At 41.8% G+C, this 72,089-nt stretch overlaps 2 protein-coding genes across 2 annotated transcripts; one reads left to right on the forward strand and one right to left on the reverse strand.

The window, feature by feature from the left end:
• The first annotated feature begins 6,268 nt into the window (after nt 1–6,268).
• On the forward strand, nt 6,269–20,431 carry LOC115112212 (BTB/POZ domain-containing protein 10-like). Its single transcript, XM_065011930.1, is given in 10 exon segments — nt 6,269–6,433; nt 15,325–15,435; nt 15,438–15,468; nt 16,842–17,038; nt 17,196–17,508; nt 17,688–17,790; nt 18,405–18,525; nt 18,722–18,919; nt 19,278–19,388; nt 19,499–20,431. Coding segments are annotated over 9 exon segments (1,467 nt in total). The 5' UTR covers nt 6,269–6,433; nt 15,325–15,371; the 3' UTR covers nt 19,828–20,431.
• Nucleotides 20,432–21,378: 947 nt separating this feature from the next.
• LOC115112211 (basic helix-loop-helix ARNT-like protein 1) lies at nt 21,379–47,371 on the reverse strand. The gene is made up of 19 exons (XM_065011924.1): nt 47,279–47,371; nt 34,442–34,525; nt 30,583–30,651; nt 30,252–30,396; nt 29,860–29,880; nt 28,496–28,558; nt 28,187–28,344; nt 27,957–28,036; nt 27,750–27,842; nt 27,195–27,312; nt 26,615–26,764; nt 26,189–26,435; nt 23,537–23,643; nt 23,141–23,291; nt 22,642–22,718; nt 22,362–22,470; nt 22,085–22,178; nt 21,798–21,891; nt 21,379–21,696 (listed from the first exon to the last, which is right to left on the reverse strand). Exons 3-19 carry the CDS (start codon nt 30,593–30,595, stop codon nt 21,539–21,541), a joined length of 1,878 nt encoding a protein of 625 aa, XP_064867996.1. The 5' UTR covers nt 30,596–30,651; nt 34,442–34,525; nt 47,279–47,371; the 3' UTR covers nt 21,379–21,538.
• Between the last annotated feature and the right edge of the window lie 24,718 nt (nt 47,372–72,089).

Raw genomic sequence — 72,089 nt, forward strand, 5'->3', positions numbered from 1 at the left:
TTTTCACTTCAAGGCCTCATATACCCTTTACATGCTTGAAATAAATAAACAGCCTTGTTTCTATATTTATATGACAGCCAGAGACAGTAACTCTAGGTAATTTGAGGATAGCAAAGCTCTGTTACGTACAGCAAAAAAATAAAGACATCAATATCAAAAACTTTCATCACATCCCAGGTTTCTGCAGCTAGTAGATGAATAGATAGAGATTTAATTGAAGTAGACCCTCTTGTTCAGTGTCATGTCATGGACAACCATGGAATAGGTTCAAAAGCAGTGTGATCAGCAGGGCCCTTGGCAGACGACTGAAAGCTGAATTAGTGGTGAGTGTTGGTGGAGGTGTCGTCATGCAGATGCCTGCACTGAAGGGGTGACATCAACATCAATAATGAAAGTGTCTCATCAATGACCAGGGGAGGGCTACTGTATAAAAAGGAGAGAGAGATACTCTAAGCACTTATAAAAGACTGATCAACCAGCTAGACTGGCCCCTCCAAAGCATTACAGAAAAACATATCTAAACCTTGTGGAATTAACTCAGGCAGAAACTGGTAAGTAAAAGTTTGCAATAAATGTTGAAATCTGGTATTGACAATCTAAGATACATTTAATAACTGTCTTACCGTTATGTTAAATGTGTAGCATTGTTTTACCACAGAGTTAAAGAGATAGACATGTTACTGACCTTTATGGAAAACAGATTACTAGTAATGAGTTAAACAAGTTCATAGGAGATTGCTGAGACGTGTTCTTAATTTTTCAGGCAATCAATATGCTTTCCATCAAATCTTTGGACAAACTTCTTTTAATAATTGTCCTCTGCAGTTTACACACAGAGGCGAGACCAATGAGGTAAGTTGACCAACTTATCTGTCGAAATGCAATTTTGTGTATTGCGTTTCATACCATGGTTTATTCTTCAATGGCATTTCATTGCTTTGTTGTATCCTGTATTCTAAGTCACCTCAATTAAAGCGGGTTGCAATGATTATTCTCTGACCAACAGAAAGAGGTCCATCAGTGAGGTCCAGCTCATGCACAACGTGGGAGTACACAAGCAGGTGGGGGAGAGACAAGACTGGCTTCAGCTGAAGTTAAAGGATATAATTGCAGCCTCACACGCCAAAGCACAACAACATGGACAATCAGGGAAGATCCGGAGTCTGCTTCCTGATGATCTGACAGGACTGGGCCTGTATACAAGTTAAGCCTGAGTACTGAGGGTTTGTCTTCTCTTCAGTCTTACACAAGTGTTACCTCGTTTTTAAAAAAAAAAACAGTTCAAATCTCACAATGAAACAAAGTTTTCACTGTAAATGTCATTTTAGTTTTAGACATTTTAAAAATGATTATTCTAATTCTTTTTTTTATTAATGTAATTACTATTTATTTATTTATTTATGTTTTATATATATTTCCTGGTTTTACTGCATTTGAATAAACAATACATTTTGTTTATGACCACTACCTGGACTAAAGCACACAGAACAGTATATTTTTTTACATTGCTTTCCCACCTTATGTGTCAAATTACCGTTAACAGTGTCAAAAAAACGTTTGCTAATATCTTTGATATGTCCATCTCTTTGACATTGCTTTATTTCAGTGTAAAGCACTGTTTACTTTAAATAATGTTCACAATGAGGACCATCTTGGTTACTGTTTGTACCGTTATAATCATAATGACATCACTGTTTACTACTCTCACAGATGCTTTGTAATTTCAAAATAAGAATTAATGAAAAGCACAAAATGTTTAAAAAAAACATTTCTATGTGAATATCATGTGAGATAATTTTTATATGCATTAATAAATAGAATATTTGCAAAACAATTGTGCAGGTCTACATTTTGTGGGTTGGAAGCAGAGTTGCAGGGACTCAGGGACACCCTGAATGAGACATGAGTCCCCCTAAATGCAACAAAGTCAAACTTTGGGGGGTCTCTAAATAATGCTAATTATATATTAATTTTATGCTGTTTGTACTGCTATAGTAGTAAATATTAAAATAAAAGCTTATTCCAAATTAAATTAACACCCCCACCTCTGTGTCATGGTTGAAACAAATTTCTTCCATGTATCTGAGCTAGCCATCCTGGGACAGTCCCGTGTCTCAGCTCCTTTCAGGTGTCCCAGCTTTTATTTCTACAAAAAAATGTCCTTTTGACAGCAAGACACATCAATTAATTAAGGCTACAATAGTGTATACCCAATGACATTCGCCGAATGTGTTCATGACAAATTAAAAGGAAATAAAAAAGAGGTCTTTACTATTAATTAAGCCCATGCACATGAAGCGCGTGCACACATAGGAGGACCGAATGTTACGTTATAATTCACACCCTTGGTGGAAGTAAGACAAGGAGTTGAGACACTGGAGGAAGAAGAAGAGTCTCTCCCTTCTCATGTAAAATTAGACTTTGTGAGATACCCTAGCTTATGTGCACAAACCCCTTCAGTGTCACGAATGCAAAAGATTGTCATGTGTCACGTGTATGCCGAAGGGAAGAATATTGTATGCCAGCGGAGGTTACAGTGGCTTGCGAAAGTATTCACCCCCCTTGGCATTTTTCCTATTTTGTTGCCTTACAACCTGTAATTAAAATAGATTTTTTTATTCAGCCCCCCAAAGTCAATACTTTGTAGAGCCACATTTTGCAGCAATTACAGCTGCAGGTATCTTGGGGTATGTCTCTATAATCTAGTCACTGCTGCAGCTCCTTCAAGTTGGATGGGTTCTGCTGGTGTACCGCAATCTTTAAGTCACACCACAGATTCTCAATTGGATTGAGGTCTGGGCTTTGACTAGGCCATTCCAAGACATTTAAATGTTTCCCCTTAAACCACGTGAGTGTTGCTTTAGCAGTATGCTTAGTGTCATTGTCCTGCTGGAAGGTGAACCTCCGTCCCAGTCTCAAATCTCTGGAAGGCTGAAACAGATTTCCCTCAAGACTTTCCCTGTATTTAGCACCATCCATCATTCCTTCAATGCTGACCAGTTTCCCAGTCCCTGCAGATGAAAAACATCCCCACAGCATGATGCTGCCACTATGGTGTTCTCGGGGTGATGAGAGGTGTTGGGTTTGCGCCAGACATAGCATTTTCCTTGATGGCCAAAAAGCTCAATTTTAGTCTCATCTGACCAGAGCACCTTCTTCCCTATGTTTGCGGAGTCTCCCACATGCCTTTTCGCAAACACCAAACATGTTTGCTTATTTTTTTCTGGCCACTCTTCCATAAAGCCCAGTTCTGTGGAGTGTATGGGTTAAAATGGTCTTATGGACAGATATTTCAATCTCCCCTGTGGAGCTTTGCAGCTCCTTCAGGATTATCTTTGGTCTCTTTGTTGCCTCTGATTTGTTGCCTGTTGTATTTCTCAAGTGGTGTCAGAAGTTCCAGAAAACCCAGCCACAGTGAGGAGTGCGTGCATGCTATAAGATGGAGAAAGGTGTCGTGACGCTCGAGTTGGTGAACACTGCTTATGACTGGTTCTGGTGGATGAGCACAGAGAATGCCCTGTTTGAAGGGTCCTCTATCCGGTCATCAGGGCCTCTATCCATGAATTTCCACAGGCCTGGCAGCACTGGGCGGGGCTTACCTGGCTGACTCACCGTTGGAGCAGCTCTTCAAGGTGCAAAGGTTTCTACTGGAGGTGATGGGGGGAGGCCTGTGTCCGGGAAAGGAGCTGTGCCACTGTGATACCCGCACCCCTAAGATAAGGTGTGCATGTGACTGTGGCCATGACTGGGAAGTCTGCCCTGGTGGCAAGGCCTTGTGTTATCACTGCAACAAGCACAGGCACGTACTGGCTACCTGCGTGTTCCACCAGCCGTGGAGGTCCGAGGCGTCGGCTGATTCGCCACCTGTTGTAGAGGCCCCACACTCAAGCACTGTTACCGACGAGGAACTGTCCACTCTGTTCTGCGGTGCGCTCCTGGAGGAGAGTATGAGCTTTCTCTGTCTGCTGGTGAGGTCCCTGATCTATCTGTCCTTGATCTTCTGCTTCCTGCTGGAGGTGAGTCCGAGCTGCAGGCTGGGGTGCCAGAGACTTCATCGGAGCTGCAGGTTTCTGATGCTGTTGATGAACTGGTGGCTAGCCAGCTGCCCATGGCCAATACTGCTGAGCTGATGGATGGCAGTGGGGCGGAGTCTCTGCCGGTTGCTGGTAAGAGTGGAGAGCCTCTCACACGCTATCTGCTGAGACTGATAATACTGAGTTGTGCCCTAGGCCTGAAGCTGGGGAGGGGTCTGACCCTGCCCTTGGTTCTGCTGGGTTACTGGCAGTCAAAACTGAACATTTCTTTCCTGATTTACCTGACTCCCCTTCTCTACAAAAGGTGACTGTGCCAAGAAGGGTGGACACACCCTCAACAACCAAGCAGGTCAGTGAAGACCCGGGAGTGAAGCTGGTGGTCAAGATGTTCAAGATTAAGAATCATACAAGAGTGCAAGTTGTCATTGTTTCAGGTGATGTTGTTCATTTGTGTTTACCTGTGTAGGACTACTGCAATGCAATGTCAGGACTCTGGTCAGGTAAAATCCCAGCAAGCTCCGATTATGGTTCCTGTTTCTGTACATTCAGCTTGGTTATGTAAATCCCCTGTTTTTGTGTTTAAATGCTTTTGACAGCCTTCTTTTCAAGGGAGGTTATAAACCTATAATGGTTTACTGCTTTTTCTCCGGGTTTGTGCATTAAGGAGAATGGGGAGTAAACGTGACACTTGTCATTATGTTATATGTCACATAATCTAAATTCTTGCCTGATTATGTATGTCCAGACATTGATTTACACCTGTTTATTAAAAAAAGCACATTTATTGACTGTTAGTGATGTGGGAAAATGTATCATGTGAATATATTACCTGAATGTGTTTGCATGTCATTGGCATACCTTTTATTGAAGTTGATTAACAATTAGGTAATTGGTAGGGTTTGTGATGCGTTCTGGGTAATGGGTGTTGCTACAATAAACATGTCTTGGCTTTGTTTGGGAGACAGGACAGACAGGTAACAGGTCGGCATGGTTTGAAGCCTGGGTTTTCATTTATTAGGTTTACTAGCTATATCCACTTGCAAGTAAAAAGCCTCACATAGGCAAAAAAAAAGCACATCTTCCTCGTATGCCTCCTCACTGTTAAAATCCTACTGCATAGTAAGCTTTAGTAGAGTCTGCACCAGTGAATGGGTTTGTTTGGTGTTACATTGGACAGAGCAACCTTGGATCATAAATAACTACTCATTATTATTTGTTGATCAGTCGGTCACCATTTAACCATGACACATTACCGTTTTTCATCCTCTCGAACACGGCTAATGTTTCTCAGCAACTGAGGGATCATGTCATATTGCGTGTGAAAAAGGTGGACTTTGTATCATTAATTGCAATGTTCATAAACTGCACACCACAAATGGAAGGAATCTGAGAAAATTGGAATCATTGTGAGTGCAGCTGAACACTTTTTGGGACTTTTACAGCAGAGGCCTGCAGGGAATCCTGTTGAAGAATGATCCACCATTACAGGCCCCTGAGCCTGTAGCGATGTGACTTGAATTGGATTGTGACTGAAGGAGTGAGATGGGATTTTAATGTGTCTACTTTTTTATATTATGTCTGGGTTTTTTCTGCAAAGTTTTATTTTTTATTCTATTGTTTCACTACCCGGTACAGTAGGTGGCGGCAATACATCTTATAGGATGTAGTCTGCCTCAAACCTCAGATAAGCAGTGTGTAGGAGGGAGATTCCTAGATTTTATAAGTGTGCAGGAGGACATGAGACAAAGGAATGTGTAGTGTGTGTGTGTGTGTGTGTGTGTGTAGTGTGTGGTGTGTGTGTGTGTGTGTGTGTGTGTGTGTGTGTGTGTGTGTGTGTGTGTGTGTGTGTGTGTGTGTGTGTGTAAACTGTAGGGGTAACCATGGTGCTGGAGATCAGAACTGTGTCCGGTGAGAGAAAGGCAGGTTCAGGTTGCCAGGATCAGAGTAGTGCAGAAGGTGTTGTATGCTAAGGCAGTGAAGAGAGTAGCATCCTCCCAGACTGCTGGCCTAAAGTAGGATCAGATGGGGCCAAAGTAGTGGACTAGTAGTGAGGTTTTAATGGGCGTAGGGTTAGTTGGAAGGGCAATTATTTTTTTTCACAAAGTGTAATGAATTCATACTACAACAAGTAGTACAACAGTAGGTGGCGGTATGCACTATTGATATTTGTTTGCGGACTGCCAAGAAGAAGAAGAAGAAAAAAATGTGAAGAATTTTGTACAGCCAAATCTCGCGAGAGCGTCTGAGTAGCAGGGACAACATCACTTTTGCCTTTTAGGGGAAAATGCCAAACCAAGATCCATTATTTTACTAACGGATTGGACTGATCCTTTGAATTCCGTGTATATGTTTTGTATAGGCTATATGCTAGAAATGCGAGAATACTTATAATTTAAAAGGTAAGACTTATTTTGGTGAATGTAAGTGTGCTTTATGTCTGAGCTTGCTAGCTAACGTTTGACAGCGAGCAAGCTAGTTTACTGGTAGTTCCTCTGCAAATATAGCTTTTTGTAGCTAACGTAACTATTGATTGATTATCTATCAATACCCTGAACTAATGTAGCTAGCTAACTTGACATGAAACTAGCCAGGTTTTGTTTTGTCCAGTTAGCCGACGAGTCAATAGCCAACTGTTAGCACATCATGTTTGCTCAGGTTAGCCACTGCACCTATGTGAAACTAGCCCCAATAAGGATCAGCCACAATAGTGGAATTTTCTGTATGCCTTCAAAATAAAAGTCCCCAATTGACAGTGATGCAAACGGAAACAAATAGTGGTAATACAATTATTAGTTATTTTGACAACAAAAAAATCTAAAGTTAATTGCACTGTGGATGTGTTAAGAGTTCAGAATTGCATTGTGGGCATACTAACACTACCCTCTGTAGTGCCTTGCGGTCAGAGGCCGAGCAGTTGCCATACCAGGCAGTGTTGCAACCAGTCAGGATGCTCTCGATTATGCAGCTGTAGAACCTTTTGAGGATCTGAGGACCCAGGCCAAATCTTTTCAGTCTCTTGAGGGGAAACGGTTTTGTTGTGCCCTCTTCACAACTGTCTTGGTGTGCTTGGACCATGTTAGTTGTTTGGATATGTGGACACCAAGGAACTTGAAGCTCTCAACCTGCTCCACTGCAGGCCAGTCGATGAGAATGGGGGTGTCTTTTACCTGTAGTCCACAATCATCTCCTTTGTCTTGATCACGTTGAGGTAGAGGTTGTTGTCTTGGCACCACACGGCCAGTCCGTCTCATCGTTGTCGGTGATCAGGCCTACCACTTGTGTCATTGGCACACTTAATGATTGTGTTGGTCGGAACAGGGAATACAGGAGGGGACTGAGCACACACCCCTGAGGGGCCCCTGTGTTGAGGATCAGCATGGCGGATGTTGTTACCTACCCTTACCACCTGGGGGCGGCCCTTCAGGAAGTCCAGGATCCAGTTGCCGAGTGAGGTGTTTAGTTCCAGAGTCTTTAGCTTAGTGATGAGCTTTGAGGGCTCTAAGGTGTTGAACACTGAGCTGTAGTCAATGATTATCATTCTCACATAGGCATTCCTTTTGTCTAGGTGGGAAAGGGCAGTGTGGAGTGCAATAAAATTGCATCTGTGAATCTGTTGGTGCAGTATGTGAATTGGAGTGGGTCTAGTGTTTCTGGGATAATGGTGTTGTTGTGAGCCATGACCATCCTTTCAAAGCACTTCATGGCTGAAGACTTGAGAGCTACAGGTTGGTAGTCATTTAGGCAGGTTACCTTAGTGCCTGTGCCAAAGAACACTATGGTGGTCTGCTTAGAACATGTTGATATTACAGATGTGGCGAGGGAGAGGTTGAAGATGTCAGTGAAGACACTTGCCTGTTGGTCAGCGCATGCTTGCAGTACACATCCTGGTAATCCGTCTGGCCCTGCGGCCTTGTGAATGTTGACCTGTTTAAAGGTCTTACTCACATTGGCTGCGGATAGAGTGATCACACAGCCTTCCGGAACAGCTGGTGCTCTCATGCATGTTTCAGTGTTATTTGCCTCGAAGCGAGCATAGAAGTAGTTTAGCTCGTCTGGTAGGCTTGTGTCACTGGGCAGCTTTTGACTGTGCCGTCCTTTGTAGTCTAATGGTTTGCAAGCCCTGCCATATCCGATGAGCATCAGAGCTGGTGTAGTTAGATTCAATCTTAGTCCTGAATTGATGCTTTGCCTGCTTGATGGTTCGTCAGCGGGCATACGGGATTTCTTATACAGTAAGCATCCGGATTAGTCTCCCGCTCCTTGAAAGCGACAGCTCTAGCCTTTAGCTCAGTGCGGATGTTGCCTGTAATCCATGGCATCTGTTTGGGGTATGTACGTACGGTCACTGTGGGGGGGACGTCATAGATGCACTTATTGATGAAGCCGATGACTGATGTGGTATACTCCAATGCCATCGGAGGAATCCCAGAACATGTTCCAGTCTGTGTTAGCAAAACAGTCCTGTAGCTAAGCATCTGCTTCATCTGACCACTTTTTTTATTGATCTAGTCACTGGTGCTTCCTGCTTTAATTTTTTTTTGTAAGCAGGAATCAGGAGGATAGAATTATGGTCAGATTTGCCAAATGGAGGGCGAGGGAGAGCTTTGTAAGGTTCTCTGTGTGTGGTGTAAAGTTGGTCCCGAGTGGGGGGGGGGGGGGGGGGAGTTCTCCTCTGGTTACACATTTAACATGCTGATAGAAATTTGGTCAAACGGATTTGTTTCCCTGTATTAAAGTCCCCGGCCACTAGGAGCGCCGCTTCTGGGTGGGCATTTTCTTCTTTGCTTATGGCCTTATAGAGTTGGTTGAGAGCGGTCTTAGTGCCAACTTCGTTCTGTGGTGGTAAATAGATGGCTACGAATAACATAGATGATAATTCTTGGTAGATAGTGTGGTCTACAGATTATCATAAGGTACTCTACCTCAGACGAGCAAAATCTCGAGACTTTAATATTAGACATTGCGTACCAGCTGGTCTAAGAAGAATGGTCTTGAACACTGAGCTGTCGTCAATAAACATCTTTCTGACATGGGTGTTCCTCTTGTCCAGATGGGAGAGGGCAGTGAGGAGTGCAGTAGAGGTTGCATCATCTGTGGATCTGTTGGGGTAGTATGCGAATTGGAGTGGGTCCAGGGTGTCTGGGATGATGATGTTGACGTGAGCCATGACCTGCCTTCCAAAGCATTTCACGGCTATAGATGGGGCGATAGACATTTAGACAGGTTACGTTGGCGGTCTTGGGTACAGGATTTATGGTGGTCTGTTGAAACATGTAGGTATAAATAGACTGTCAGAGAGAGGTTGAAAATGCTGGTCAGCGCGTGCTCTGAGTACGCGTCCTGTTAATCTGTCGGGCTTCACAATTCTGAGGAGTTTACACAAATATTAGCGTTGTTCCCATATTAGGGAACTTTAACTGTGGGAAATCACCTCACTATTCAGCCTGTTGTGCATATTGAACATTAGTATTGCAATTTACAGCCTTACCTATGGATGTCCGGTACTTATTGAGGTTTTGGGGTCACAGTTTGGTTCGTTTACGGTACAGCAGGAAATTGAAATGCCAACAGTTACGGTACTGTAGTTCATTTTTGTTTTTGGCAAAAGACTCAAAACAAAAAGCAGCCTATTTGTGGCCAGAGTCCAGCTTCTGTAACAGCAATCACAATATTCCTGCATTGTCTGTTGTGACATTTATTTTGGGCCTCTCAAGTAGTCTTCAGGGGTCCAAAATGTTGGACCCATTCCGAAATGGACCTGGGGCTTTCCCACTCGATATGCATAAATAAAATGTTCAATATAAAGACCTGTTCCGAAGAGAACTAGACCAGATCCGTATAGACCTGGTCGGATCTGGACCCAATCCGAAATGGACCTGGGGCTTTCCCACTCGATATGCATAAATAAAATGTTCAATATAAAGACCTGTTCCAAAGAGAACTAGACCAGATCCGTATAGACCTGGTCGGATCTGGACCCAATCCGAAATGGACCTGGGGCTTTCCCACTCGATATGCATAAATAAAATGTTCAATATAAAGAGCCGAAGAGAACTAGAAGATCCATCCGAAAACTACTTTGTTAAAATGTTCAATATAAAGACCTGTTCCAAAGAGAACTAGACCAGATCCGTATAGACCTGGTCGGATCTGGACCCAATCCGAGTGAGGGAGGCAGCAGCCGGAAAGTCCATTTGTAAACTACTTTGTTAACCAGAGTTGATAAAGCGTGAGGGAGAAAGAGGTGCCGCTGTAGTAGATGGAGGGGCCGTGTGTGTGTGTGTGTGTGTGTGTGTGTGTGTGTACTGTGAGCGAGTGACACTGGGAGCAATGTGGGGAGAGGGAGAGACAGAAACCAACCATACCAAGCCGACGCGCTCTAGTAGACTAACTTCTAGCTTGTCATAGCTAAGTTATCATCCAATATGATTACGTTGTACCTGTCCAGACTGCATCAAACCGAGAAACGCTAGTTAGCTAGCTAGGCTAATTGAGGCTGCATGCACTTTTTACCTGTCCTACAGTTCAAAATATTACTTCCATTCAGATTAAGTAGCAGCCTAACTGTTGTCGCTTGGTCGTTGTAGCATATCCTTCTCATTCAACTTTTAGTTCCATGGTCCATTGATTTAAATAATCTCCTAACTTGTTTTGCCACACTGAGGCTCTGACTGTAGGGCCACTTTGATGACTTGTGATAGCCCAAAAACAACAAGCTACACATGCCACTCTGCATAGGCTAATCTCGATGAGCAGTGGTGACCCTTAACGTTTTATCCACAACTCTCTGTCCATCGCCGTTGTAATCTACTGTGAAGTCAAAATGTTTCCAAACTGGAGATGTCAACGATGATGGAGGATCCTCCATTTCTGGTTTATCGACCCCACCACTCGCCATTGTACCGAAGTAGTTGCCGGCTGCACCTCACAAAAGTATAGTTTGAAATATGCCAGTTAAGATTTTAATTTTGATTACAGGGCTCTAGTTAATGGAATAGCCTACAATGGGTTTTTTTCAGCTCAGTTTTACTCAGAGTTAGTGGCATACATCGCAGTGTAGGCGTAGCCTTTTAGTAATTTAAAATGTATTTAGTATGTTTTTATTCAGGTTCACAGTATGGACCCAACCGAGGACCCCGTACCGAACGGTTCAGTATGAATAAGTGTACCGTTACACCCCCACAACCTATGTACAATTGCATAGTTGGTTAGGGCTTGTAAGTAAGCATTTCACTGTAAGGTCTACTACACCTGTTGTATTCAGCGTACGTGACAAACTTAGATTTGTATTGAACAACTATATTGCAATGTATACCTTACCCTATTTCATGGACCCAAGATCCATAGGTATCAGTCTACTCAGTGACACCCACAGATGACACTTCTGAAGTGTTTACACATATTAGCGTTATAGCGCACATTAGTCATCTTTAACTGTCGGAAATCATCTCACTATACAGTGTTTAGTCTCGCAATAAGAGCTACGACGCTAGTATTTGTGTGAACTCTTCAGAATTGTAATCTGTGGATGTCAGAGTCAGCTGATACCTATGAATCTTTGGTCCTTAAAATAGGATAAGGCTATACAGTGCATTCAAAAAGCATTCTTTGTCACATTACAGCCTTATTCTAAAATATATATATTTTTAGGTATCATTAATCTACACACAACATCCGTTATGACAAATCAAAAACAGGTTTAGAAATTGTTAATTTCTAGTAAATAACTGGTCACATTCAGTATTTAGACCCTTTACTTAGTACTTTGTTGAAGCACCTTTTTGTAGCAATTACACCCAAGAAGACTTGAGGCTGTGAAGCTACAAGGTTGGCACAAATGTATTTGGTGAGTTTTTCCCATTCTTCTCTGCAGATCTTCTCAAGCTCTGTCAGGTTTGATGGGGAGCGTCGCTGTATAGCTATTTTCAGGTCTCAAGAGATGTTCGATCATCGGGTTCAGGCTCTGGCAGGGCCACTCAAGGACATTGAGACCTGTCCCGAAGCCACTGCTGTGTTGTCTTGGCTGTGTGCTTAGTGTCATTGTCCTGTTGGAAGGTGAACCTTCTGCGGTCTAGAGCACTCTGGAGCAGATTTTCATCAAGGATCTCTCTGTACTTTCCTCCATTCATCTTTCCCTCAATCCTAACTAGTCTCCCAGTCCCTGTGCTGAAAAACATCCAAACAGCATGATGCCACCACCATGCTTCACCGTAGGGATGATGCCAGTTTTCCTCCAGACGTGACGCTTGGCATTCAGCCCAAAGTGCTCAATCTTGGTTTTATCAGACCAAAGAATCTTGTTTCTCATGGTCTGAGATTCCTTTAGGTGCCTTTTGGCAAATTTTAAGAGGAGTGGCCTCCATTTGTCCGCTCTACCATAAAGGCCTGATTGGTGGAGTGCTGCAGAGATGTTTGTCCTTCTGGAAGGGTCTCCCATCTCCACATAGGAACTCTGGAGCTCTGTCAAAGTGACAATTGGGTTCTTGGTCACCTCCCTGACCAAGGCCCTTCTCCCTCGATTGCTCAGTTTGGCTGGGCAGCCAGCTCTAGGAAGAGTCTTAGGGGTTCCAAACTTCTTCCATTTAAGAAGGATGGAGGCCACTGTGTTCTTGTGGACCTTCAATGCTGCAGACATTTTTTTTGGTAACCTTCCCCAGATCTGTGCCTCAACACAATCCTGTCTGACTTCTACAGACAATTCCTTCGATTTCATGGCTTGGTTTTTGCTCTGACATGCACTGTCAACTGTGGGACCTTATATAGACAGGTGTGTGCCTTTCCAAATCACGTCCAATCAATTGAATTTACCACAAGTGGACTCCAATCAAGTTGTAGAAACATCAAGGATGATCAATGGAAACAGGATGCACCTGTCTCCTCCCCTTCATCTACACTGATTTGAAGTGGCTTTAACAGATGACATCATCCAATAAGGGATCCTTGCTTTCACCTGGATTCACATGCGCAGTCCATGTCATTGAAAGAGCAGGTGTTCCTAATGTTTTGTACTCGGTGCCTGTAGAAAAAGTCTACATACCTTTGAACTTTTTTCACATTTTGTTGTATTACAAAGTGGGATTGAAATATGTAATTTTTTCTCATTGATCTACATAAAATACTCTGTCAAATTGAAAAAAGAATCCTACAAATTTTTACAAATTAATAAAATATTTAACTAAAATATAGTCGTTGCATAAGTATTCACCCGCTTTGTTTAGGCAAGCCTAAATTAGTTCAGAAGTCAAATGTGGCTTAACAAATCCCACTAAGTTATATGTGAAATAATATGGGTTGACATAAAACAAAAAATGATGACTACCCCCTTCCTCTGTCCCCCATACATACAGTAAAAAGTTTGGACACCTACTCATTCCAGGGTTTTTCTTTATTTTTACTATTTTCTACATTGTAGAATAATAGTGAAGACATCAAAAATATGCAATAACACATATGGAATCATGTATTAACCAAAAAAGTGTTTAACAAATCAAAATATATTTCATATTTTAGATTCTTCAAATAGCCATCCTTTGCCTTGATGACAGCTTTGCACGCTCTTGGCAAACTTTTGACTGGTACTGTATATCCATAAGGTCCCTTAGTCAAGTATTGAATTTCCACAGATTCAACTACAAAGACCAAGGAGCTTTTTAAAAGCCTCATAAGGAAGGGCAGTGACTGGTAGATGGGTAACAATAACAGATCAGACATTGAATATAACGTTAAGCATAGTTAAGTTAATAATTATGCTGTGGATGATATATTAAACCATTCAGACACATCAGACTAAGTTGTCATTCTGAACTGAGCTGCATGACAGGAAGGAAACTGCTTAGGGATGTCACCATGAGGTCATCAGTGATTTTTAAAACAGCTACGGAGTTCAAAGGCTGTGATCGGAGAAAACTGAAGATGGATCAACAACATTGTAGTGACTCTACAATAATGACTTATATGACAGAGTGAAAAGAACAATTTAAATACACAGAATAAAAAATATTCCAAAACATGTATGCATCAAGGCACTGAAGTAATACTGCAAAGAAAACACAGCAAAGGAATGCATCACTGAGTTAACTGCCTCCTTATGTTCAAGCATGGTGCTGGCTCCAGCATGGTATGAGTTTTTCAGGATGAAAAGAAACGGGACAGAGGTAACCACAGGCAAAATCCTAGAGGAAAACCTGTTTGTCTGCTTTACACCAGGTACTGGGAGGGAAATTCACCTTTCAGCAGGACAATAAACCAGATATGCACTGGAGTTGCTTACCAAGAAGTGTATGTTCCTGAGTGGCCAAGTTAGCTTTGACCTAAATCTGCTTGAAAATCTATGGCAAGACCTGAAAATTGCTGTCTAGCCATGGTCCCCAGATCCTTGACAGAGGTTGAAGAATTTTGAAAATAATAATGGGCAATATTGCACAATACAGGGGTGCAAAACTCTGAGATTTACCCAAGAAGACTAATAGCTGTAATCTGTGCCAAATGAGTTTCTAACGTGTATTGACTCAAGGGGGTGCATACTTATCGAATGAAGGTATATTAGTGTTAACATTTTCATAAATTCATATTATTATATATATTTTTTAAAGATTCTCCTTCCACTTTGACAGAGTATTTTGTGTCGATCGTTGACCAAGAAATGACACATCCATCCACAACCTTTCGCTAACTGGCCCAACGCGCTAACTGCTAGACTACCTGTCGCCCCACAATTCTGAAGTCTTTGTTTATTCAAATTAACAAATTGTTGTCTTTTGCTAAGATTATATAACAACATTTCGAACTTGTTGAGCATTATCTTGTCCAATTATGGACAGATTCCGCTATATGTATCCGTTTGCATCGCTTTCAATGGAGGACTTTTATCTTGAAGGCTACCCGCAAATTCCACTATTGTGGCCAATCCTTACTGTGGCCAGCTTCACATAGGTAGCCACTGCCTGGCTAGCTAAACAAATATATTGCAAGCATTCTAAATCATCTGCTATTTACTAGTTGGGACTGGTAACTAATTTACTGCTGGCTATATTGTGATCACATTAGTTCGTTTGGGTGCTAGTGTCATGATTGTTAGTTAGCCACCATTAGTTTAGCTCGTATTATTCGGGATCATCGTGACATTAGCTGGCGAGCAGCTGTCAAGAGTTGGAATGCGAAGGGGAACTGATTTTAGTTTCGTATTCACTGAACGTATAACTTGCATTTATGTGTATATTTACCGCTTGTTTTGCTCTCCTGAATCAACCCAGTGAATTAATATCTAACTCGACTTCCTTCGTCATGTCAGATTATGAATGGTGAATAATCCGGGTTGGACGTCTCTGTGAACTGGTGATGGCAGCACGTCCACAGTCATATGATAGCAACTCTAGTGACACTGAGAATTGGGAACGAAAAACAACCGACCTCGCAAACTCTGCAAACACTCGAGGTGAGGCAATTGCTTTGTATTTGATAGTGTGTAAGGTGAGAAAGAACGGACACTAACCAATGTAGTTGGCATTTCTGTAGAGGCATTTCACATCCATGAGCATGTGTATAGTGCTATAGGTATAGGCCATCATATTATAGGCTAGACAGATGTTTTTCAGCATTGTCACACACTCATTGTGCATTTTGCAAATATTTTCTTACAAAAAAAGCTCTGCATTGTTGGTTAAGGGCTTGTTGGTAAGGTTTACACCTTTTGTATTTGGCACATGTAACAAATACATTTTGATTTCATAAGGTTGACATTGTCGTTTGTGATTTCCAATGAAGGGATGGTTACTCTTGAGCCCAACATTATAAAAGGCTACTGTTTTTATCATAACTGTAAAGTCAGATGGGCTGTCATAACGCTTCCAGTAGTCATTCTTTTAGAAGTCCACTGTCATGACAGCACTATGTACACTTTATAACTACAAGTTTAAGTAAAGTGTTTGCTAATGGTCTATGCCCTTTACTGGCTGTTGTTTTGGCAGAAAGGAAGTCTTTTGGCATTTCTTGGGTAATTGTAGTTCAGTTATTTAAGAGTCCCAAGAGAGACTAGCTACCTAACTTGCAAAGCAAACTCTTGCAAAAACAGACCTTATTTTTTTCCTCATTTTTAAGAACTGGTGCAGAACATGACCATGCAAGTTTGTGTCTTTTGGCTTCTCTCCCAACAGGAACGTTGGCCTTTTTATACTTCCATGGCTCACTGATGTGATGTGCCCTCATATTAAGAGACTGGGACAATATGTTCAATACTAAATGGGACACCATTACTCATGATTGTAGGCCTATATAGGTAAGCAACCATTTGTGATTAAAGACCCTGTTCCATTTTGATAGTGCTTTTAATGTCTGTTCCCTTTAAAAGATGTACCATTAGACAAGTGGTCTGCCTACACTAAAAGGGATTCTGCTTTTGTGTGTACATTTGTCTTTTTCCATTCTGTCCAGTTAGTCTTCTTGGGTTCGATGGCTGCTTCTATACTGTCTGTCTTTCCAAATATCTGACTTTCACAGTATAGATGCATTGTTACTTATTGCTTTGAGTGTGTGACTACATTGTTTCTCTTGCTCCAGGCAGTGCGTCAGGTCAGGGCGGTGTTGTTATAATTACCTCTAGAGGTAAATACTGGTTCTAGCCCCGAACCATACTTTCACTGTGGTTCTGAGTGTCTCTACGGTTACAGCAGACACAGGATTTGTGACCTGCAATCTGTAATAATACATTAGGGGAGGAAGGACCACAGTGGGAGAGTGTGTGTGTGTTGTGTGATATCTGTGTAGAGTTGAACTGCAATTAGTATTTAGTGTGCTTTCTGCTCTGGCCAGCGCTCAGTCGTGTGCATCTCGACTGGAGGCAGACCTGGTGAAGATGAGCCTGCATGGTGCTAGCGGGGGCAATGACCGCTCACGCGACCGCCGCCGCTCCAGCGACCGCTCCCGAGACTCGTCGCACGAGAGGGGAGAGGGCCAGCTCACCCCTTGCATCAGAAATGTCACCTCGCCTACCCGCCAGCACAACAGTGGTGAGTAGAACGTACTGAGAACACTTTCACAAGTCTCCTAAAATAAGATTTCTAAGAGAACATGTTGGATTCTAATGTTGGCATGTAATAGGAGTAGTCTGTGAGAAAGGTCAGTTGTCATGCCAGTGAGTTAGTGCCTCTCTCCCTCCACCTCCAGACCGTGAGAGGGACGGTGGCTCCAGGCCCAGCAGCCCCCGTCCTCAGAGGATTTCCCCCAGCAGCTCCAGTAACAGCGGGCTGGTCAGCAGCCGTAACAGCAGCCTGTCCAGCACTGAGGGCTGCTTTAAGAGCCTGGGGGTGGGAGAGATGGTGTTTGTCTATGAGAATAGCAAGGAGGGACTGGGCACGGGCCTGGGTACCCGCAGCATCCGGACCTCAGGCTCCGAGAGGGTCACTCTTATAGTAGATAACACACGGTTCGTGGTGGACCCTTCAATCTTCACAGCACAGCCCAACACCATGCTGGGCAGGTAGGGCTGACCTCATTGTTGTACTTTATTATGGTAAAATCATCAATCCGTATCAAGTTTTGTTTTACCAGTGTGGTTATATGAGGCTATTTCACCTACATTGGTTTTTTCCTTTAGCTTTTTTATTGTATGAACGTTGAACAACACTGAAATGTGACCTGTTTTGTGGTTTCTTGCAGAATGTTTGGATCTGGAAGGGAACACAATTTCACACGGCCCAATGAAAAAGGAGAGTATGAAGTCGCCGAGGGCATAAGCTCTACGGTGTTCCGAGCCATCCTGGTCAGTCAATAGCACTGTATTACCAAGTACAACACTCCCTTTTACTAGCTTGATCAATTATTGACTGTTTTTACTTGAAGAAAACAATTCCTTGATCTAGCGTTGCAGTTGCTAACCTTTGCCCTTCTGAGCCACAAGGGTCAGCCTGCTACTCATAGTCATCCTGAATTGATTAACTAATTTGTAGCCAAAAACATTTACTCAAGGCTACAGAGTCAACCTCAGACTGTTATTATAGAATAGAGTAGATGCCATGAGTTGTCCACTGAAGCTATGAGTGTCTGGAGAACAAGTACAAGAATCAGTACCAGTGGTTGTAGGCTGCTGATGTGAATATGGAGGAATGGATTGATTCAAATGTGGGCTGTTGACAAACAGGGATCACTCTTAGAGGCATAGCATTTGATTTGAAAGATGTACCTTTTTATTTTTGCATTCGCAAATCTAATCCATGCCCAGCTCAACTGGCAGTAAACTGATATCTCTACGTACTGTAAGGGAGACGGCGTTGGCCATTTTGACCATTTTAGGAAGAGGGGGCTGATGTCTGTGAGTGAGGCAGTCTCTGTAATGGCTGCCTTTTGTGTTTTCTCTGTTTACTCTCTAACTGGCAGGATTACTACAAGTCTGGAATAATCCGTTGCCCCGATGGAATCTCCATCCCTGAGCTGAGGGAGGCATGTGACTATCTGTGCATCACCTTTGACTACAGCACCATCAAGTGCAGAGACCTCAGTGAGTATACCCCCTTTTTACTCTTCTTGACCTGGTTGGCTCAGTGAACATAAATCATGAGCCCTTGGTTTTCATATCCCTTATTAGTGATTAATTAGGTTTCCATAAGACTGATGAAAATGTTCTGGGAAGTTAGAGTGTTGGTTTGCGTCTCTGAACTGCTGTCTCCTGACTGACCATGTCCCATTGTCCCTAGGTGCCCTCATGCATGAGCTATCTAACGATGGTGCCCGGCGTCAGTTTGAGTTCTACCTGGAGGAAATGGTTGTGCCTCTGATGGTGGCCAGCGCCCAGAGTGGAGAGAGAGAATGCCACATCGTGGTGCTCACTGATGATGACGTAGTGGACTGGGACGAAGAGTACCCACCACAGATGGGAGAAGAGTACTCACAGAGTGAGTGAATCCACACACACTCTCCACCCACCCCTATTTGACCTAGATATTTTGTGTGTACGTTATGTGGGCCGTTTTTAAATGTTTGTAGTTCTGTCCTTGAGCTTTTTCTTGTCTATTAATATTCAGTATTATTTCATGTTTCATGTTCTGCGTGGACCCCAGGAAGAGTTTCAGCTTTCGCAAGAGCTAATAGGGATCCTAATAAGATACCAAAAACGTGATCTTCCTAATTAGTAATCCCTGCTGTGGATTAAACTGTTGTTCACTTACCTAAAGGGACAAATTTAATTGACACTGCTTAAAAAGTTGTTGATAATGAGTTGCTGTTTCACAACATTTTATTTTCTCTCTGCAGTAATATACAGCACAAAACTATACCGGTTCTTCAAGTATATAGAAAATCGAGATGTTGCCAAATCAGTTTTAAAGGAGAGAGGACTGAAGAAAATAAGATTAGGCATTGAAGGTAAGATTATGGTTTTATCATGTATTTGCTGGGGTTCAGAACAAAAATCTAAGATTTTGATTCAGCATTGCAAACTCACTGGCTCTGTTGTCTGCACCATGTATTGGTAGGTTACCCCACGTATAAAGAGAAGGTGAAGAAGCGTCCTGGTGGCCGTCCTGAGGTCATCTACAACTACGTCCAGAGGCCCTTCATCCGCATGTCCTGGGAAAAGGAGGAGGGCAAGAGCCGCCATGTTGACTTCCAGTGTGTCAAAAGCAAGTCCATCACTAACCTGGCTGCAGCTGCTGCAGATATCCCCCAGGACCAGCTGGTCAACATGCACCCTGGCCCTCAGGTGGACGAGCTGGACGTCCTCCCTAACCAGTCCCCCAGTGGACCCCAGTACAGCTACAACAACGATGCTGGTGACCCAGACGCCCCCTCTCCCGCAGTCTGAGGACTGCCCCCTCCCTGACACCTCCCTTCCCAGCATACTGCAGCATGGAGCGAGAGGGGGATCAATATAGAGGGGGATCATAACCATATTGCCTTGGCACCTCCTCCACAGCCTTAGAGCCTCAAGGATCTGGTCGACTGAAACAACCCTATAAGGGACAAGACTGGCAAAAGGGCATATTTCTCTTTATTTCTTAAAAAAAATACTTGACCAAAGGAATTTATTTTTCTGTTAATTGTTTGAAATAAATTTAGCAAACCCAATTATTTTGTAGCTATTATTATTATTTACAATGGTTATTGGGCTGTGCACTGTGTGGTGTTACTGTGCTCTCCCCCTGAGTTTTATTTCACGTGTGGTTCTGGGCATACTTCCTGGATGGCAAGACTAGTGAATACTGTATCTGTTTGGGGGACAGGTGCAGATCGTGATGCCTGGCCATGGAGAAAATCCTCTGATTTCATCACCATTCAGTGGAAATGATTTGAATTCCCCTCAGATATACTTTGAATCATGTAATGGTTGGGTTGGTTGACATCATAGGATTGGTAATGGGATTCTGTGCTCCCTGGATATTCAGCATGACATAAAGACATTAAAATCACTACATTGTATGGTGTTTTTATTCCTATCATTGTGCTTATTATACATTAATAGCACTTGAGTTGAAAGAGGTTACTTTCACCTTATCCCTCTACATAGAGCCCTTACACTTTCAAACTGAAAGTTTAAAAAGTAGCCTAATACATGTGCAATACCTAGCCTGCAATTGTGGTTTGAGTTGACCTGATTTCAGATCAGGAGGAAAGTTTTCCTTTTATGGGTCATTTGGATAGTCTGCCTGTTGCTAGGGAACAACTATTTCCCGGGGGTCAGTAGTAAAGCACATCCCGTGTGTGGGTGGATGCCTCTGGCAGTGAGGTGGTCCAGGAAGGTGAGTGGGTGATGAGAAATGGTGTGCCCCCATAATATGCAAACATCACAAGTAGTGTGGACAATAACAACCAGTCTCCTAGCAACTCTGGCAGAGGAACTAGTCTGATTTGTCACATTTCATCTATTGTTGGCAAGCAAACGGATTACTCACTATTCCCACACAACATATTGTAGCAACAATGTAAAATCCCGTCAGCTGATTTAGCAGTGATACTGTATGCCACTGGATGGTAACATGATACAGACTGCCCTGTTTTGTATTTTTGAAAATGGAAATAAGCAATACAGAAAGTTTTCTTTTTTAAATAATTCACTACTGATACAATACACTTGTACATATACATATTTAGAGAAAATTAGAATAAACAAGTATGATACAATTTTCTTTAGAAATATTGACATGTTTTTTGTAGTGTAAAAACAAAAAAAACAATGCCATTATAAAAGAGCTGGGTTCAATGCCTGTGAGGATGAATGGACATAGAAAAACCCGGATAACTGGTACAATAATACTACAGGGGTAATGAGGCAGTTTCACTTTTCCCCAACTGCACTGAGGTGGACTGTACATCATGGCCGATCCCAGGCCTAGTATTCCTTCCTTTTCAGGGCCCGCCTGCATTCAGCCTTACTGTGAGGCTACAGTCACATTAGCCCTGTTGATATGGCTCTCTTGTACTGGTCACAAACTGACACAATGTGAATACTGTAACACCCAGCCCTTACTCTACCATGTTCAGCCCATTTAGGAGGCCTTGCCTAAGCCTGCCAGTCCTCACAGTGGCCAGGGCAGGTCACTGAAGTCCACTGGGCCTCCCAACCCTGCGTCTGCCTCCAGAAGGCTCATGATCACAGCCATGGCTGCCTCGTCATTACTCGGGCTGCTGGAGCCTGGCTCATCCATGATGTCAATGCCAATGTGAGAGTTATCGCCTAAACAGGGTAAGGACAAGGGTTAAATATCTAAGATTTTATGTGGATAGTTTCATTAACTGTAATCAAGATTAGATTTCATAGCGGGGGAAAATGCATACTTAGATTGGAGTTATTGGAGTACGGATAGCCTACGGAGTCTGGTCCCGGTATCAGCCCTGCTGAGGGATGTTCTAGGGTTCCACTGTTCTGTATCTGTGAGAGAATTGACATTCAGGAATCACCATTGCATCCTGAAGTATGAGCCACCAACAGACACTAAAAATATCCACCAGATGTGCTCATTACTGACTTCACATGGATGAGCAGTGGAGTGATTAGCAGACTTCCTCCCAGTTGGGAGGGGTTGAAGTGGAAGAGAATGGGAAGGACAGGTCGGAGCTCTTACCTTCTTTCCCCCTGGGGATGACATGTCTGGGGGTGGAGTGCTGGTGAAGTTATGAGGACTGGAGCCACAGCTGGAGGGCGAGGAGCCTCTTATCCTGGAAGAGTAAATAAAACACAGGGTTAAAACAGCAGGACACAGCCCCATACAGTTTCAGTCACACACAGACATTTTCATTATGCACTGGGGGTCGATGACCATGGTATGGTTATGACCATACAGACATGCCAATTTATGTTTGACAAGACAATCATAACACAATCCACATGGTTCCTCTCACCTCTGGATCTCCATCACCTCTTCTGCGATTATCCGGCCGATCTTTCCCGCCCCTGCCCTTGTGCCGCCGGGGATGCCAGGCACGGTCTGAAGGGCCCGCTTGCCGGTTCCTGCAACCAACAAACGCAAAAGCTCAGTCACATTTCGGAAAAATCAAACAGTTACTTAGTCACAGTCATGCCAGGCACAAAGAAAATGTATGTCAACTCATCAAAGTACAGTCACGCTTCATCCAAGCGGGTGAACTGCTGTGTGAGAGCACAGCAGGAGGGCAGGCTTACCGTCTGTGAGTACACTATCCATGCTCTGGGGGGAGGCGGCGAGCTGAGGATAGATGCCATCAGATCCTTCAGGCACACTGAGACAGAGAAAGGGAGAGAGAAGAGAGAGTGAGCGTCATCACTGAGCATGCTCGTGACTTCACACCTCATTGGGCAGCTTATTAACATCTATTGCATAGATAGCCCAACAGCTCTAGAAAGACACAGTAATAAATATGCAAGAGTTCCAATAATACATCCTTTGTTTTCTGAGGCAAGCCAGACAGCTATATGAGTTGGACATTGATTTCATGTTGAAACAATAGTGGTGGTGATAAAACAACTTTGACACAGTAGGCATTGTAAATGTAATCAGCTGTTTGAAATCTTACATTCATTATACAACTTTATTAGGATATGACCCTAATATAATGAATACAGTGTAATATTATGCATTGACTAGTTAAATGAGGACTGTGGAAGAAAGTCCCAGCAGAAACAGATGTGTGTAGCTACTTACCAGACGACAGTGTTGGTGGAGACAATGTACTCCACCTCTTTGGTCCAAGGGTTCATAAAACTGAACCAGCGACTCCTCAGCGTGATAAAGGAGCCGTCTTTTATTTTGAACTTGTAGCAGTTTGTATTGATCTTCTCCCTCATCTGGAGCACTGAGAACAGAGGTGGCAGCCAGGGGGTGAGCTCAATAAGGAATGATATCTGCACACTTGGCCTCTGTGACATGCCAAATGGTAGCCTGCTATGTGACAAGCTTAGCGCAATACATTTTATATGACAAAATGACCAGACATTACAAAATTATTCACGTAAGGCCTGAGACTCAGGGATGTATCGCTGAGTCTAAAACTTTGCTCTTTGGTGTTATATTGGTGTCCTTGTTCAATCTGATACATACCTTGTCTATGACATTCCGCAAGGTGCCCTATGTCATCTTGATGAAAGTATTCATAAAACGATGTACCCAGCAACTCTTGGGGTAGATAAGCCAAAATGGCAGTGGCCCTACAAAAGAGAACAGTATTAAGCACAAGTCCTGACTATCAATGCAGGCCAGTGGTATTTAGGACATTTTTAAGGTTAAGTCTAGACCACAACTTTTTTTATTGTATACAAATAAAATAATATTCTCCTCCCTGCTTTGCATGTTTGATCATAATCAATGCCATGACAATGCAGGGCAGGGAGGTATACCCTATTTGACTATCTACCGGTATTGATGTACCGACCGGTTTCAGTTTTTACTTTAACTTCTATAACGGTATTTCAATGTTTGGTTTGTTAAATGTAATACGCAACTCTGGCGGGTGTAATGTCTGTTTTTATAGTTTACTCCGTTTGCTTCTTGAGTCGTGCTGCTAACCACATCAAGCCCTGCCCCGTCACTCAAGAAGAGAGCAATTGCTCGACCATAGAGTCACAAGAACTTTCTTGCCGTTCACTCCGCAAAGTCAGTGTTGGTGGTGACATGCTACTTTCCACGAGCGTTCTATAATTACTCTATTCGTTTGTGTATCTTACTGTCTGCAAACTACTGTTTGCTAGTTGGTCTTTTCTTAGCAAGGTGTTGCTCAAATAATTTGTGTTAGCCGTTAATGATTATCGATAATTTAGCTGGCTAGCTAGCTAAATGTAATAAGAGTCAGAGCAAACGTATCTAGTTAGCTGTTAATGATTATCGATAGTTAGCTGGCTAGCTAGCTAAATGTACTAAGAGTCAGAGCAAACGTATCTAGTTAGCTAACACTGCCTGGTACTTGTGCCGGTGTAAGCCAAGAAAATCATGTTGTGCAACGGTATCTTATCAGAGGAATAGGCAAAGCATGAATATGTTGCTTCTTCTATGATATAATGGCAGTCCGCAAACAAACGTTACAGGTGCATGCCCTCACCTACTATGCTGGAATGTGTGGTCAATCACGGTTTACAACATTAGCTCCACATTTCTAAATCCTCCTACCTAACTCAGTACTTCTGAGAAAATATAAAAAAGCCCTACTAAATTCTAATAGACCCTCCCCCGTCCCCAAAATCCCTTCCAAACCCAGTCCAACCTCAATGGCCTTACACTTCAATCTTTCCCTCTCCAACTCTTTTGGCTAACTGGTCTACAATTTCATTCCCTTCCACACCGGAGTTGAACTACTACAACCAGTCTCTCAATTCTCCATAATAACATTAATACCTCCAATAGTAGGTCACTCATTTTACATTTGCCAGATGATATACAGACAGGAAATCTGAGCATACTATAATTCTGACAGGTTGTACGCCAACTGTTAAACTGAGTATATGTAGTCATCTACATATCTGCACATTAAATTCAGGAATGTAAATGCCTGCTCCTGTGCGCCCACTATCTGGGTGGGCGCACAGGAGCAGGGTCCTTGGATCCACCTGTGAAAAGCGGTAAAAATGCATAAAAACTTATACTAATGTAATTGTGAACCAGTTTCCCCATATCCTTGACTTCTGACCAATCATTCCTTTTTTCTACCAAGTTTAGATCAACAACAGGCTATGGGAGAAACCATGGAGAAACATCCCCTATCACCACAGAAGAGCCAACCTCCAACTCACTCAAACCACTAATCAGCAAGCTTTCCAAATGCCCAACCAAAACCACTGCCTTGTCTACTAGTATATTCCCAACAGTCATCTAGAACAGTAGCAGTGGGATGGTAAAGAATGTGTTGGCTAGCTAGCTACATGAAGCATGAAAACATGTCATGTAACACCTAATTAGAGTCACCTGGAAACAGTGATGAAAACTTTGGTTCTCACCCTATCGATAATTCCTCACTGTTGTCATGTCAAACAACAATGTATCCAAGGTGCTGCCCACTATATACCAACTATAGAATTAGAATAATCATTATATTTCCATGATTTCAATGGTTCAATTAGCTAGGCTTAGATATCATGCTGCGTGGCACAGTGTGGAAATGATAATACAAGTGCAGGAAAAGCAGAAATGGATAAATGCTGAAAATCACTTTTGTTTGGATTGAACAGTAAAAAGGGATAAAGCCCATTTGAAATCACTTATAATTTATGCATTGCCACCCTAGGGTTATTACTCAGAAAACATTTAGAACTTTTATTATTCAAAAACAAAATACTGTCAAATACAGTTTAAAATAATACTATTGTGATATGATATTTTGTCCATATTGCCCATTACAATCACATAGCACCCTGTGACATTATCTAGAAATTCCCAGTGTACCAAACAGTATTAGTGACGTGGCGAGGTTATGGGATTGTTTTGTCAGGGGGCAGTGGAGTATTTGTTGTCAATATATCTACTCTGAATCCTGTCTGCCCTCTCGGCCTCCATTACACCTCCATCTGGAATATTTTGCTGATGCTATATTTGGACATTGACAAAAACCTCACTCACACATAAGCTGTCACTCTGCAGTAAATCCAGCTCTGGACTGCCCACGAGGTCCAGCCAGGTATCAGAACATCACCGTGCAGGGGCCAACTGGCACATCCTTTGCTACATGTTTGTATGTCTGCATGCATGCCATAAAACATCTCTCACCTCTGATCAACAAAGACAAACTTCCCGTCGATGGCATGGCGCGAGACATACTCAGTGGGTTTGACACGGATCTCATTGTTCATTGGCTGAGGGACAATGTGGGGATGCAGCTGTCCAATGGCCACCAGGCAACTGAGGTTGCAGCCCTCATTGTCTGGTTCATTGTCATCATCTAGACCCATCTTGGTGGGTGGCCAGCTCTTCAGGTAGCCAGTACTGTGTATTGTGCAGAAGCTCTTACGGTCAGCTGCGGATACAGTGGTTGGATCATCATCAACTAGCTCTACTCTGGAGCTATCACTGACATCAATGAGTAAGTAGTACATTGGTATGAAACCAAATGAACTGTTAACTAAAATTAATCACAGGAGATTAAGAAACACCCTTGAGCAAGTTACGTAAGGAAAATACAGGAGGCTAAAGTACCTTTCTTCTTGGAGCAGGTGGAAGGAAAGTCCTTGTCCTCCATTTTGATGAGGGGCCGATTGCACTTCATCCTGCAGAAGAAGGATCGCCTGGCTCCAGAGCAAAGTCTGGATGGGCCGGGGGTGATGTCTGTCTTTACTGGGAGGCCAGCTGAGGACAAGACACAAAATAGCATTTAACCTATGCTGCAACGACAGGAACAGTATCATGATCCTTTATAAATATATACTGTATCAAGTCGTACTCTGGCAAATAAAGCTACAATACATATATTTTTGCTATTACAAAAAAATTGCTGAATTTACATAAATGGTTTGACTGTTTATATTTACCCTAAACCCGGCGTGTCTTGATATAAAAATAGCACTACCCTACATTTAGCTTCGTACATTTAAATAATGAGGAACACACAGTACAGGGGGATACATTGAGTGTCACTGTGCTAGCTAAGTAGGGGACAGCAGGCTGATGATTACAGTCTGCTTTTCTACTCTATCAGACACGGTGTCCCTGATTTCCTTGTTCTCCACCCCCTGGGCACTTAGAGAAAGGCTGGTAACTAGAGGCCAGGGTGCATTACTTTTGGAATCGATGAGGCGCTCCCGTGGCGCCGTGTCCGACGAGGACAGCTGCTCCTTGACTTTGGCAATGTCTTTAGGATGCAGGTAATCAAACAGGCTCTGACCAATCAGGTCATTCTGCACAGAGAGGGAGAGAGTGCCGTAAGATAAGACCACGTTACATAAATGAGGCCCATAAAAAAATACAAAATAACTAACACCCTTGCCTTTTGTGAACTAGCACTTGTACTTGACTTTTTCTGACTAGCACAGACTGCTGATAGCTACTTTATTGTGGAAAAATGTACTGACTGATATGTAGTTGTCTTAGTGCATTCATCTTAAGACTCTGGATTAGACTGTCTGCTAAATGACCAAAATGTAAACATCTGTAAAGTAAATGTCTCTAAAATGTAAACGTCTGTAAAGTAATACCAGGTTACAGGGGGTCTACAATCATCAAAACGAATGAATAAATGTTATATTCATGTCATCAGGGTAGCTTATGAGGGTAAAAATGACTAGAGTATCACCATTTAATGGAAAAAAACTGCAACATATTGGAAAGGACGTACTTGGCTGTAGTTTAGGATTTTGTAGACTGACTCGGAAACAAACAGTATCTTCCCTCGATCGCAGCCAACAACAAACAGAAAACCATCAGATGCCTGTGGAGAGGGAGAGACGAGAGAGAGAAAGAGAAATACTGAGTCACACATGCATAATTATTGTGAAATGCACTCTGAGGACACCATACAGTCTATGGAGGTAAGGACACCCACCCTCAGTATTAAGTGCTTCAGTTCATCGTCTGACAGGAAGGCTGGTTTGTAGTTAGCTTCAGTGTAGGGGTTAGCGGCACCTGTGAGTCAGAAAAGGCTAATATGTAAGACAAATGAATCAATATGTCATTTGTATTTCTCTGATGTACTTTATTGATCAGCTGCATGGTGGTGGTTGTCATCACTGTACTGTTCTGGCAGCAGTCCTATTAAAATCCTTCTCGTCTCACCTCTTAAGGTCTTCATGTGCTGGACAGCCATGCGCAGGACTGTTAGTTTGTCCAGTTTACGGGACATAGCGTTGCATGTAGGCACTAGTGCGGCCAGCTCGTCTATGAAGCTGTTCATCTTGTCCCTGCGTCTCTTCTCAATCTGACTGTGAGCCTCTCTACCATCCAAACAATACAAAGAGCATTTAACACAGACAAACTAATCAACACATCCATAGTCTGCCTGTATTTACAGAAACATGACTAATCTCTCATTTTTATTCCATCGATTTTTATGTCATCCTATGGGAGATAGAAACATTTGGTTACCTGGCATTTTTAATCCGGCCTTGATGATCACCAAGTCTATCATTGTCTGTGTCCATGCTATCCCTTTGAGGAGGAGCAATAACATTAGTACAAAGAAATATAGTAAAACAATTATTTTACAACAAATATTAAATAATGATGTTACAGTATGCAATGTAATTATGAATAAAGCAAATTACTAAAGTGAGAAGTCGTTTGAAATTTGTATAATTAAAAAAACACGGAGAGCCTTTACTTGACATGAAACATCAACATTACTAATGCAAGCCATTCAAATCTTTTCTTACCATCTTTGGTAGAATCTATATGAATAGTTATTAGAAATGTTCCTACAAAATTATGAACCTGGTTTCTTTGAGACCTTTCTTAGTGTAGATTCAGGTGAAATACCTTGTGCCTCTGATATTGTTCACAGCTGAACTCCTACTCTGTCATCCCACTCAGCCTTACTGTCCTTTCACAAACAAGAAATTAAGCCATGACATTTTTTATTTAACCTTTATTTAACTAGGCAAGTCAGTTAAGAACAAATTCTTATTTACAATGGCTGCCTAGGAACAGTGGGTTAACTGCCTTGTTCAGGGGCAAAACAACAGATTTTTACTGTGTCAGCTTAGGGATTTGATCTATCAACACTCTAACCACTAGGCTACCTGCCACCCCTAGAATGGTGGCACATATCCTGTGCCACTTCAAGACTTGTCAACTCCATACTATAATAGCATTCAACAGCCTCAAATAAAGGTTATTTCAAATATGATTGGCTCTACAAAATTGACCCAAAGGTATTCACACGAGAGTTGTTGTCTTAAGTCTCACTAAGTGAGGTAAAAACAAATCTGTGCCTTTAGTGAATGAGCTACAGACAACAATATAATGTACCATCCATCATACATCAAATCAGGGTGCCCTCTCTATTAAATTAAACCCCGATCAAACTAAATACCAGCAAATACGTTTTTTAACACAACTGTAATACAGTCTTGGTGCTTCAAGATTGTTACTGCAGCACCCCTTCATGCTTTGATGTTTATCCTAATTCTAGCTATTCAAATCTACACTATAGCATGACTGGCTCTCCCATATTCACAGCGATCCATAGTGTACATACTAACTGACCAGTCACTCTCAGGGTACTGATCACCATAGCGCATTCCTTTTGATTGACCTAAATTAGGGATGAGGAATACATTAGTGTCTAACCTCTAATTCTAGGGGTAAATGCTAGAACAGTTTGTATAGTTTGATCAAAGAAGAAGCCAATCCTGACCAAACAAGGATCACACAGGGCCAACTAATCAGACACGGGATTGGCTCCTTTACTACAATGTACTTTAACATTCATAATTTGATTTGATACTTACTCAAAAGAAAATCCATCAATTCTGTGAAAGCAAGGAAGTTTGTATATTACAATTCAAATTAAGTATACTGATTATTCTGATCTAATCTAAATCAAGGTTATGCTACCATTTGTTCCTAATTGGTTGTTCATTTCTAGGTAGGTAGTTATCTTGTCAACTTTAAGTGGAAACCTTTGACACACAGTAAGAAAATATTTCCATCTAGTTAATCAAAAAGCTGCCATGCAAACATACACATCTGTCAGAAAATGGCATAAATGACAAACAGAAAAATGTGATCTCACTAAACCAGAACTAACGTGGCATTAATATAATAAAGATGATTGGCACATGTACTATCTTCAGGTGGCAAGTAGGACAAAGTCTATCAACAGTTTTCATGTCAGGCTTACTGGTAGTCTGTGGTGCTGCTTTTTCTCTTGCGTGTGTAGTCCATGCCGGGTGTGCCGATCGAGCTGATTAGATCAGTGGAGCCGGGAGACATGAACTCGTTCATCGTGGAGGAAATGTCCATTCTTTGGTCTGCCATTAGATCATCTATAGAGAAAAACACACTGATTTCAGCACTTATTATTATCCATAAGACACAACAAAAAGGTCAGTTGACGTGAAAGCGACTTCAATGAAAGAACACAAGATGTTCAAATCTCAATTCCTAGACAAAGACAATTGATCACAAAGTGAAATAAACTGTGGCTGTTTTAAAGATGGTGTGAAACTCACCACAAATATTCATAAGGCCAGTTATCCTCAAAACATCTCACTCAGTTTCTTTCCAGCAGTGACCCAGATCTGAAAGGCAAGTCAGTGAAGAGTCAGACATCCTCTTTATATACAAGGCATGAGGAAACCACAGCAGCATCATATAACAAAGCCCTCTGAACCTGAGCAGCTGCCGTATGACCTGAACGTGGTGTCGATGTATACCGTAGATGGTCCATTCGGTAAAGGGGATGTAAGAGGACCGATTGATTTCTCTATGGTCTTACATAAGGTGAAAGCTATAGCAGTCTCAAGCCTCTCTCTCTCTCCCTTAGGCAACAATCAAGAGAATCTTTGAGAAGCATCATTCACTTGACCTCCAGCTAAAATGAACAAGAAGAATGATAGAATTTATTTTGTTGTCAATGAAAACCTTGGATTACTAAAAACGGATGCTTTGGAATAGTGTTCATAACATAATGCAGCATATGTTACATAAACCTATAGGTGTCAGTCAGAGACATGATTTAGTGAGATTAGTCCTTAATATAAAGGCTAATTCGGATAAAACAATGCCAATGTTACAGAGGAAGACAGATTGTCAGGAGGGGTCACATTTCCTAAAGAACCCATATCTGCATTGATCACTGTTTATATAATCCAACCAGTATGGCCTTTTATAATATTTAATATGGCCTTTTCCTAACCTCACTTAGATAGATTAAATTAGTCTCCTCTGCTAACCCATCATTTAGCGCTCCTGGTAGTTTCCCACGCAACGTCCTCAAATTACAAAACATTGTAATCCTGGTCAATTTGCCTCGATAGATGAGAAAGTCCATTTAAACCAATTAAAATATAGATATTTTTTGCCATCCTATGGTCATCCACTACTTATAAAACCTATTTTCAACCTTTATTATTCAGAACAATAAAATACTATCAAATACCGCCATACCGTTAAAAGAAATTGACTATTTTGGTCATATCACCTAGCCCTACCCTCACAGATTGCATGTTTCCTAGGCTTTGTAAATAACCTATTAACAATGCTACTAGCACTTTCAGGGTTACAGTAAATGTAATCCGGCACACTCAAATTAGTATGATATGTTACGTTTGGTATGGATACATAAGACAGATGGTTACTTAAGGTAAAAACAAAAGTATATCGCGAACATCTAGCAACCCAATGGCTGCGAGTTCGAATCTCATCACGGTCAATTTTAGCTAATAAGCTAATTTTCAACTACTTACTACTGTTTTAACTACTTTGCAACTAGTTAGTATGTTAGCTAACCCTAACCATTTAACCTATCTCCTAAATGTAACCCTAACTTTAACCCGAACACCTAGCCTAGCTAAAGTTAGCCACCTTGCTAGAATAAGTAACATATCATGCGTTTTGCAAATTCGTAACATAGTGTAACGACCCTGGGTTTATAAGCGCGGAAATTGACTCTGCCGCACGAGCATGCTTTTGCGGCAAAGTTGATAGCGCGTCAGGACTAGAAGGTCGAGAGTTCGAGTCCTGCTCCCTGCTGTTTCATTACAATATTGTATTGTTGTTTTGCAAATTCGTAACATATTGTACATCTCGCAAATTTGTAAAATATAATACAAAATTGTCATTCGTAACATATCATACAAATGAGTAATGGACATTCATAAATGAATACATACCATATGAAACTTAACATTTCATACTAAATGGAGTGTCTCGGGATTACATACAGAATAATTACGAAATGCTCCCAGACCAGGTTGCACAAAAATACCTTAAAAAGCACAGCTACCTCAGGTCACTGAGGCCTGTCCTGCTCCTGTAATCAGACCAGAACTAATGCTCTGCTCCACTGTGCCTGAAAGTCTTTTCACTGTAATTAGATTCTCCACTGGCCTATTTTTCCCCAGCTCTTTTTCCCTATCCGTTTGATGTGACAGTTTCAGAGTTTAATTACATCGAACCACACCATAATTACACCCCATAATTTCTTGCCTGCAGCAAGGAACTTTGTTATTGTCACCGTCACCATAGACAACTACACTACAACCTGACCCTTCACTCTGGTATATGTCACAACAGACATCCGAGCTGACCATGTAATCCACCGGGCAAAGAGGACTTGCTATACCATTCATCATCAATGATTTTCTTTTACATGTTTTTTGTAAGCTGAATAAAACAGTACTCCTGAGAATAAGCCTTTTTTGTAAATGTTCATTTTGTCACCTAAGCCAAAGGAAGGCTAAAAGACCTACACTGAGTGTACAAAACATTAAGAACACCTGCTCTTTCCATGACATTAACTTACCAGGTGAAAGCTATGATTGATTGTCACTTGTTAATTCCACTTCAAATCAGTGTAGATGAAGGGGACAGGTTAAAGAAGGATTTTTAAGCCTTGAGACAATTGAGACACTGCCATTCAAAGGGTGAATGGGCAAGACAGAAAATGTAAGTGCCTTTGAAAGGGGTATGGTAGTAGGTGCCAGTAGGTGGAGTCAACACAGGCCAGCATCCCGGTGGAACGCTTTCGACACCTTGTAGAGTCCATGCCCTAACAAACTGAGGCTGTTCTGGGGGAAAAAGGGGGGGGGGGTGCATCTCAATATTAGGAAGGTGTTCATAATGTTTGGTATGCTCAGTGTATACTCAAACACAAAATCTCTCACTCGTACTGACTAAAAAAGGAAACCCTGCGTTAAAGTCAGCTCAGCTAGTTGTGACAAATCTCTGGTTTCCCGGATACAATGGTGCAGGAACCTCTTGAATGGTTGCCAATTAGGGAACTTTTCCCACTACACATAACCCACTGATAGCATGCAGGTCACACCTCTCCTCACGCCACCACTCCACTGCTCATCAGTCTAATGAAAATACTTTTGTATCATTTTACCATCTCCATGGCATTCACATATTCAGTAACACTCAACACCATCCATGTTACAACACTAGAAGATCACTAAGGTAGATTCTGATCATTTCTAATGTTTTAATGCACATGACCTCTGTGGTATCGAAGAGTCAAAAAGGTTTATGTTTAAGCTGTGCGGAAACAAAAACCTTGATCAGATGAGAAGAAGCAGGGAAGAAGCAGAACCAGGAAGCAGTAACAGGGTCAGGGTGAACATAGTGAGTCAGCTCAGCTGGATACCCATGGTTAGCTTACACAGCACTATGATACTGTCTGCCGTGCAAGAACTTCACCCTTTCATAATGTTCTTAATGCTATGTCACTGTTGCATTCCTATTTAAGCTACTCCCCTGACGTGATCCCATCGTTCTGTCACGTTCAGATGAAACAGAGTGTTCTGTGCACTCAGCAGCATCATCATAGCGCTGTAAGGCTGTCTGTAATTCCCTTCTATTGTGTGCCGTCCTGGAAAACTCAGGCTTGGCTCCTGTAATGACATGGCCTATGTTCGCTATGTAAGTCAAGCTGTCCGTTTCTCAGTAGGCTCCTATACTCAGAACAGAGCATTCTAAGAGCCAGTCTAGAAAGATAGACAGGAGACGTTAACGCTTTGGTGGAATAGATGGTTAGAAGACATGTTTAAAAAAAGCAGAAATAAGACTCCAGTTCAAGTTAATAAGATGCAAGATAACAATATTGATGAAACACAGAAAGCTGTGAGAAAACTACCCTCACACATGACTGTGCTTATGTATGACTGACTGACTGACTGTGCTCATAACTTACTTCATCCCTAACTGTTCTCCCCGCCAACTGCTCATGTGGTCATTTTGAAGTGAAACAGCAAGAAGCTGTGCGTCACAAATGTCAATGGTGATTCACTTCAAACGAAGGTCGTGAACTCATTTCAGAGTGGCTGTCAATTCTTATGAAATCACACAGAACCATGTGCGTCCACATACCTGGATGGGTGGTGCAGGAAGTGGACTGGCCTCCTTATGTCAGAGCTGGGCTTTTTCTAACAGATGCACCGACCAGCACAGTACCTGGAGAGGGATCAGATAGGACAAGAGGTCAGGTCACAGCGTAAAACACACTGGCCAGCTGGGAGTGGCGACTCATCTAGGCCTATGATGTAAGAGCGAGTGGTGCTCTGATTAAGTGGCTTGTTCAGAAAGCTCAGATGGGCGACAGATGGGAGGTGATCTGGAGATAGTGTGAGTAGAGGAGATGGCTACAGATTCTCCTCTATGCCAAGCCCCAACAGGATAGTATTAGCAATGGGATCGCAATCACTGCCAAGCTAAATCTCATGCCTATAAGACTAATCATACTGCAGTAGTTCTCCACAAAGTACAACATTTCGAACGCCACACAGTATACTATGGACAACAGACAGCCCAGTCCCTGATGTGATTCCTGTAATTAGGAGCATAACAGCTAGGCCTATATATGTTTATGTTTCCCAGACTATCATGGCTCTATGGGGAGATGTATACAAAAGAGACCACTTCTCAATCCTTTTAGCATGTGCTCTTATGGCTCCACACACACACCCCTTATTTATAGGTCAGTGAGACACATGCACACTTCTCCGCACCATAAACAGAACAACTTTCTGTTTCGACTTTTAACCTTCCTGCTCATATCATCATTGGAGTACAAGGATAACAGCAATGCCTTCTTTTGATTTGGAATGTTTACACCTATAGCTGCACTCCGCTACTCTCATAAACAACTCCAGAGGAAAATATCAAGCATGTCAGCAGAATGGACAAAACACACACACAAAGAAAATTAGACCATTTTGGGTAAAACATTTTTTTTAAAATCCGCAACAGAGATGAACAAGTATTGTGCGTGCCTAAGGGAAAGGGCAAAGGAGACAGCTGGACAACCATTCACAATAGCGTAACAACACATTTCTGACCGGTCAGCTCTAGGCTTAGGTGGCAGCTTTTGCTCTACCTAGCCTACTACGCTTGTGTCATCCTTTGACTTTGTGAATTATTATTTCTGTATTATTACTCTATTATTGGTTGAGAAAACCTATTGCTTCAAATTATTGGGTTAGGTGGGTAAAGTGACATGAGCCTTACTCTAACACCTAAAGCAGGGATCATCAAATAGATTCAGCGCGGGCAGATTTTTTTCTTGAGCGGCTGGTCGGGTGGCATAGTTAGGCTACAAATAATTTGTAGAATGCAAATCTCACTGCAAGTAGCCCAAACAGATATAATATTTGACATAAACGTAATCATATCAAACTGCTTACATTTGTATATGAGCACATCTTTCTCTATTATGCATGGGAATACTTGGGAACAGATTTCCTAAATTCAAATCACTTGGAGATGGTTTCCTTGTGTTTTTACAGCATGTAATGAATATTGTAAAAAATCCAAATAACTTCACAGATCTTCATTGTAGGGTTTAAACACTGTTTCCCAGGCTTGTTCAATGAACCATAAACAATTCATGAACATGCACCTGTGGAACGGCCGTTAAGACACTAACAGCTTACAGACGGTAGACAATTAAGGTCACCATTATGAAAACTTAGGACACTAAAGAGGCCTTTCTACTGACTCTGAAAAACACCAAAAGAAAGATGCCCATGGTCCCTGTTCATCTGCGTGAATGTGCCTTAGGCATGCTGCAAGGAGGCATGAGGACTGCAGATGTGGCCAGGGCAATAAATTGCTATGTCTGCACTGTGAGACGCCTAAGACAGCGCTACAGGAAGACAGGACGGACGCAGTGGCAGACCACGTGTAACAACACCTGCACAGGATCGGTACATCCGAACACCTGCGGGACAGGTACAGGATGGCAACAACAACAGCCCGAGTTACACCAGGAACACACAATCCCTCCATCAGTGCTCAGACTGTCCGCAATAGGCTGAGAGAGGCTGCAGACTTGTTTTCGAGTTGCTGTGTGTTTTGTTGCCAACCTATTTTGCTACCTGACAACTTTACAGTTTTTACTTTTTAATTACAGTTTATATATATTTTATTTTTTTCCTCAACTTTTTCACTCCGGACGCTTTATCTGGACACGATTCGTCAGGACCTCCAACAGCCGAAGCTAAGTAGTAACATTAACATGATGCCTTCTAATTGCAGTCGCTGTACTCGCCTTACGGCGAGGATAGCTGTGCTACAAGCCCAGCTTCAGACGCAATCGTTAGGCAAGGGTAATTTCAGTGTAGGAAAGGATGAAACAGCGTCTGTGCCACCAGTAAGTACAGATAGTAGTATAAATCCCCTGGCACAGTCCCCGCAGCCGGACAACTTTCTCACGGTTTCTGGAAGGAAATGCTGTAGGAACGCTCAACCGGTGTCGCTCATTCAGCCGACAGAAACTTTCAACCGGTCAGCTCAGCTATCACCATTGAGACCGTGTCTGTGCCTCGACCTAGGTTGGGCAAAACTAAACATGGCGGTGTTCACCTTAGCAATCTCACTAGGATAAAGACCACCTCCATTCCTGTCATTATTGAAAGAGATCATGATACCTCATATCTCAAAATAGGGCTACTTAATGTTAGATCCCTTACTTCAAAGGAAATTATAGTCAATGAACTAATCACTGATCATAATCTTGATGTGATTGGCTTGACAGAAACATGGCTTAAGCCTGATGAATTTACTGTGTTAAATGAGGCCTCACCTCCTGGCTACACTAGTGACCATATCCCCCGTGCATCCCACAAAGGCGTGTTGCTAACATTTACGATAGCAAATTTCAATTTACAAAAAAAAAAAAAAGTTTTCGTCTTTTGAGCTTCTAGTCATGAAAGCTATGCAGCCTACTCAATCACTTTTTATAGATACTGTTTACAGGCCTCCTGGGCCATATACAGCGTTCCTCACTGAGTTCCCTGAATTCCTATCGGACCTTGTAGTCATAGCAGATAATATTCTAATCTTTGGTGACTTTAATATTCACATGGAAAAGTCCACAGACCCACTCCAAAAGGCTTTCGGAGCCATCATCGACTCAGTGGGTTTTGTCCAACATGTCTCTGGACCCACTCACTGTCACAGTCATACGCTGGACCTAGTTTTGTCCCATGGAATAAATGTTGTGGATCTTAATGTTTTTCCTCATAATCCTGGACTATCGGACCACCATTTTATTACGTTTGCAATTGCAACAAATAATCTGCTCAGACCCCAACCAAGGAACATCAAAAGTCGTGCTATAAATTCACAGACAACACAAAGATTCCTTGATGTCCTTCCAGATTCCCTCTGTCTACCCAAGGACGCCAGAGGACAAAAATCAGTTAACCACCTAACTGAGGAACTCAATTTAACCTTGCGCAATACCCTAGATGCAGTTGCACCCCTAAAAACTAAAAACATGTATCATAAGAAACTAGCTCCCTGGTACAGAGAAAATACCCGAGCTCTGAAGCAAGCTTCCAGAAAATTGGAACGGAAATGGCGCCACACCAAACTGGAAGTCTTCCGACTAGCTTGGAAAGACGGTACCGTGCAGTACCGAAGAGCCCTTACTGCTGCTCGATCATCCTATTTTTCTAACTTAATTGAGGAAAATAAGAACAATCCAAAATTCCTTTTTGATACTGTCGCAAAGCTAACTAAAAAGCAGCATTCCCCAAGAGAGGATGGCTTTCACTTTAGCAGTGATAAATTCATGAACTTTTTTGAGGAAAATATTATGATTATTAGAAAGCAAATTACGGACTCCTCTTTAAATCTGCGTATTCCTTCAAAGCTCAGTTGTCCTGAGTCTGCACAACTCACCCAGGACCTAGGATCAAGAGAGACGCTCAAGTGTTTTAGTACTATATCTCTTGACACAATGATGAAAATAATCATGGCCTCTAAACCTTCAAGCTGCATACTGGACCCTATTCCAACTAAACTACTGAAAGAGCTGCTTCCTGTGCTTGGCCCTCCTATGTTGAACATAATAAACGGCTCTCTATCCACCGGATGTGTACCAAACTCACTAAAAGTGGCAGTAATAAAGCCTCTCTTGAAAAAGCCAAACCTTGACCCAGAAAATATAAAAAACTATCGGCCTATATCGAATCTTCCATTCCTCTCAAAAATGTTAGAAAAGGCTGTTGCGCAGCAACTCACTACCTTCCTGAAGACAAACAATGTATACGAAATGCTTCAGTCTGGTTTTAGACCCCATCATAGCACTGAGACGGCACTTGTGAAGGTGGTAAATTACATTTTAATGGCATCGGACCGAGGCTCTGCATCTGTCCTCGTGCTCCTAGATCTTAGTGCTGCTTTTGATACCATCGATCACCACATTCTTATGGAGAGATTGGAAACCCAAATTGGTCTACACGGACAAGTTCTGGCCTGGTATAGATCTTATCTGTCGGAAAGATATCAGTTTGTCTCTGTGAATGGTTTGTCCTCTGACAAATCAACTGTAAATTTCGGTGTTCCTCAAGGTTCCGTTTTAGGACCACTATTGTTTTCACTATATATTTTACCTCTTGGGGATGTTATTCGAAAACATAATGTTAACTTTCACTGCTATGCGGATGACACACAGCTGTACATTTCAATGAAACATGGTGAAGCCCCAAAATTGCCCTTGCTAGAAGCATGTGTTTCAGACATAAGGAAGTGGATGGCTGCAAATGTTCTACTTTTAAACTCGGACAAAACAGATGCTTGTTCTAGGTCCCAAGAAACAAAGAGATCTTCTGTTGAATCTGACAATTAATCTTAATGGTTGTACAGTCGTCTCAAATAAAACTGTGAAGGACCTCGGCGTTACTCTGGACCCTGATCTCTCTTTTGAAGAACATATCAAGACCATTTCAAGGACAGCTTTTTTCCATCTACGTAACATCAGAAACTTTCTGTCCAAAAATGATACAGAAAAATTAATCCATGCTTTTGTCACTTCTAGGTTAGACTACTGCAATGCTCTACTTTCCGGCTACCCGGATAAAGCACTAAATAAACTTCAGTTAGTGCTAAATACGGCTGCTAGAATCCTGACTAGAACCAAAAAATTTGATCATATTACTCCAGTGCTAGCCTCTCTACACTGGCTTCCTGTCAAAGCAAGGGCTGATTTCAAGGTTTTACTGCTAACCTACAAAGCATTACATGGGCTTGCTCCTACCTATCTCTCTGATTTGGTCCTGCCGTACATACCTACACGTACGCTACGGTCAAAAGACGCAGGCCTCCTAATTGTCCCTAGAATTTCTAAGCAAACAGCTGGAGGCAGGGTTTTCTCCTATAGAGCTCCATTTTTATGGAACGGTCTGCCTACCCATGTCAGAGACGCAGACTCGGTCTCAACCTTTAAGTCTTTACTGAAGACTCATCTCTTCAGTGGGTCATATGATTGAGTGTAGTCTGGCCCAGGAGTGGGAAAGTGAACGGAAAGGCTCTGGAGCAACGAACCGCCCTTGCTGTCTCTGCCTGGCCGGTTCCCCTCTTTCCACTGGGATTCTCTGCCTCTAACCCTATTACAGGGGCTGAGTCACTGGCTTGCTGGGGCTCTCTCATGCCGTCCCTGGAAGGGGTGCGTCACCTGAGTGGGTTGATTCACTGATGTGGTCATCCTGTCTGGGTTGCCCCCCTTGGGTTGTGCCATGGCGGAGATCTTTGTGGGCTATACTCAGCCTTGTCTCAGGATGGTAAGTTGGTGGTTGAAGATATCCCTCTAGTGGTGTGGGGGCTGTGCTTTGGCAAAGTGGGTGGGGTTATATCCTTCCTGTTTGGCCCTGTCCGGGGGTGTCCTCGGATGGGGCCACAGTGTCTCCTGACCCCTCCTGTCTCAGCCTCCAGTATTTATGCTGCAGTAATTTATGTGTCGGGGGCTAGGGTCAGTTTGTTATATCTGGAGTACTTCTCCTGTCCTATTCGGTGTCCTGTGTGAATCTAAGTGTGCGTTCTCTAATTCTCTCCTTCTCTTTCTTTCTCTCTCTCGGGGGACCTGAGCCCTAGGACCATGCCCCAGGACTACCTGACATGATGACTCCTTGCTGTCCCCAGTCCACCTGGCCGTGCTGCTGCTCCAGTTTCAACTGTTCTGCCTTATTATTATTCGACCATGCTGGTCATTTATGAACATTTGAACATCTTGGCCATGTTCTGTTATAATCTCCACCCGGCACAGCCAGAAGAGGACTGGCCTCTCTAGGTTTCTTCCTAGGTTTTGGCCTTTCTAGGGAGTTTTTCCTAGCCACCGTGCTTCTACACCTGCATTGCTTGCTGTTTGGGGTTTTAGGCTGGGTTTCTGTACAGCACTTTGAGATATCAGCTGATGTACGAAGGGCTATATAAATAAATGGGATTTGATTTGGACTGAGGGATTGTAGGCCTGTTGTAAGGCAGGTCCTCACCAGACATCACCGGCAACAACGTCGCCTATGGGCACAAACCCACCGTTGCTGGACCAGACAGGACTGGCAAAAAGTGCTCTTCACTGACAAGTCACGGTTTTGTCTCACCAGGGGAGATGGTCGGATTTGCATTTATCGCAGAAGTAATGAGCATTACACCGAGGCCTGTACTCTAGAGCGGGATCAATTTGGAGGTGGAGGGTCCGTCATTGTCTGGGGCGGTGTGTCACAGCATCATCGGACTGAGCTTGTTGTCATTGCAGGCAATCTCAATGCTGTGCGTTACTGGGAAGACATCCTCCTCCCTCATGTGGTACCCTTCCTGCAGGCTCATCCTGACATGACCCTCCAGCATGACAATGCCACCAGCCATACTGCTCGTTCTGTGCGTGATTTCCTGCAAGACAGGAATGTCAGTGTTCTGCCATGGCCAGTGAAGATAAAATAAAAGGTAAAATAAAGGTAAAATAACAACTCAATGTTTATATCCCAGGACAAATGAGCTAGCAACAGCAAGCTAGCTAAATACGACAAATTAGCTAGCAAGTGCAAGCTAACTAGTTAATGCCTATCCCCAAATTAATATTATTGGTTCAGAGTTTCTTTTGAAATTTTAACTTGCGTGTTGTGATCACGTTTGGTGTGGGGGAACAAAATAAATGTATGCACAATGGCGTACGATGGCGGTTTGGGTTCCGTGTTATGTTCATACAAATATTTACACATAAGCTTGCTGAAAATAAACGCAGTTGACAGTGAGAGGATGTTTCTTTTCATAAGTACACACATATATATATACATATATATATATATATACACACACAGTACCAGTCAAAGGTTTGGACACACTTACTCATTCAAGGGTTTTTCTTTATTTTTATTATTTTCTCCATTGTAGAAGAATAGTGAAGACATCAAAACTATGAAATAACACATATGGAATCATGTACATACACCTTAGCCAAATACATTTAAACTCAGTTTTTCACAATTCCTGACATTTAATCCTAGTAAAACTTCCCTGTGATAGGTCAGTTAGGATCACCACCACTTTATTTTAAGAATGTGAAATGTCAGAATAATAGTAGAGAGAATGATTTATTTCAGCATCTTTTTCTTTCATCACATTCCCAGTGTCACGATTGTCTAAGGTGGAAACAGTGGACCAAGGTGCAGCATGGGGAGTGTACATACTTCTTTATTATAAGCTGTTGCCAACAGACCATCAACCAAAATCGTGCAGCCAACGTAGTGCTCACAGGCAACTATACATGGACCACTACCCACAAATACATGTGGGGAAAAAAGCTACCTATGTATGGTTCTCAATCAGAGACAACGATAGACAGCTGCCTCTGATTGAGAACCACACCCGGCCAAACACACAGAAATACAAATCATAGAACAAGGAACATAGATTGCCCACCCAAATCACACCCTGACCAAACCAAAATAGAGACATATAAAGCTCTCTACGGTCAGGGCGTGACACCCAGTGGGTCAGAAGTTCACATACACTCAATTAGTATTTGGTAGCATTGCCTTTAAATTGTTTAACTTGGGTCAAACATTTTGGGTAGTCTTCCACAAGCTTCCCACAATAAGTTGGGTGAATTTTGGTCCATTCCTCCTGACAAAGCCGGTGTAACTTATTCAGGTTTGTAGGCCTCCATGCTCGCACACACTTTTTCAGTTCTGCCCACAAATCTTCTATAGGATTGAGGTCAGGGCTTTGTGATGGCCACTCCAATACCTTGACTTTGTTGTCCATAACTTCTTATGTCTGGGGGCAGTATTGAGTAGCTTGGATGAATACGGGGCCCAGAGTAAACTGCCTGCTACTCAGGCCCAGTTGCTAATATATGCATATTATTAGTAGTTTTCTAAAACTGTTTGAATGATGTCTGTGAGTATGACATAACTCATATGGCAGGCAAAAACCTGAGAAAAAAATCCAACCAGGAAGTGGGAAATCTGAGGTTTGTAGTTTTTCAACTCATTGCCTATCTATACAGTATACAGTGTCTACGGGGTCATATTGCACCTCCTACGGCTTCCACTAGATGCCAACAGTCTTTAGAACCTTGTTTGATGCTTCTACTGTGAAGGAGGGGGGGAATGGGAGCTAAATGAGTCAGTGGTCTGGCAGAGTGGCATGAGCTGGTCACGTGCATTCATGTGAGAGTTAGCTTGCGTTCCATTGCATTTCTGAAGACAAAGGAATTCTCCGGTTGGAAAATCATTGAAGATGTATGATAAAAACATCCTAAAGATTGATTCTATACATCGTTTGACATGTTTCTACGAACTCTAATATAACTTTTTAAACTTTTCGTCTGAACTTTCGCCTGGACTTGCCTGCGCCTTGTGAGTTTGGATTTGTTTACCAAACGCGCTAACAAAAGGAGCTATTTGGACATAAATGATGGACTTTAATCCAACAAAACAAACATTTATTGTGGAACTGGGATTCCTGGGAATGCATTCTGATGAAAATCATCAAAGGTAAGTGAATATTTATAATGCTATTTCTGACTTCTGTTGACTCCACAACATGGCGGGTATCTGTATGTCTTGTTTTGTTGTCTGTTTTCAGTAAAGTTTTTTAAAAATCTGACACAGTTGCATTAAGGAGAAGTGGATCTAAAATTCCATGCATAACAGTTGTATCTTTTATCAATGTTTATTATGAGTATTTCTGTAAATTGATGTGGCTCTCTGCAAAATCACCAGATGTTTTGGAACTACTGAACATAACGCGTCAATGTAAACTGAGATTTTTGAATATAAATATGAACTTTATCGAACAAAACATACATGAATTGTGTAACATGAAGTCCTATGAGTGTCATCTGATGAAGATCATCAAAGGTTAGTGATTATTATATTTCTGTTTTTTTTAATCAATACCTTTGTACCGGTTTCCTCCAGCATTTTCACAAGGTCCTTTGCCGTTGTTCTGGGATTGATTTGCACTTTTCTCACCAAAGTACATTAATCTCTAGTAGACAGAACGTGCCTCCTTCCTGAGCGGTATGGCGGCTGAGTGGTCCCATGGTGTTTATACTTGCGTACTATTGTTTGTACAGATGAATGTGGTACCTTCAGGCATTTGGAAATTGCTCCCAAGGATGAACCAGACTTGTGGAGGTCTACAGTTTTATTTCTGAGGTCTTGGCTGATTTCTTTTGGTTTTCCCATGATGTCAAGCAAAGAGACACTGAGTTTGAAAATAGGCCTTGAAATACATCCACAGGAACACCTCCAATTGACAAAAAAATGTGGTCAATTAGCCTTTCAGAAGATTCTAAAGCCATGACATAATTTTCTGAAATTTTCCAAGCTGTTTAAAGGCTTAAAGGCACAGTCAACTTAGCGTATGTAAACTTCTGACCCACAGGAATTGTGATACTGTGAATTACAAATGAAAGAATCTGTCTGTAAACAATTGTGGAAAAATTACCTGTGTCACGCACAAAGTAGATGCACTAACCGACTTGCCAAAACTATAGTTACTTAAACAAGAAATTTGTGGAGTGGTTTTAATGACTCCAACCTAAGTGTATGTAAACTTCCGACTTCAACTGTAGTAACCAAAAAAGTGCAAAACACATCAAAATATATTTTATATTTAGATTCTTCAAAGTAGACACCCTTTGCCTTGATTACAGCTTTGCACACTCTTTGCATTCTCTCAACCAGCTTCATGAGGAATGCTTTTCCAACAGTCTTGAAGGAGTTCATACATATGGTGAGCACTTGTTAGCTGCTTTTCCTGCACTCTGCGGTCCAACTCATCCCAAACCATCTCAATTGGGTTGAGGACGGGTGATTGTGGAGGCCAAGTCATCTGATGCAGCACTCCATTACTCTCATTCTTGGTCAAATAGCCCTTACACAGCCTTGAGGTGTGTAAGGTATATTTGGCCCAAGCAAGTATCTTCTTTTTATTGGTGTCCTTTAGTGGTGGTTTCTTTGTAGCAAATCGATCATGAAGGCCATTTTCTTCTGAAAAGTTGAAGTTGTGATGTGTCTGGTACTTGAACTCTGTGAAGCATTTATTTGGGCTTCAATCTGAGATGCAGTTAACTAATGAACTTATCCTCTGCAGCAGAGGTAACTCTGGGTCTTCCTTTTTCCTGTGGCGGTCCTCATGAGAGCCAGTTTCATCATAGCGCATGATGGTTTTTGCGACTGCACTTGAAGAAACTTTCAAAGTTCTTGAAATTTTCTGGATTGACTGACATTCATATCTTAAAGTAATGATGGACTGTCGTTTCACTTTGCTTATTTGAGCTGTTCTTGCCATAACATGGACTTGGTCTTTTACCAAATAGGGCTATCTTCTGTATACCAACCCTACGTTGTCACAACACAACTGATTGGCACAAACGCATTAAGAAGGAAAGAAATTCCACAAATTCACTTTTAACAAGGCACGCCTGTTAATTGAATGCATTCCAGGTGACTATCTCATGAAGACGGTTGAGATAATGCCAAGAGTGTGCAAAGCTGTCATCAAGGCAGGATGGCTCAACAGCAAATTTGCAGAAAGAGCAGGATATGCCAAGGGAGAAGAAAGGAGAAATGTTTTTATGCTTAGAAAACTTGGGGGGCCAAATAAAAAACCCTGTGGGCCACCAGTTGAGGAACCTTGACCTCAAGTAGTCCACATCATACAAGGTCTTTGGACTCCATTGTATAGAAATTCAAAGTCAGATTTATCCTTTCTTCTCCCTCGGCATATCCTGCTCTTTCTGCAAATTTGCTGTTGGCTTCAAGCATGTTGTACAATATTCCTGACTGACTTGAATTTCTTAGCATGTTCTTTGAGAGCTACTGTAGGCTCAGAGAAACCTCAGTGAAAACACTGAGAGGAGCATCATACTGGCAGGGCAGGCAGATATGGTCAGGTTATGGTCATATACACTGTAGGAGTGTGTTCAAATTCGATGCCTTGTTTGCTTTTCAATCCCCCCCATGAAACCTAAAATTGGCTTTGGGGATGAGGGCAACATGAAGAAAGAAAGACCAAGAGACTTCAGAATAGAAGTGAAAAATCAAGGAGTGTGTAATTTTGGGTAGCCAGCATAAAAGCTACTGCGAGTTGCACAGCTCCAGTGGAAACAACCAAGCACCACACATAATGCAACATGTTGCAACTCGCTAAAGTAAAGGATGATTACCAACATTTGATTAAGTAGCCAATAGAATCCACTTTTCCTGTGTTAATATGCAGTACTGACAGGTAAATATTTCCTAAAACAAAAACAAGACCTGTCTTATAGCCTACTACTGTCCATCAAGGAGTTAGTAAAGACAACGCAATCACAATTGAATTTTCTCTGACCCCAATGACCTCTATTTACCTTCATGGCATATTATGTCAAATTAAAAACCTGTAGCATCAGCTATGTCATTACTGTCACATTACTGATACACTTGTTGACTTTTTCAGGAATAGCTGTTTCATATTTTAAGAATAGCATGAAGAGTAATGTCCTAAAAGTGAGCATTGGAATGTGCATTCCCTGGACATGGTGTACTGTAGCCATTTATTCGTCAGGAATAGACAGCATATTGAGACTCTTTTTATAAATAGCTTGCCCAACTTATATCGATTTTATATCGTTTTTCTTTTTTACAGCAGTCTGCAATTAATGGTGTACTTTTATGAGCAGAGGGATTTGCTCAAATTATAACAAAATAGTATTTGTTTTCACTAACATTGGAGCTTGGAAGAAATACTCGGCTATTATTAGACTATTCTGCACTAGGATGTGTCGAGCATATAGGCCTATTGACAACGGTAAATAATGAAACATAATCGGTTACAAACGGCAAGAAATCTATCAGTGACTGTCACATTGATTTGATATTTTCTGAAACAGAACAGAATCCAGTGCAGTATGTTTTCATTACATTGTATCAATATCAGCCCAACATCCGCATTGCATTGCTCATATAGAGGAGAAACATTGTTGCTGTTAATTAAAGGATGACTATACAGGCCTATAAAAGGCAAATGATTGTAACAGGTAATCAACCGCCCGTCACTAGATGTTTTATGCAACACAGCTATGACCTCGTTTAATCCGAGCCGTGGTAGGGAAGTTCAGGCAAATCACGCAATGTACAAATAGAAAAAAATAGCCTCCCAATCAAATAAAATGACATACGGTCATTCCAGATTTGTAAATTAGGTTAGACACCTACAAATCGCATTTTTTTCCCCGGCATTACATGCCACTGTGTGCCTTTAAAAGTTGCACTGTAAACCGATGACTGCACCTCCTCGGGAATGGCTTTAGACAGCCAATTGAAACCATAATACGAGCAAAGAAATGCACACAGTATACCAAATTCACAATGTTGAATAAAGGAAACATGATATAGTCCTTTTGCATAATATATAACAAAGTATGTGACTTACGTGTGGAAAGACAGCACATGTGTACTGAGGCGGATTGGAACGACAATAGGCAGGAGGAATACACTGACCTACTTTCTTCCTCCTGTGATGATCGTTGCACCACTAACCCAGTTTATGAACCAATTGGGTGCTTTCGAGATCAAGGCATTGAGCTTCTAGCAAATAGAATAACTCGGTGTATTTATGGACCAATGAACATGGGGAAGACAATATAGGCTATATCCAATGAAATTACATGAAGCATCAAATGAAGCTACAGAATAACGCAACGATTCAGCCAATGGCAAAATAGAATACAGTCAGCAGGAATATATATTGTATCCCAACACATGTGGGCAGTAAACTTGAATCTTTGTGCTGGACTCATCTGTGGAACTCTTGTAATGGACCAAGTCAATAATGTGTGTTACAATACATAGATGTCTAGCCTATTTATCTCAGGAAGATAAAACATTCAGTGCGGCATGTAGGATCAGCGCATAGCAAACAATTAACACAAACAGTATGTCTTTGACATTTTATTAGAAATAGTTACAGTATTTACCTAATCATTACTGTTCTATTTCTTTAGGAATAACTTGATTTACTACTCTGTAACAATCTTGTGAGTATGTAATTATTCAGAAATAATATGTTTGTGTATTCTTGGAAAACATAATTACAATGCACTAAAGCATTGTAATTCAATGTTGTTACAATGTATAGTTACAAAAATGTGTAGTTACAAAGCAAATATCAACCAAAAATAACGAACTATCTAATCTAATAAAGAAGCATCACTGCCTGTGTCTAAGTAAAATATGTTTCCATACCAACAGCCAAATTGAAATATGAGTCACAAACAGTACATTCTTACCACATCTTATTCTAATACAAGTACATACGAGACAAATACCTTCAGATGAAATATGGAAAGTCAATGTTACCAAAAACAGAGAAACAATGGATATTCAAAGATCTGGCATGGTTTTATAACATGTTGATGAGTGGGGGTTCTTAACTTTAGGGCTATTTCGTGCTTCCACCACAGATGGGCAGCAGAGTATAACGTATAGATGTGAAGAGGGTGGCCAGTTGTAATTTCACATTTACATACATATATGGCTGGCTACAGTATGTCTCCTTAAACAACTATGCAATTTGCATATATAGGCTATTCAAATGCAATAGAGATGTTTCATGTTCCCTTGGGATGGTTTCAGATGCATTGTAATATGACGTTTTCTGAGGCTTGCTGAGATTTCTGTTAAGGAAAAGTATTCATACTCTGTTTTAATTTACATAATAGGGGATTGTGTTAGGCAGATCTCAGGTAATACAGTAGACTTCTTATATGGTAATCCCCAAATATGTCTCCATTTCAGACAGACTGGATCAGAATTAGCCTGACTATTGGAGTAGGGCAGGTCAGTGGTACTTGTGAAATTGTTAATAAATGGCAGATTTGGTTTGACATATCCACTGACATCCACAGATTCTCCTTTTGATCTCAGCACTGTGGAATATGATGACATATTAAGTTGCACCTGGTGATCAGTTCAAAGTGTATCAGCTGCTTGGAAAAGGTGCTTGTGTCCCAGCTTGACTTGACGTCTGCTGCATCACTGAAGCATTTATTTTCATTCGCCCCATGTGAACCCTGTCCCTGCATACCCCCCGGCTCTCTCCCTGCCACACAAAGGGGGAAGGCATCTTGTTATCTCCTGCCCATAAGCGAAGCAGCTACAAAAGCTCTTCGCAAACAGAGCCTTGCTGTTATCACCCAACCTGCAGCTGCCACCCAGCCACATATTCAGCAAAACATGGGCAAAAAGAAGAGATTGTGAAGGGCTTTATTCAGGCTGCCATTGCAATGAGGGCATGAAAGCCCCTGTTCCCCTGCCCCGCGGTAAAGGGGACTTGCTGATCCCTCAGTTGCTGTTCCTGTCATTTGTGCTGCCTGACAGTCTCAGGGGATTTGTGTCCCATCCGTGATGATTCAGCATGTCTCTCATGTCTTTGAGTCCAGACGCTCCTCGTCCCAAGAGGCTTAGGCAGACTGCAGTGGATGAACTAATGTACTTTTTCAAGAATTAAGAGCTGTAGTGGTATCATAATGCATCCTGTGTTTAAACCAGATTTTCGGTGCTCTTTCCCGTCTCCCTTCCCCTCTCTGCTCAGGGCAGTTGAAGGGGAGGTGGAAGAGTGTGAACTATGTGTGGTGTGTCACACAGTTTAGCTTGGCGATGTGAAGCAGCAGAGCGGCAGGACGGGCATAGAGAGACAGCTGCGTCCAGTCAGGTCATGCAGACAGAGAAGGTTCAGGGGAGGTAGTCAGATTTCTACACCTCTTACCTGACTCACCTCTCAGTGCGTTATTGTTCCTTGACAGACACAGCCCATAGTAATATCGTATCATGCATAAAGCTTTTTCTATGTGAACAAACCCAGATGAAAACATAATGCTAGATATGAGTAACTGCAATTACCACTCCGGTCATGTGAATGGTGACGCTGTGTGGGGTTGTATGGCATAGGCCATGACCTGCACTGTGAAGACCTGCCCCTAGTAACGGCCACCCCGATTGCACTTTTTTCTTTTATTTTCTCACAAGCAGCTTGTATATGAAGTGATTGTGAAAGGAAAGAGCTTGACAAAATGTTCTGGCTGCTGGAAGAAAACAAAAGGTCCCATTGCCAGACCTGTCACGTGCCAGTGAGCGCAACCTTCTGATAGGCTGTTTCCATTTTCTATCAATCAACCTTTCACCTTCTTGTGATAGAGGGGTCTCGTGAGGTGAATTCCCTCTCCAGTTGCATGCCTGTGCATTTCTCCTCCAGACCTCCATAAGGAAGAGTGTGGGAGGGTATTTAGCAAATCTTGGGATTCTCTGTTATACAAGATTTATATAACGACTTAGGAGCTTGTCATGTTTATCCATCGACTAATTAAATGTTGGTGTTATAGTGAACGTAACATTCAAATTGCAGATTTTGTTTGCTGTTTGTTGTCCGGGTTTCACAGCTCGTGCAGGTGATTTGTGCTCATCATGCATGACTGGTCTGCTGGAAAACCGGCTCGCATTCAGCGCTGCTTTCTGTGCCACTGAACTCACACTCCTGAACTACGACTGTCATGTGAGAAACACTCATTTTATCAAATATATACGGTGTGCTTGTTGTTCCATTTTGGACAGTAGGGTGAGGGAGGAATGGGTTTTTATTTTACATAAAGAAATCATTTTGAGAAAATGGGCCATGGACTCACCACATATCTGGGGGTGATGAGGCAGTCTGTTGTAGGGCCCAAATGTTGAAGCAGCCATATTAAGGGTAGTGAGTAACAGGATCAGGTGCAAAATAGTATCCAGTTAAATCACAGTGAAAATGTTGTACAGCTGACGAAATGCAATGGATATTTACGTAGGTCTAGAAAGATATTTACAAAATAAACAGATTTCAAATCTGTCAAGTCAAAACACTGAATGAATCAGGCTTACCCCAAGCCAACTGTAGCAGATTGGAGTATACCAGCCTATTGCCCCTCAGCTTCCCCACAACTCACGTACCTGAGCTAAAACAGAACTGAAGTACACCTGAAAAACAGGTATCTTTATACAAATGGCCTCTATCATATGGGCCAAACCATTAACCATGTATACTCTTAACCAAAAACATTCATTACATTATGCAACAGGCATATTCAATGTATCCACATTTAAATAGAAATAGTGTAACATTCTAGGAGTAAACTCAAAGCAGGAACACTTTTAATAAATGTATATATTAATATACATGTCATAGTACTGCAGGACAATAGGCAGCAAGGTAGGACTATTACTAGTTGCACCTATCAGAGTCCAAAACGTGTACGCTTATTTACAGCGGTGTTCTATAATATTGGACCGTTGGCTTTTATACTTTTCGAATTCTCAAACAATTATTCCAACTGTGAACACATCCAAATTAAAAGAGGACGTGTACAGTACCTGGAGCCGCGTTGGGTGGGAATTTTGGCGAGCTGCGCGTGCGTCCCTGCGGATGCTGTTCGAGCCGCATTGGTGGGTGATACATTTTACCAGTATTATAATTGTCTTTGATTTGTCTAGAAACAATATCTGATAATGGATACGATCGTACTATTCAGGAATGTATATATTTTTGTTCTTTTTCCCAGACAGCCATAGGCAAATGTCAGCTCCATGATGTCATTAAACATTCATTTTAGTTGGAAATGAAATATCATACAATTTATTTATAACACATTTTTTATACATTTGTACATAAATTGTATTGAATATTCTTTTAAGTGATTTTTTATGTTTTCCTAATATTAATAATTCAACATGACGCCTGAATGTATCAACTTGCCTTAGTGACAGCTGAAAAATGTATTTACCATGAAAAATAAGATATTTCCACCCATCCATTTTGTGAGATTATGATAACAACCATATGATTTCCCTATCTAAAACAAATAATTCAATGTAAATTATACATAATATACAAATTTACCTCGAAAATATGGGTTGTGATGGAAATGACATGTGGAAATGGAAATGTGGATATGGAAATGACATAACATTATTTTATTGCAAACATGTTGAACAACAACCATTATTAAACATTTAATTAATATAAGCCAAAGTAAGATTCCAAAACACTGGAACTAACACCTTTTCAACATAAGAACAATGTTTTAGCTACACACAGACACAGAAATTCTAGCACAAATATATTGAGGGATGAGTTAATTGAGAGCTACACATGTTTTATTTAATGTATGATTTGATGTCCTGCTTTGTATGTACTGTATAGTGAGTTTCCAAGGGCATCTACGGGTTAGAAAGAGAGCTAAGTTGCTCCCAGACCAATGTATCCATCTCCATGTGCCTTTTGGTCACTGGATGGGGATCAGGGACAATTCCAAGCTTATGCTGGGGTCTGTACCATATGATGTCGTCTCTCATCTGCCAACAAAACAAAACGGTTGGGGCCAACGCGACAAGAGCACCACCCTCTACGTGAACGTCTTGCACGATGCCAGGGTAAACATCCTGATCATACTCCACCACACTACTTTCCGATGAATGCTTCACTTATATCTTCAATGGGCCGGACGGCGATGTGAGATGTGTTTCCAACTTGGTCTGCGTCTGTTTTTTTCAACCAGAATCAGTCTGTGGGTTGAAACAGCTGCAGTGATGTGGAAAGGAAACAGAAGTATCCTCCAAGTTATCTCCCCTGGACTGTCGGTGACGATCTGGAAACACAGGAAATTCAAAAATATGTAATGATAGCATCGTCTATCATCGTCTATGTTTGTATAACAAATGTGAGATTTGACATAAAATGACCCATAACTATTACCTGGTATATCGTCATTGTCCCACGGATTGTCTCCAGGTGATCTGGTAGGAGGGCCTCCATGCTCGCTATCTCCTCCTCTGAGATATATAACTGCTTGGATAGCTGACTGATAATTTTGACATTTCCTCAAATACAGGTCTTCCATTTGGGAGGTCCTTGCCTTGTGTCACAATTCCATCTGCTCTTCGTTTCACAGCTGCTCCTACCTCATCAGCTTGGCCTTTTCCATGTCTGGCTTCTAGGAAATTCCATGTGAGTCTTTCACTTTATTTATTTTTAAATATTTAACCTTTACTTAACGAGGCAAGTCAGTTAAAAACAAATTCTTATTTACAATGACGGCCTAATCTCTGGAAGCCCATTTCAAAGGGAAGGGTAGAGAGATGGTATACATTTTATTTTAGACCTATACTGGGTTGAAGGCCCATCACTCACAAAGTGTATAGCAGTAGCCAATGGGCAGAGCTCAAGGAAGTAGGTCAGTGTTTTTGAGAGATGGGCCCAGATAGCAGAGGTGTCATGCCACATAGAAGAGCTCAGTGAGCAAAGTGAAACTGTATAATTTGTGGTATATCCAACACAGGTGTGGAGAATCTGCTTGTGAGAATCACAACTATCTGGATTTCACTGGTGTATTTACTTCTGCAAAGTCAATATGCATGATGATCTCCTCTTTCCCCAGAGTATCTTTTAACTTAAAGGATCGGACCCTTTTTTTCCCTAAAATGACATACCCAAATCTAACTGCCTGTAGCAAGGATATGCGTTTTCTTGATATCATTTGAAAGGAAACACTTTGAACTTTGTGGAAATTAATGTAGGAGAATATTTTTTATTTTATTTTACTAGGCAAGTCAGTTAAGAACAAATCCTTATTTTCAATGATGGCCTAGGAACAGTGAGTTCACTGCCCTGTTCAGAGGCGGAATGACAGATTTTTACCTTGTCAGCTCTGGGATTCGATTTTGCAACCTTTCGGTTACTAGTCCAACACTCTAACCACTAGGTTACTTGCAACCCCAACACAACACATTAGATCTGGTAAGAGGTTACATACATTGAGATAGGATTCTAGGTATAATTTAGATGTTGTCCACAAGATGGAAGCTGTGTGCAAAGTTTCAGGCCGATCCAGTGAAGAATTATCACCACACAATATTTTATATCAAGTCTTCCAGGAGTTTGCTCAAATGTGCCTAATTTGTCAATGTATCCATTTTCAAGAACATAACCATAGAGAATATACAAAAATGCTATGGTAATAGGAAATGTAAGTTTACACACTCCCAGGAATGTCATACATAATGGATCATTAGCTTCCATACAGAAAAGACACTAACCTTCACACATCTAGATGTCCGGGTGGGGTGGGTGTAGAGCCAGAGACAGCAGTGGGGTCAAACTGTACAACCCAGTTCCTACATTTGAATATAAAAATAGATTTTTTTCAAACAAAACTACACTACATTTTTTTCTCTGGGACCCTCAGGATGACAAATCAGAGCCAGATTACTGAATGTAAGTACATTATTTACCTTCAGAGGTAATGTATCAAACCACTTGCCGTGATAAAAGTGTTTTGTTGTTGTGCACTGTCTTCAAACAATAGCATGGTATTTTTTGCTGTAATTTCTACTGTAAATTGGACACTGCAGTTAGATTAACAATAATTTAAGCTTTCTGCCCATATAAGACATGTCTATGTTCCCCGGAAAGTTGACTGTTGTTTACAAAGGCATTCTAGTCACATTATTGCATATTTATTATTGCTCACTCGCGAGCGCTCCTAGTACGCACCTGACAGACACTGACAGACATGGAGCCCCGAGATGCTCAAATTACAAACAAAGGAAACAAACAAATTGTATTTTTTGTAAGCTCAGAAGGTGTTCATGTCACCTAAATATCGCATCCACTTCGAGGATGCAAACAGGTAAATTACTGCATTTAATAATGAAACTGAAATTAAATGAAATGTGCCAATAACCAAGCATTTCCTCAACACATGTAAATACTCGTGATTTGAGAGAAACCATTTATAAGGGGATGTATTAAAAAGCGTGTGAGCGAGCATTCCATTCCATTCCCACTTCATTTTATGTTCAGGGCCACTTAATTTTGATTATACAATGAAAAATCTCAAAACTTAATTCCCATTGAAATATTTATTTTGAGTTTCTGACTAAAACCGTGAATAAGCCTACATCATCCATGGTGTGTGATCTTTCGCTCTCTCTATCTCTCTATCTCTCTATATCTCTTTCTCTCTCAACAGCTGGGCAATAACAGGCTCTTGTATCCTCTAATTCAATATTTCTTCAGACAGAATGATGAGAGCAAGCAACATTATATAGTTATTTGATTATGAGCTACTCCACCCATCTGCTCTTTTCTGAGTGAAAGTGTCATATTACCCATCAGGGTAACAGTGAACTAAGTGGCTTATATTCAGTTATAGATATTTTGTAACACACCAATCATACCCACCAGAAGCAATATTTAGAATTGCTTGATGCAACTTGTTGCAGTCCATTGTATTGCCATAGATACACAAGGCCTACCCATTGCATAGAGAGGCAGGTTTGCAAAATAAGCCAGTCAGTGAACACAAAACAGGGATTGTTAGCTGCAGGTACTGCCATTGGGGACCACAGGAGAAAATGAGATCCAGTGTACTTCTCCCATCTTCAGTTTCTTTTCTCTCCATTCTTACTTAGGCTCATCTCTTGTAAAAGTGCCCAGAAAGAAATGGCACATCTGAATGGCTTCATGTAGATAATGCTCTCATTCTTCCACCAAAAGTCCTATTAGCCAAGACCATCTTAAGACGTTAAGTTTGTCATTAGTAACTCACTCCTACCTTACCATATAGTTTGTACACTATAGAAATTATTCTAGGTAATGAGGCTTAGAGCAGTACCTCACAATGCATAACCAAATACAAGGCTGGTGGACAGAAGTGTTCTCATGAAGTGGTCTCCGGTCCACATTTTTGTCTTTGGTGACCATGCCTCTTAGGTAGAGTTGACAAATGAAGTGGTCTCCGGTCCACACTTTTGTCTTTGGTGACCATGCCTCTTAGGTAGAGTTGACAAATGAAGTGGTCTCCGGTCCACATTTTTGTCTTTGGTGACCATGCCTCTTAGGTAGTGTTGACAAATGAAGTGGTCTCCGGTCCACACTTTTGTCTTTGGTGACCATACCTCTTAGGTAGAGTTGACAAATGAAGTGGTCTCCGGTCCACACTTTGTCTTTGGTGACCATACCTCTTAGGTAGAGTTGACAAATGAAGTGGTCTCCGGTCCACACTTTTGTCTTTGGTGACCATGCCTCTTAGGTAGAGTTGACAAATTAAGTGGTCTCCGGTCCACACTTTTGTCTTTGGTGACCATACCTCTTAGGTAGAGTTGACAAATGAAGTGGTCTCCGGTCCACACTTTTGTCTTTGGTGACCATGCCTCTTAGGTAGAGTTGACAAATGAAGTGGTCTCCGGTCCACACTTTTGTCTTTGGTGACCATGCCTCTTAGGTAGAGTTGACAAAGTCAAGCAATGTGTTCAGCAGGCTCTATCTTTTCTTTATGTGGCTCTTTTCTCCCTGAGAAATGTTGAACCCTTTTTTACATGACCTCTAGGGAGGCAGGCACAAAGCTGTCTCTGTGTGCACATTTGTTTAGTAACACCCAGCAGCACAATGGCAAATCGTTGCCTCAATAGAGCATTAGATTAAAAATTGTTCTCTCAATAAGGTTTTCTACAGAGCCAACAATTATGTTGTGCATTCATGAGAAATGACATGTGTTGTATGTGGAAATGTTAACTCTGATATAGTATTTTGGTGTTTTTTTATCCTTGCGTTTGATGTTTTCCCCAGTCATAGCTTTGTAGCACAGAAGACCTGTCTGGACAGGTAGGTTTGAATACAATGAGGCCCTCAACCCTTTTAGACCCCCCTATAATGTCCATCCTTCCTAAGCCTCCTGCAGTACTGAGACCTTGCCTCCTCTCGCCCCCTAACCCTGTAAATTAGGACACATTTTGTTGGGAGGGATTTAGACAAGCTGTCAATAGAGATGGTCCCCAGGAGCTTTCAGGTGACTGCTCAGGTTACTCTGTGTCTGCACATCAGCTGCCGAGGGGACGTAGAGGGACACAATACTGCTTTTCTTCTCTCCTCATGTAGCTTGACTGTAGTTTGTATACTACTAGTTATTCTCCTTATAGATCTAAAGGACATTCAAGCTACTATGACAAATCCGCAGATGGATAAATGTTTCTGCATGATAACAAAACACACATTTCAGACATGTAAAACGTATTTCTAATAGGAGCCCAGTTTCCTGCAGAGCAAAGCTGTGTATGACTTCCATCTCCTTCCATAGAAGCATCAAAGGACACCAACTATCTTTATAGAAAGGTAAAGCCAGTAATTATTGTATAAGACAGTGTTACAATAGGCCTAAAGTATTGTCTAGGCTAATTGTAACCTAACCATGGTAGCTTAGCTCACATAAAAATAATTGAACACAGTTCTGATTATATATGATCCCTTTAATGGTCTTTTATATTCTCTAGCTTTGGCAAACATACTGTAGCATCCCGGAGAAAACTATTCTATGCAGGAGTGCTCATGTATCATCCCGCCCAGACAACACATTATCTCAATGAATCCCCCTCATTCCATTTATTAAAAATCCTGCACTGAATTCCCCCTGATATCATTGTGTCTTAATCTTTAGCAGGGACAGCAGTTCACACACTGTCTAGACAAAAAAGAAAAGTCCCAGAGGCTTCTCTTGGAATCCAAGGGCATGTTGGGATTGTGAAGCTGAAAGGGTTGTGGTGCTAGAAGAATCCTGTTCGCACAGAGCTAGAGAAATGCCAGCTCTGGTACCTGGGCCCAAATTGTGCCCGATGAGTAAGCTTTGCTATTGTCTAGCATTGTCTGGCTTTGGGAGAACTCATTGTGATAAATCAGAAAGAATGAATTGTGTGGTAGACAATCTGATAAACAAGTCAGTCAGTCAGTCAGACTCAGTCATAACACAAACATCTCCTTAATTAAAGTGCATTTGCAGACACATGCCATGCGATTTGCTTTGTCTTTGATTTCTTCCGTATCATATGGATTGGAACAATTTGATTTCTTCCATCTCGCATAAAACAATTCTGACGCAAATAGATTTTTTCCCCCAGAGGATTATCAATTTGTGTTTTTCCTTACATGATTGCAAACAAGAATTTCATCCAATTTGGCTACGCATCTTGGCTTCGGAAGATTTAGTAGACTTGATCATCATATGTTTGACTATCGGTATGTTATAACCAGAAGGAACAATGAGGAGTATGGTGATGAAGTTTTCAGCAGTTGCTTATGAGGCAAGAGATGTAGAATCGTTGATCTCAGTGCTCTGAGAGAGATGTCACATAACCCAGCTGCCAGAGAGACAGGACAGGACAGCCTAGGTCCCTTTCCTTCTCTGCTAATGGGAATTCCTGATGAGATCACTCAGCAGACCCTCTCCAACAAGCCAACTTTTATCAGGCTGATTACAGCCAAACCTCACCTGCTGTGCAACAGGTCCATAGTCTCTTTTGATGTCGGCTCACCTTGAGCCTGCATCCCTGAGCTCACTCGCTCTCTGGAAGAGGATTGTTGACTCCAGCTAGAGATGTTGTCTTTGACAAGGTAATGAAAATTGAACCCAGATCGTATATTTTCTTGTGATTTAAGGATTTAAATAACAATAATTTTAAGTCAGCCCCATTATTTGCATATTTTTATTTTCCTTTTTAACACAGCGACACACAGACACACAGGGTACTCTTGTAACCAGTCCTTGCCACTGTTTATAACACATGTCCATTCTCTTCAGCATATGGGTGCTTGAACTATTGCTTCAGGTCAGAACAAGGGCTTAAAATCTGCATTCTGCAAACGGCAATCTGTGCGTATTTGTTTCGCAACACTGATATGATAGAGAGTATTAGCAACGACCCTGCAAAGGCTATTGTTTTTGTTGGGGTTTAAAGTAAAGAATTTAAGTGAAGGTTATTGCTCCCAAATGAGAATGATGGAGATGTGCTGATACCTTGGACATAATCAGATGTTTAAAACACTGAGAGGATGCAATCTACTGATATAATACTACTGTTTAAAATTGTCTTTCTTCCATAGCAGTGCAGGGCTAGGATGTTCACTCTTCAAAATATCCGCTGGGTCATTACTTCAGATGAGTATTTTATAGTTTCGTTCTCACACCAGTGTTTGTGAATTTGGTATAATTAATTAAGAGATAATGGGTCAGAGACATTGATATACAGATATTGTGAAAATATCCCAGCTATGTGGTGCTGTTTGACCTCATACCAAAGATGGTTTAGTGTGAAGATATGTAGAATCTGATTCTCCAATACAAACCCCTGATCACAATAGTAGCGATAGGTTCATGCGTAGAAACACGTCATCAGGTCTAACGGTTGTTTTTCGCCGAACTGGGCATGTGCAGGCCGTTAAATCAAAGGTGCTCCTTCAATATAAAGGAGTTTTGACGAAAATGAAAACGTGTCAGTTTGTCACTTTCACGAGGTTGGAGTAATAACATGTTCAGCTATTTTGCTCCAATCTAGGTTGTGCCTTCATTGACTCCTCAAACCCCATTCTGGCCTGCTGAGTCTGCTTCCTAAGCGTTCTTGGAAGTAACACGATTTTGGGCCTCTTAGTTTAGAAACTTTTTGCTACTGCTTATACCATGCAAACCCCATTATCTTTTTGTTTATTCCCCCATGGTGTTAATAATCCTTCTCCGTGGGGTGGCCTGTTGTCTACCAGTCCCAACATATAAATGCAGGTATTAAAATGCTCTATAAAGACTGGGCGAGGCCTGAAATACAGAAAGTGACAGTTGAAAAGCCAAGGCTCACTAAGGCATACCCTGGATATTTCTCGGGCCGCAATAGTAATGCTGATTTAAGTGGGTGGTGACCTTCTTCTCAGTAAGTGCAGGCTTTTCCTTTTTTTCAAATGTAGAACTTCTTCGGACACTCATTTTATTTAACCTCTTCTATAAGTTCTCACAGATGTCCAGACAACAGGTTGCCAGGACAACTCGATTGACCTTTTTACCTCGAAGGAGGCCTCGGCTTTTAATGGCAACAGGGAGCTATGCACTCAAGCACATTGATCTGACAAAAGGTCCCAGTTCCCACTCTATACTTGCATTGTTAGTAGAAATGCTACATATGTGAGTCAAAGTTTCAAAGTATTTCTCAGCTATAGTATACTGGAGCCCGATCATAAATGTAGTACAGTGTTTTTACAGAGGTGTATTTCATCAAGTATATTGGTGTCTGTGAGACAGATAAGTCAGACTTTTGAGAAGAACTGAGATAAATCAGATGAGTATTGAGCATTTTGTTGAACAGTAGAGCAGGATGGGGCAGAGCTGTTGCTGAAGTATCCTCTCATTTCATGAATAATTCCCATCATCAGAGAAACCAGCTCCGGATACCCCTTACCTTGGGCCTGCCTTCCACTGATTAACATGCACTCAAGAATGGAGATAAAATAATGTGTGGTACCAAGACTGTGAGAATTCAATTGAAACTCCCAGGTCTTCTTGACGGCTCTTATAAATGGAGAGAGAGAAGGAGAAAGAGAAGGAGAATGAGAGGGAGCACAGATTAGATCAATATCTTTGGATCAGGTTTAATAAAGGTACAGATGTAGGATCTTAATTTGATCACCCTGTTGCAGGATAACTTAAAACTTGTAGTGTATTTGATGGTTAAAAAACCTTCTGAAGTTTGTAATTTCCTTACAATTTACCTTACAAAAAATGTATCAACCTCTCCAAAATGTCCATTAATTTTAATTCACATAATAATTCACATTTCCTTTAGCTGCAGGATTATTATCCTACTGTAGCAAACTGGCTGAAATTAAGACACAAACAAGGCAGCGCAACAGGCACGAGAGGCAGCCCCCAAATGTTTTTTGGGGGGCACACGGGGAGATTGGCGGAGTCAGGCGATAGACCTGAGCCAACTCCCCATGCTTACCGGAAGAAGTGGTCTGGTCAGGCACCGTGTTATGCGGTCAAGCGCACGTTGTCGCCAGTACGCGCTCATAGCCCGGTGCGCTATAGGCCAGCCCACTGCAAGTGCCATGCGAGAGTGGGCATCCAGCCAGGGCGTGTTGTGCCAGCTCAGCGTGTTTGGTCTCCGGTACGCCGTTTCGGCCCAGGGTATCCTGCGCCGTCGCTGTGTGCTGTGTCTCTGGGGTGCTGGGAATGTGCAGTTCGCCCTATGCCTGCGCTCCGCCCGTGCCGGGCGAATGTGGGCTTGGAGCCTAAGGGAGAGGTGCGAGTGGTATGCACCAGATCTCCAGTGCTCCCCCACAGCCCAGTTCAACCTGTGCCTGCACTCTGGAGGGTCCGGGCTAAAGTGGTCATCCAGCCTGGAGGAGTGGTGCCAAGGCTGCGCTCCAGTGCTCCCCCACAGCCCGGTCCATCTGGTGCCTCCTCCACGCACCAGGCCTCCTGTAGGTCTCCCCAGCCTGGTGGGTCCTGTGGCAGCCCCACGCACCAGGCTGTCTCTCCGTCTCCTCCCTCCAGGTTCTCCCGCCTGTCCAGAGCTGGCAGAGCCGCCTTCCTGTCCGGAGCTGCCAGAGCTGCCCTCCTGTCTGGAGCTGCCAGTGCCGCCCGTCAGTCAGGAGCTGGCGGAGCCGCCTGTCGGTCAGGAGCTGCCGGAGCCGCCCGTCGGTCAGGAGCTGCCGGAGCCGCCCGTTGGTCAGGAGCTGCCGGAGCCGCCCATCGGTCAGGAGCTGCCGGAGTCGCCCTTCAGCGGCCCGTCACTCCAGCGCTGCCGGAGCTGTCCTTAACTCCGGCGTAGCCGGAGTCCCTCGCCTATCCGGCGCTGCCGGAGTCCCCAGTCCGAGGTCGGCGGCGAGGGTCCTTTTTTATGTCTCTATTTTAGTTTGGTCAGGGCGTGAGTTGGGGTGGGCATTCTAAGTCGGCCAAGACTAAGGTGTAATGGGGTCCACGTCCCGCGCCAGAGCCGCCACTGCGGACAGATGCCAGCCCAGACCCTCCCCTATGGGTTTATGTTTTGTGGCCGGAGTCTGCACCTTTGGGGGGGGGGGGGGGGGTACTATCACGTCCTGACCTTAGTTCCTTTTTTATGTCTCTATTTTAGTTTGGTCAGGGCGTGAGTTGGGGTGGGCATTCTATGTTTTGTGTTCTATGTTTTCTATCTCTATGTGTTTGGCCTGGTATGGTTCCTAATCAGAGGCAGCTGGCAATCGTTGTCTCTGATTGAGAACCATACTTAGACAGCCTGTTTTCCCACTATGGGTTGTGAGTAGTTATTTTCTGTTTAGTGTTTTTGTTGCACCTTACAGAACTGTTCGTTTGTCGGTTTGTTGTTTTTGTTCAGTATTCATCTTTATTAAAATTATTATGAATACGTACCACGCTGCACTTTGGTCCTCTTCTCCTTCTCCCGACGACAATCGTTACACACTGCTATGCGTGCTATGAACGTCTGTTGACTTGATCCTGGTAGGTCAGTGTGTTTGTGAGCGTGTCATAGTGTGTGTATATGCATGTGTCTGTGCCAAGGTTTGTGTTGCTTCACAGTCCCCGCTGTTCCATAAGGTGTTTTTTGAATCTGTTTTTTTTTCAATCTAATTTTACTGCTTGCGTCAGTTACTTGTGTGTGGAATAGAGTTCCATGTAGTCTTGTCTCTATGTAGTACTGTGTGCCTCCCATAGTCTGTTCTGGACATGGGGACTGTGAAGAGACCTCTTGTGGCATGTCTTGTGGGGTATGCATGGGTGTCCGAGCTGTGTGCCAGTAGTTTAGACAGACAGCACGGTTCATTCAGCATGTCAATACCTCTCAGAAATAAAAGTAGTGATGAAGTCAATCTCTCCTCCACTTTCAGCCAGGAGAGATTGACATGCATATTATTAATATTAGCTCTCTGTGTACATCCAAGGGCCAGCCGTGCTGCCCTGTTCTGAGCCAATTGCAATTTTCGTAAGTCCTTTTTTGTGGCACCTGACCACACGACTGAACAGTAGTCAAGGTGCGACAAAACTGGGGCCTGTAGGACCTGCCTTGTTGATTGTGTTGCTATTTTTAAAAAAATGTTTACTTAACTTTTATTTAACTAGGCAAGTCAGTTAAGAACAAATTCTTGTTTACAATGACAGCCTAGGAACAGTGGGTTAACTGCCTTGTTAAGAAGGCAGAGCATCGCTTTATTATAGACAGACTTCTCCCCATTTTAGCTGCTACTGCATCAATATGTTTTGACCATGATAGTTTACAAACTAGTGTTACTCCAAGCAGTTTAGTCATCTCAATTTGTTTAAATTTCCACATGATTTATTACAAGATTTAGTTGAGGTTTAGGGTTTAGTGAGTGTTTTGTTCCAAATACAATGCTTTAAGTTTGAGAAATATTTAGGGCTAACTTATTCCTTGCCACCCACTCTGAAACTAACTGCAGCTCTTTGTTGAGAGTTGCAGTCATTTCAGTCGATGTAGTAGCGGACGTGTATAGTGTTGAGTCATCCGCATACATAGAAACTCTGGCTTTACTCAAAGTCAGTGGCATGTCATTAGTAAAAATTGAAATAAGAGTTTCAAAGAGAACTGGAGATATGCCCTCAAGGGCACTCAGGGACTCTTCAAGGAGGGCCTTGTGTTTATCTGTCAGAAGGCTTCTCTGAACTGGATGAGTTCAGGACCCTAATTAGTGTTCACCTATGGAGTGCACATCACTAAATCTGAACAAAACAATGCAATACCATAACGTCGGAGAGTATTTTGCATTACATGTATTTGTTTAGGAGACACCCTTATCTAGACTGAGGTTTGTTTTGGGACATGAAGGGAGTATTGTTGAATAGTGTCCTGCATACAGTTTTCTTATGGGACTAGTGGTCCAGCAGCCATCTGTATGTGAAGGACATAGATGTGGGCTGCACTACCCACTCTTTGAGGGGAGTGTGGATGGAGGTACTACAAACCTCTTGAAATCTGAAGTCACTTTGAAGTGAATATGCAGGCTTTGAAATCTTATCCACAACAGGGTTTTGTTTTTTCTTTAGTCAAGCCCACATGTGTACTTTAGATCTTTAACCATATCATTTTCACTTTCCTGCACTATTGAGACCAAAGAAATTAGGGGAGAGGATGTGTTTTGCAAGATCAGTTCCAATAATGCAAATGTGCTGTAGATAGTAGGACAACTTTTGATAGTCTTCAAGGAGACTGATAAATTCATCATATCAGATCATCATTGGCCTTCTCCATGCAATGCATCTATACCAGTGTAGGCTGCTGAGGGGAGGATGGCTCATAATAATGTCTGGAATGGAGTATAATGGCTGGAATGGATTGAATGGAATGGAACACATGAATGTATTTGATACCACTCCATTTACTCTATTCCAGCCATTATTATGAGCCGTCCTCCTCTCCAGCAGCCTACACTGGTATAGATGAATTGCCAATGATGATCTGGTATGACAAATTTTTCAGTGTCCTTGAAGACTAACTTAAGTCCATAGTTTGATGTGAAGAAAGGTGGGGCTGCAGTATCAAGCTGACAAAATGAAACCCATCCCAACCTGGGACACTGAGTGCTTCTATGCACGTATCTGCACGCCTAAACAAACACTCTTCTGCCCTGGGCTGAGGACATGTCTGTGTGACCAGGATAAAGGCTGAGCAAGTGATAGATTGGTCTGACGTCAGAAGAACCAACAAGTCATTCCGTCTGTATGAGTGATGAACATGGATGCGGAGATGTCTCTGTTGAATGAGTTCTGTGATTTATTCCTATACCTGTGCTTTGTTTGGTTGCTGTTTCTACTGCAACACTAGAAAATAACCCCTAATACAACTGTTGTGCTGGAATGGGTGAGACTCTAGCTGCAGTTTGCTGTATTTGCACTGTGGGTGGAACCTGATGTCAGGTGATAGATTCCTTTTTATACACTGTTGGTAGGGACCTCAATGTATGTACAGTACAGCAGTCAGCTGAGATATACAAAATCCCCTGTTTCTAAGGATTAATGCATCACAAAATGTCACCCTTTCTCCAGTCATTGAGCTTGACATTAAAGGGAAATATTAAACAACTATATTTTGGTATTTGTTTCACTTGTCTATTGTTGACATAGTGTTTTGCTTGTCAGCACTCAAGTTTTCAAGATATGTAACGCCCCAGCATCAAATGCTTCAAAATGCATCATATGGGGATGATTTCTGTATTTTGAAAGTTCATGAAAACTTGAGTGCTGACAAGCTAAACATTTTAGGACTACATCAACAATGGACTAATTAAACAAATACCAAAACATCATTTTTGGAAAGACTTTTCCTTGTGACATACAGTGTACCAGATAGGTGCAGTGAAATGTGTTGTTTTACAGGGTCAGCCATAGTAGTACAGCACCCCTGGAGCAAATAAGTGTTAAATGCCATTCTCAAGGTAACATCAACCAACATCAACCAATGTTAGGCTATGTTAGCCAATGCTAGGCTACTCGTCACCTGAACAACCTACATTTTTCTCAACATAGAGACCTACATCAGATTGAGCCAGAGGTGGATTGTGTTAAACACATCAAAGAGCAGGTGTGAAATTACAGTCATATAGAGAAGTGCCAAAGAGCCTTACTTCGACCTCTCTCTCTCTTCTCTCTCTCCCTATTTATTTATTTCTATCACTCTTTCTCTCTGTCCCTCTCTCCACCTCAATCTTTTAAATTGCTTCTGTCTGCCTCTCTCCCCCTCTCACTCCCTCTTCATCTGAAAATACAGGGTTTAGGCCAAAGCACCAGGCATTAATCCAGCTTTGTCGATGTGCCAAGTCCCCTCTGTCCCACCCCCCAACCCAGATCCCAGATGACATTTAGGATGGTGAAAATTACCCATAGCATACACAGAGCAGATCACAGTGTTCCCACACACAGACAGAACAGCCTCAACGCTTCTCATATCCAGCCATTACGGATTAGGACAGACAGAGCCCCACACATTAAGGTTAAATTATTCCAGAAGCCCAGAGCTTTTGCTTTTTAGCCCACTACTGTGCAGTGTTGTGGCTATGGCTGCTGCTGTCTGTCTCCCAGAGCCATGCATTGTGGAGAGGCTGCTGGGGGTGGAAGATACCCTGGTTGGGGATCAGGGGTCATTCATCAGTGTCAGCCAGAGCCATCTCATCTCTGGAATATGTATAATCAATCTAGTGCCATCCCTGCCTTCTTCAGAGCATTAATAATGAATGGAGTGATGGCTTTTTGTCTTCACTGGCCTACTATAATCATTCTTAGGATTGCATGATCAAGTTAATGTATGTTTTTCTATTGCTTTCATTAGAATGATAAGTATGTTGTCAGAGTTTCCAGAACTGGTTGGAATGTTCTGTATGCAAACATAGGGGGGCCATACTTGTGAGCATTAGAATAAGTTTAAGTTTAAGCTTTTTCTGCGTCTCAAAATGCGCATCAGCCAATTAATTAAAATGGTTGACGTAGTTGCATGTGATCAAACGCTATGTTAGCTGTTCCCATCAGATAACCTGGCAGATTTAGCCCTATGCTAACCTACACAGCCGTGATTATATCTGGTTCAAATTCCATACCAGCCAATTAAAATTGTCCACGTAGTTGGACGTGATCCAACACCTGTTCATGAAAGCGTCCTTGTCCAACCGCAGGTTCTGAAAAGTAAAGCAACTCGATCACGTGTGTTTGACTGACTCTGTCACGTTCTGACCTTTATTTCCTTTGTTTTGTCATTATTTAGTATGGTCAGGGCGTGAGTTGGGGTGAGCAGTCTATGTTTGTTTTTCTATGATTTGGGGATTTCTATGTTTCGGCCTGGTATGGTTCCTAATCAGAGGCAGCTGGCAATCGTTGTCTCTGATTGAGAATCATACTTAGGTAGCCTGGGTTGCACTGTTTGTTTGTGGGTGATAGTCTATGTTGATTGCTTGTTTCAGCGCAGTTCGCATTAGCTTCACGGTGTTTATTTCGTTTATTGTTTTTGTATAGGGTTTCAGTGTTCAGTGTTGTCTTTATTAAAATTAATGATGAACACATACCAAGCCGCATTTTGGTCCTCCGATCCATCTCGCCTCTCCTCTTCAGATGAAGAGGAGGACGACCGTGACAGACTCGTCAAAAAAGTCAAATAACTCTCTGTGGAGAGTGCCTTGCTCCATGTAATTGTCACAGATTGTGGCAAGGGTTTGAATCTCACATGACCCCCCTTGAAATGTAGAATTACATTTATTGTATTAGTGTGTTGAGAAGAGGAGTGTAGCCAAAACCTTGTAATTTACATAAGATTACAAATAGTTGGAGTACCTTTTACAGACTGACACACAGGCTACTAGATAAATCATTTTTGCTACAATAGGCTATATTACATAGAAGTGCCACCAGGAACGTTTAAAATATTCCTCTGGTGGCCAAGTTGTCCTATTTTAAGAAATGCCAGATATGAAGTTTAAGATCTTTGATAGGTTGATATGAAATGTGTTAGTTTAGGACTATGTGGCAGGTAACCTAGCTGTTAGGAGCATTGGGCCAGTAACCAAAAGGTTGCTGGTTTGAATCCCTGAGCTGACTAGGTGAAAAATCTGTCTGTGCCCTTGAGTAAGGCTTGTAACCCTAATTGCTCCTGTAAGCCACTCTGGATAAGAGCATCTGCTAAATTACAAAAATTATGTTTTTTTAATTGGCCAGTTATCTTATGGGGGAAAAGCTAGTGTTGGAGAAGCTACTCTGAAATTATAGTTTACCAAACTACCAATTACTTCACACTGGAAGGAGTTAGGCTACGCTAAAACTACCCTGAATAAAAAATATAGTTTACTTAACCAAAGCTACTTTGAAAAAATAGTTCACAACATCCAAGCTACTTCATGAAAAATTATCATATTTAAATCTGAAATGTCATAGACTACAAATTGCAGAACAGTACACTCTGGAGTCAGATATGAACATAATTTGTACTTTAGCCTATTACAACCCCCTAGAGTCGATGTCTGTACCCCCGCTGATATCGAATTAGCATAATACAAAGAATCTGTCTGTTTAAGCTACAGATATCTGTTTTATTTTTGCATGGGCTGCGTCTCAATCTACCGCATCCGCCAATGGCAGTCTTCCGCACCTGCGGTGGAAGGTGGCCGAGCTACAGCGGTGGTTGTCAGACCCTGAGAAATCCCGAAAATCGTTTTTCTCAGGAAACCGTCTGTAGCGTCCGAACGGTCTGGCCTACACACTAATATGACCCCGCTATGGAAAGGTAAGACTCTCATAAACACGTACATGTCAGTACATGCTTTGCTGTAGGACGCCCACAAATCTCACAAGACTTGTCTGAAGGTAGCCTGGTACCGGTTCAAAAACATGAATAAAAGTATATATGGAATTAGTTTCGTGCCAATTTTGGGGGGTTAAATAGGGCTAAAAATTGGTTTAAAGGTATAGGACAGACACTTTAAAACAAACTTCCTTTTGATGTATTTTTTGAATATCTGTTTTTCCATGTATGAATCTGTTATGTTTCTATGAACTAATAGCAGTAAGCCAAGTTCAATGTTTAATCAAATATTTTATTTATTTACATTTTTATGCCTAAAAAAATCTAAAGGCTAAATGATCCTTGCTATGACCATCTTAAAACAATTCAATATGTTAGCTTAGACTGTTAAGGATTAAACCCCAAAAATATGTTTCAAGTGAGAATTAGGAAGGTTTGATTCTTGCCTACTTCACCCATATTTAATTTAATTTGAGCAAAAAAAGTAGTGTATAGCTTCAGTAGTTAGCTACATTGCTGCTACCTGGCAATTAATTACTGAAAACACTACCAAGATTTGAATTTAGTTCAACTACCACCAAGCTACTGCAAAGTACAATTATTTTACTAATTGAACTGAACTACAATTACTAATTGAACTTCATGTAGTTCACTACTCACCAACACTGTCATTTGATCATGTGCAACTACATCGATTATTTTAATTGGATGATGTGCATTTTGAGACAGGGAAAACGTTTAAACTTAAACTTATTCTAATGCTCACAAGTATGGCCCAATGTGTTTTAATGGCCTTTTCATTGGTTGTTATGTCTCGACAAGATGTCAGTTAACCCTACCGTTCTTTAATATATGGGTAAGGTATTACTGTGATGCATTTATAAATCTTTCTTGATCAAACAGTCCCCCTGCATGTCAACATAACAGTCCACAATGTATTATACTGTACTTAGAGGGCTATTGACGTTGGCAAACATCTCAGCAAGGATGCTAGGTCAGTTGTGTTGAAGAAGATCATAGGCAAGGAAAGAGACATCTGAGTTTTCCCTTTCCATGAAAATATATCATAGTTAAGCCACAAACCAAATATTGAATTTACAGAGGTTTAATCTGTCATACACTGTCTTAAATCTTCATAAATCTGTTGCCTTTATATAATTAGTTATACCAGCAAAGCTCAATGGTGTAATTTACTATTAAGATTTACACATACAGATGTAGGATCATTATTTGATCACCCTGCAGCATGAAAACTTTTAACTTGCAGTGTATACACTTAAAAATATCAGACTTGATTTCACGAAAAATGTATGAATCCCTACAAAAATGTCCATTATTATGATCCACATAATAACTCACATTTCCTGTTGCAGCAGGATTATGTTCCTGCTGTAGCAAACTCGCTCAAAATAAGATTGTACATCTGTACATTTTACCACATAAGACATATTTGACATTAAGGTTAAAATTGAAAAATATCTCATGCCTAACAGACACTAAGCTATTGTCTATGAACAATTAGCCTCCTAACTGGCCTCCTGAACAGCCAGTTACTGCCATTGACATCTGTGTATACACGTTTGCTATCTATAAAACAGCCCAACACAGCCCCTATTCTAACCCATTTTAAGTAGATGGTAAAGGGAAGATAGATATGAGATACCATTGTGTATTCCTATTCGGAGGTGTCATGCCTGTGCTTTCTAAAGATATCTTTGTCTTGTCAGATGTGTTTGCTTGTGACTGGGTGGGGTAGTCACTCTCTTTGTGACTGGGATAGCTTGAGATAATATATGCTTCTTGTGTAAATGAGATCACTGCATACCAAAACTAGCCAAAGATTGGACCCCAATATTTCTCACAGATTTTGGCTTCATTCAGGTTAATATCGTAAAGGTCAAATGCAGCTGTTTTCTTTTTATCTCCCTATCAAATCCTTTCTGGGTAACAATTAAGAACCTTCTTGTGATTGTTTCTCAATTAAAATGGTCAAAAAGAAACAAAAATAGCTTCTTAGGATAGAGTCATTTCTAAAGCAAGAATTTTGCTAGGACTGTCTGGAAGTGGTCTGAGTGGGGATGGGAAAACTAGCTGTTATGGGCAAAGAGTTTGGAACTCTCTTTCTTACTGGTCTATTAAACAGGCAGACATTTCAGCTCTTACACTAAAAGGTCATTATCATAATTTTCACAATTTCACTGTATTATTCAAGTTTCAAGTTTTAATGTCACATGCAGTGTACAGTGAAATGCCTTTGTAGCTCATTCAAAACCCAACAATGCAGTGATCAATAACAATGTAATACTAGAAAAAAAACATAATGTAGAACAAAAACCCACAATAAATAAGAATAAGAACACAATAAAGTAAGTAAGCATACTATATACAGGGTCAGTTCCAGTACCATATTTACAATGTGCAGGGATACTAGAGTGATGGAGGTAGATATGTATAGGGGTAAGGTGACGAGGCAACAGGATATAAGATAAACAGAGTAGCAGCAGCTTGTATGTGAGTGGGTGTGCGTGTTACCCTCAGTCAGTATAAATGTACGTGCATATTATGTGTGTGTGAGCAAATGATGGAGCGAGTGTTTGTGTGTGCGTTGGAGTGAGAGTGTGTGTGAGTGCGTAGGTCCCTGTGTGTGTGCATATTCCATCCTCATAGTGTGGAAATATGTATAAAACACAAGAAAATCACGATTTTAACTGCACTGGGCCTTTATAAGGTAGTTCACAAGTGTATATGTATTGTTTCATTATTCACTTCAGAATAGAGTGTAATCCTACACGAACAACACCAGTATGGGTCTGGAAGATGTGAACACTCTCTAGGTTAGAACTTCATCAATGTCTTTTTTTATCCTCCCTCGCAAAGTCAACAGACGGCAGAGGAGAATGATTAGGCCCTGGCTTATGGTTCTGTGTTCAGGCAGCCCACAGTCACATTTAGATTAAGAGCTACTGAATCCTCCCACAGGTGCCTTTTGACCCAGTTCGTTGACCCGTTATGACCGTTGACATGATTTACCAACCTTTTGTTGTGTATCAGCACATTTCATAACAAGAGTGTTAAAATCGACATGGCTAACGTCAGGAATTTACAGATTGAACAAGTTGAGTGAACACACCATTCATTTAGCTAAACTGACAATAGGCATAGATTAGGCACCAGTGGGAACTGTGGTTGACATCCTGGCTCCAGCCAAGCTTTCTTCTCCAGTTCCATCTTTTCCAGAAGGGCTGCAAGGATGTGTCTGGGGTGTTATCCACAGTCGCCCAATCGTGTGTCAATGTAGACTAGATGGATGAATTGGTTGCCATAGTGAAGGCATATCTGGGGCATTTACCCAGCAGGACCTTCCTCTCTCACAGACGGAGCAGATTCCCTCATTGAACCATCCATCAAAACAGTACAACCAGACTCTTACACATTCATAAAAAGTTGTCTTTTCAAATCGGTTATGTAAAGCTGTGAGCAACTGGGCTCATGTGCTTATATGGATGTCCAAACCTCAGTTTAACCAAGTCAAATGAGCTTTTGTCATGGGAGAATGTATTTTGATACAGCAACATAGACTGCTTGGTGCAGTCCAATGGTTTCTCTGTTTCTCGAGCCCGCAGGAAACAAGTTCTAGATGTCCCTCTTTCAGAGTATGCCCATCAGATATCCAACAGTTTCCTATCAGTCACTTTCTATTTGAAGCATGTCCAATTCCACATACCTGTGTTCTATCTCAGAGCGGGACTTTTCATGGACAGTTGATGTGTGATCAAAACATAATTGTAAGGTAAACTATCTGAAATAGTTTGGTGAAAATATGAGACACTCGTGTGTTTGTAAGAAAACGTGAGTATCTGGGAATGTGCGTGTGCTTGAATGCACCAACATGGTTCCCGTTACGGAGAACAAAGCCCTTATTTGTTCCCAACAGCCTCGCTCAGATGAAACTTCAGACTGTTATGAGAGCTACTGAAGGATTGGGGGCTTGGGTTAGCTGCATGTGACTCTCTAGCTAGCAGCCTACCTTTGTCTCAGCCTATTGGAAACTATGCTGTGTATTTACTGTAGGAGAGTCGCACCAGAAGTCTTAGGATGCCTGAGAATCT

Source organism: Oncorhynchus nerka, linkage group LG27 (genome assembly GCF_034236695.1).
Source record: "Oncorhynchus nerka isolate Pitt River linkage group LG27, Oner_Uvic_2.0, whole genome shotgun sequence".
Lineage (NCBI taxonomy): Eukaryota > Metazoa > Chordata > Actinopteri > Salmoniformes > Salmonidae > Oncorhynchus > Oncorhynchus nerka.

What these genes read in the sequence shown, in the direction of transcription:
- LOC115112211 (XM_065011924.1), bottom strand. An exon ending in TGCGGAATGTCATAGACAAG is followed by an intron (nt 23,292 to 23,536) that starts GTATGTATCAGA and finishes CTCTGTTCTCAG; the next exon opens with TGCTCCAGATGAGGGAGAAG. An exon ending in GAGGTGATGGAGATCCAGAG is followed by an intron (nt 22,179 to 22,361) that starts GTGAGAGGAACC and finishes TTACTCTTCCAG; the next exon opens with GATAAGAGGCTCCTCGCCCT.